Here is a 72,089-nt window from a genome sequence, read left to right on the forward strand (position 1 = left end):
CCTATTCCTCCACTTCGTTGGCATGTGTCACAACTCTTGGCGTGTTCGTGTGCATCTTTAAACAAAGACGGCCAATAAAAGCCCGCTTGGAGGACTTTAGTGGTTGTTCGCAAACCGCTATAGTGACCTCCATACGGAGAGTTATGACAATGCCAAAGGATGTCTTTTGACTCTTCAAGTGTCACACACCTTCTTAAAATACTGTCCACACCCACTTTGAACAAATACGGATCATCCCACACATAGTACTTTGCATCTGCTAAGAATTTCTTTCTTTGATTACTAGTGAGGTCTTCCGGTGTCAAACCGGTTGCCTTATAATTAGCAAAATCGGCAAACCAAGGCCTCACTTGAATCGCATAAAGCTTTTCGTCCGAAAATTCTTCTCTTAATTCTTCTTCTTTGTTTGTAATTTCCATATTAACCAAACGGGACAAATGATCCGCTAGCAAGTTTTCGGAACCTTTTTTATCCCGGATTTTCAAATCAAATTCTTTTAATAACAAAATCCAACGAATTAATCTTTGTTTGGAATCCGGCTTGGTTAGCAAATATTTGATTGCCGAATGGTCGGTGTAAACTACAACTTTGGACCCGATCAAATAAGCTCTAAACTTTTCCAATGCATACACTATAGCTAGTAACTCCTTTTCGGTTGTCGCATAATTGACTTGCGCCTCATTTAAAACTTTACTAGCATAGTGGATGGCATGAAAATTTTTAGCTCTCCTTTGACCCAAAACCGCACCAACCGCATAATCGCTTGCATCAACATAAGTTCAAAATCAAGTGTCCAATTTGGTGCAACGATTATGGGTGCGGTGACTAACTTTTCTTTCAACTCAAGGAATGCTTTTAGACATGACTCATCGAAAAGAAATTGCATACCTTTGTTGAGCAAATTACTCAAGGGCTTTGCTATCTTTGAGAAGTCCTTGATGAATCTTCGATAAAATCCGGCATGTCCAAGAAAGCTCCTTATTCCTTTGATGTTTGTTGGAGGTGGTAATTTTTCAATGACTTCCACCTTTGCTCTATCAACTTCTAGCCCTTCGGAAGAGATTTTGTGACCAAGAACAACACCTTCGGTGACCATAAGGTTGCATTTCTCCCAATTTAGCACCAAGTTTGTTTCCACGCATCTTCCCAAAACCACATCAAGATTTTTCAAGCACAAATCAAAGGACGACCCATAAACGGAGAAGTCATCCATAAACACCTCAATGCATTCTTTGATCAAATCCGAGAATATTGCTTGCATACACCGTTGAAATGTTGCTGGTGCATTACATAATCCAAAAGGCATTCTTCGGTAAGCAAAGATGCCAAAAAGGACATGTAAAATCCGTCTTCTCATGATCCGCTGGATTGGCCGAAATTTGGTTGTAACCCGAATAACCATCCAAGAAACAATAGAATTTTTTGCCGGCCAACCTTTCCAACATTTGGTCCACGAAAGGTAGCGGGAAGTGATCTTTCCTTGTAGCTTGATTTAGCCTCCTATAGTCAATACACATCCTCCACCCGGTTACCGTTCTAGTTGGAATCAACTCATTTTTATCATTTTTGATAACCGTCATACCACCTTTTTTTGGAACTACTTGCACCGGACTCATCCATTCACTATAGGAGATAGAATAAATCATTCCGGCCTCCAAAAGTTTGACAACTTCTTTTCTCACCACTTCTTTCATCGAGGGATTTAAGCGCCTTTGAGGTTGTGCAACGGGTTTGAAATTTTCTTCCATCATGATCTTATGCATACAATAGGCCGGACTAATACCCTTTAAATCGGATAATACCCACCCTATTGCACCTTCATTCTTTTTCAGCACTTGTATCAATTTATGCTCCTCTTTTGTGGACAAGGTATTGCTAATAATCACCGGTTTAGTACAATCATCACCAAGGAACACATACTTTAAGTGTGAAGGTAGCATTTTCAACTCTAGTTTTGGCTCTTCCACTTTCTTTTTCACATCCAAGTCTTCATTTGTCTCCTCATGATAAGCAATCTCTCCACAAGACTCTAATTCATGCAAAATCGCTTCAATCTCTTTTTCTTCATTTTCGGTTAACACATTGTACGCTCCGATAAGAGATCTCTCTAACGGATTAGAAACATGAGCTTGGTTTGCAACCTCCACTATTTCCTCCTCAGTGGCATCGATTCGGAAAGAATCATGCTTGTCATTAGGATGCTTCATGGCCTCAAAAAGATTGAAAGTTACCTCTTCATCTTGCGCTCTTACTTTCATGAGTCCATCATCAATGTCAATCATCATTCGGGCTGTTTTCATGAATGCTCTTCCAAGAATTAGAGGAACATCACGATCCTCATCCATGTCCACTATCACAAAATCTACCGGAAACAAGAATTTATCCCCCTTCACTAGCATATCTTGAGCAACTCCACATGGTGAAGTGGTAGACTTATCGGCTAGTTGTAAAGTCATCCTTGTAGATTTAATCTCAACATTCCCCAATCTTTTAATAATGGATAAGGGGATTAAATTGATGCTAGATCCCAAGTCGATCAAACCATTACCAATGTAAGTGCCTCCAACGGTTACCGGTAAAACAACTCGGCCCGGATCGGATTCCTTCCTTGGGAGAGTTTTTTGGATTATGGCGCTACAACGTGCATCAAGCAAGATTGTCTCGTCTTCCACATATCTCCTTTTCTTTGTGAGAATATCCTTCATGAACTTTGCATACCGTGGCATTTTCTCTAATGCATCAGCAAATGGAATATTTATTTGAAGTTGCTTGAATATGTCCATAAACTGTGCATAGTGTCTAGCATTATCCTTCTTTGATGGTGCGTGCGGATAGGGTAGATGTTGAGATGGAATGGCATTCACTCCTTTGTCTCCTTTTTTCTTCTTTCTTGGCTCTACTTCTTTCTCCTTTTCCATTTCACCCTTCTGTTCTGCTGACCCCTTCTGTTTCTGCTCTTTTCGCGGCGCGAAGGGTGATCACGGTGCGAACTGAACAGTTTTTGCCTCTTTCTCCTTTTCACACTCCATGTACTCATTTTCAGGTACAACATCCATATCATTCTCTACTATAATCTCCTCACTTTTTCCACTTGTCAACTCTTTACCGCTTCTAGTAACAATTGCTTTACAATGCTCCTTTGGATTGGTTTGAGTATTAGCGGAGAAGGAAGAGCCCGCGTGTTGTTCTGACAATTGCTTCGCAAGTTGGCCTACTTGATTCTCCAAATTCTTGATAGTTGCCTCATTACTCTTTTGGTTAGCCATGGAGGCTTGCATGAATTGTTGGAGAGTTTCTTCTAGCTTTGAATTTCCTCCTTGCGATTGTTGTCCTTGAGAATTTGGGTGTTGATAAGGACTTTGTTGCTGAAAATTTTGGTTGTTGAACCTTGATGGTTGATAACCTTGATTGTTCCTTTGATATGAGTTATTGTGGGGTGGAGGTTGCCTTTGATAGCCTTGATTTTGGTTGTTCACATAACTCACTTCTTCCAATGGAGGACAATAACCGGTTGGATGATCTCCTTGACATAGTTCACAACATGCTACTTGATGTCTAGCTTGAGATCCTTGAATTTCCTTCATTTGTTGTGGAAGTTTGGACATTTGTTGAGTGAGCAACTCCACTTGTTGAGAAAGTAGCTTGTTTTGGGCAAGAATATCATAATTGGTATTTAATTCAAGAACTCCCGGTTTCCTTTGTGAAGGACTACGGTCATGTTGACTTTGACGATCATTGAGTGCCATCCGGTCAGTAATGACTTTTGCCTCTTCCGCATTCTTTGACATAAGAGAGCCACCCGCGGTAGCATCCAAAAGTGTCTTGTGAGTTGATTGGAGCCCATTTAGAAAAATATGGATTTGAGTGAGTTCATCAAAACCATGGCCTTTGCATTTTCTCAACATTGACTTGAATCTTTCCCAAGCCTCATTTAGAGACTGGTTGCTTCCTTGAGTGAATACCGTAATAGCCATTTTGGCTTCCATGAATCGGGATTGAGGAAAATATCTTTCTAGAACCTTTTCTTCTAATAAATTCCAATCCGTCATCACTCTTGGTGCTTGATCAAGATACCACTCTTTTGCTTTCCCCACTAAGGAATGTGGGAACATTCTCTTGAATAATGCTTCTTCACCCGCTTCCTCTATTCTCGTAGAACCCGCAATCTCATAGAATTTGATGAGATGGGTATACGGATCTTCATGGTCCATTCTGGTGAATGGATTTGCATAAAGGAGTTGGAGGATTCCGGTCTTCATCTCCGTGTTCCTTCCACCGCGAGCAAATTGGGCATTCCGCCTTGGACTATTAGCGGATATTTCGGTAGGAGTTTCATCCGCCATGTTTTCTTGACAAGTTTCTACAACCACTTCTTCGATTTGAACAAGTGAAGAAGTAGATACTTCTTCTCTCCGGTTCCTCTCTTCGGCTAATTTCCTTCTTCGTGTTTTGCTATTGAGCTTTCGAAGTGTTCTTTCAATTTCGGGATCGAATTGAAATTGCTCCTTGGTAGCCTTTCCTCGCATGCACTAGAATCTACAAAACTAACAAACCAAGTGAAACACAAGAGTGATAGTAATAATAAAAAAACCTTATAACAATGAATTATTGCAATGCTTGTAATATCGAACACCAATCCCCGGCAACGACGCCAATTTGTTGAAAAGTATATTTCCGGCAAATATTTTAATATCGTATCCACAGAGATTGGTTGTTATTACCGACGTTCTATAATCCAAATTGTTATAAGTTTAAAATGTAACCAAGTTGTTTTGTTTGAATAGTTATCTTTTGAGTAAAATGACACTAAGACAATAAAATAGTTTTAATCGAATGTAAAAGGCTTGACAAGATTGGAGTTCACTATTCAAATTTCTTATGTTTCCTTAATGACAACTATATAGAATTAAAATTATTGATGATATTCAGGTATCCTCTCAATATCATTTATTTCTAAATGATATTGTGATAATCACTATATTAATGGTTAAATGATTTCTCTACCTAACTATCAATATAGCAATCTTTAATGTTTGATACAAAAGAAGAGTAGTGTATAAATCTATTTCTACAACTCATTCACTACTTGAAAGCATATTTTATGTCAAGACTTGAATAATCTTTCTCAACAACAACTCAAATCTAAATATTCAAAATAGGGCAAAAATATCATTCAATACATCAATAACCTTTTGTCATATACAAGAATCAAATGGAATACATAAACAAATAGGAATAGCTACTACCTCCAATCTTGACAAAATGGGGTTTAGCTCCTCATCATCATTTTGAAAAGCAAAATGCAATATCAAAGTAAGCTCTGTTTTTCTTCTACAATGTGTGAATCTTTTTTCCTTTTTTTCCATTCTGTTTTTTAAAGAGTTCATACTTTCCTTAAATGTTCATTTTCATCTAAAACTGAAAAGCACTCTAAAATTGATACAAAACTGTCACACTAAAGTTGGGTTGAAAACAGAACACTTGGCCCAAAAAAATGCTTGTTGTTTTCGCAAGGTTCGCGGCGCCATCCCTGGTCGCGGCGCGAACTGAAGCAATTTCAGCTTCTTTGCCTTGCAAGCTTCATTTAACATTTCTCCCAAGTGTTATTCTTCCAAATGCTTCCAAATTGCCATTGAAACTTCTTCCAAATTATGCTTATGCACTTCAATGCTCTCTTGTCCAAAAACTTTACAAAACTAATAAATATGTGAAATATCTACTCAAAACATAATCAATTAAACTTAATTGCATTTTTACTAAATTGTGAGGATAAAAGTGTGTAATTCAATAAGAATTTGGTAAAAGGGGCCAATAAAAATATATGAAAAGTAGTGCTAATTGGTCCCTAACAATTACTCAAGAGGTTTGAGCAAGTCAACCTCCAGCATATACCACGGAAAGAGAACCAGAGAGCAAACGATTTGGCGTAGGAGGCTTCAGGGTACAAAGCGTTGAAAGACCAGTACGAAGAAGAGGCCCAAGTAAGAGATAAGGTACGAGCGACATTGTTATCACCATCAGATCTGTCGATTATAAAGTTGGGAGCTGTAGATAAATATCATTTTGAAATTCTGACTGTCGACGACGAAGGAGGAAGTGATTGGCGTAAAACGCTAGTCGATTATTTACGTAACGCTATAGGGTCGACAGATCGAAAGGTAAAATATAGGGTCCTTAGCTACGTCTTGGTGAATGATGAACTATTCAAAAAGATAACTGAAGGAGTTTTACTAAAATGCCTAGGAGAAAGTGAGGCATATGTGGCTGTGTCTAGTGTACATAGTGGAGTGTGTGGGGCGCATCAAGCGGGACTGAAGATGAAATGGCTCTTAATACGCTCAGGAGTTTATTGGCCTTCAATGTTGAAAGATTGCATTGAATTTGCTAAAAGCTGTCAGGAATGCCAATTGCATAGGGGCATACAGCATGTGCCTGCAAGCGAGTTGCATACAATTGTGAAGCCCTGGCCTTTCCGAGGGTGGGCATTGGATGTTATCGGAGAAATAAAACCAGCTTCGTCGAAACAACAAAGGTACGTTTTGGTCGGTATCGACTATTTCACAAAATGGGTCGAAGCAATAGCATTGACAAATATAGACCAAGAGGCTGTGATAGACTTTGTCCAAAGTCATATCATCTGCAGATTTGGCATCCCAGAAATAATCACAACCGACCAGGGGTCAGTTTTTACTGGTCGAAAAGTGCAAGATTTTGCAAAAGAAATGGGAATCAAATTGCTGACTTCTACCCCCTATTACGCACAGGCAAATGGCCAAGTCGAAGCGGCCAATAAAGTGATCATTAGCCTAATAAAGAAACATATAGGAAAAAAGCTGAGAAATTGGCATAAGACGTTAGATCAAGCTTTGTGGGCATGTCGAACGTCGCCAAAAGAAGCAACTGGAACAACTCCATTTCGACTGGTATATGGGCACGATGCAGTGTTACCAGTAGAGATTCAGGTTCAGACAGTCAGAACTCAAAGGCAATATGAAATACCTTCTGAAGATTATTAGAGCATGATGACAGACGAACTGGTCGATTTAGATGAGGAGAGAATGTTAGCCTTGGATTCACTACAAAGGCAGAAAGAAAAAGTCGCCAGAGCCTACAATAAGAAGGTGGAAGGCAAAATGTTCGTTGTCGACGATTTAGTTTGGAGAGTGATCTTGCCTATGGATAGAAATGATAAAGTTTTGGGTAAATGGTCCCCAAATTGGGAAGGATTGTTTAAGGTTTTGCAGGTTTTCTCTAATAACGCCTACGGGTCGAAGAGTTGGCACCAGATAGGCGAATCTTGAGGGTAAATAGAAAATACTTGAAAAAGTATAGGCCTCTCCTTCAAGAGGTCAAGATTTTGACAGACTAAATGACTGTCGAATAAACTAGGTTGGAGAAAACTATGTTTGAAACCAGCTATAAAAGGCACAGAAAATAAATATACACAGTGCTGAAATAGAATGATGATATAAAAAATTGGCAAGAAAAGCCATTGTTCAAATATTACACAAAAAATAAAATTAGTTAAAGTTGGCCGAATTTGGATTGAAAGGATTGAAGCTCAAAGTTGTAATGGAGAGACGTAGGTTCCAAGGTGTCGGCCTGGACTTTAAGTTGGGCAAGCTTCTTTTCAACAGTGGAAAGTTCTTCAGCTACCGCCAAGGCATCACCGGTGGTCTGCTCCACAGTGGCTTGGGAAGGTTTTATAACCTGGTCGACAATACTCGACTCCTCCTCAGCAACTGACTCCAATTCAATGTCCAACACATCAATTTGACGCTGAAGTTCATCAATTTGCTGGCGTATCTCAGCAGCCCTTGTTTGTTTGGAGGCCAATTCTTTTTTCTTCTCCTTAATCATCCCCAGCAATTTGGTGACCTTTGTGTCGGTGTTCATCACCAACTCCCATTTCTCCTTCACAAAGGCCTTAGTAGATACAATCTGGCGTTCATTTTCCCTAATGCTGTCGAGATGGCGCAGCATGGGAACCAAAAGTTTTTCTAAAGCGGCTGTTGCACGCTTAGCATATTCTGAAAGCTGGAGATCTTTGAGTTGGGCAAGCACATGCAAGATCTCTGGGCCGACAGCAGGTTCATGCATAAGCACAAAAGGGAGGTCTGGATTCAAGGCGTGAAAACGAACCTTGTCCATTAAAGCCTTGGTTTTCGTCGCCTTAGAACCCATTTTTCCAGAATGGTGAAGCTTGTCAGAGTCAGAAGAAGCATCCCGCGATCTCACTAGGTTACGAAGCCTAGCAATTGCTTCTAGGGCAGAAGGCTTTATCGCTAGCCCCTGGGAAGATGAAGGAGAAGCAGATGACAGAGGAGTAGTTTGAGAAGGTTGGTTTTTGGTGGTGCCGACATCCACTGGTCCCCTTGAATCCTGCAAAGGCAAGGAAGCTGAAGAAAGACTAGATTCAGAACTAGTCGAACTGGAATCCGTGTGCGTTGCAGGACTAGTGACTGAATCAAAGTCACTATCACTGATCTGGATAGGGAAGCCAATAAACTCACCAACAGTGTCGACAAATTGTATTGGGTGAGTTGGAGAAGAAGCCAGCGACGAAGGAGTATAGTCGGCGACAGGGTGAGATGGCTCAACAGAAGCATCAGCCTGTTGTAAGGAAAAATATGTTTGTAAGAGAAGTCCAGTAATTCAAGGGAAAAGATAGTAAAACAAGTGATTACCTGTGTCGGTGCAGGGGAAACGACATCTGGATTTTCTTCCCCCAAGACAGCAGCAGCGGAGGTGCTGGTCGACTGCGAAGCCTCCACAATTGGATCAGGGGCTTTGTTAAGAATGGAAGTGTCAACCATAATAGTGTCGGCATCTAAAGCAGAAGCCTCTGGAGTGAGCACTTTATGGTGTCTCTTTTTCTTGGCTTCACCATTCATAGAGGGAGAATCGTGCTTCTTCCTTTTGTGGCCCTGATGGCCTTTGGATTTGTCGGAGTGCTGAGAAGATGGCTGGGTCGGCTGGGAAGTCGGTTGAAGACATGAAAAGAGGTTATAAATAGATATTCTAGTCATAAGATCAGACAAGTCGACAAGAAATACCTCAGATCATGTGGCAGAAGAGCGTTTATGTTTTTTGGATTTCTTGGAGTGAGAGGAGACAGTTGGGTCTGTCGAACGTGGTTGACCCTACACATAAGTAAGAAGTTAGACACCACGTAGTGTTTTCCTTAGAAAAATCACAAGGATGAGTGAGACTGCTTCATGTAGGTGCATACTGAAGAACTGGGTTTTTTCAAAACTTGAGCAATAGAGCGCTCATCATTATCAGAGGATTTCTCAGGAGCAGCCTGCAAGAGGGGAAATGACGGTTAAGAATAAAAACCGAGGCAAAAGAAAACAGCAATTCAGCCAGAGTCGAACCTGAGTCTCTTGTGTCGAAGGGGTGGGTTCATTGGCAGGAGTGTGATCCACAAGGTCTAGAGGGATCGCTGCAAAGAAACATAAAAAACACAAGTGAGCGGCGAAATCTAACTAAAAGGAGGTGTTAACTTTCCAGAGAAGTGTTACCAAGTTGTGTGGATTCGAACACATTGAGGATCAATATGAAGTGGCTCTGAGTAGTAGGGCAGATAATGCTTCGTCGGTACCACTCTGTCGGCCTTTTTCTTATAAGCATTTTGTACGTGTGAAACGGGACAATAAAACCACTCTGGAACCGAATTGCCAAAGGCCAAAGCCAATGGGCTAGATGGCAAAGGATGGAATTTGATGTTTCCAAAATGAAGGGCGTAAAGATACTTGCCTTTCGCGTAACCAGGGATTTTAAGTTTTGGGAGCCTGTCGGTTACCTTCTCCTTTAATTCGGACACGACCTCAAAGATGGTCCGACGAAGATTATCAGGTCGATACACAACTTGGAAATAGTTCTGAAAAGCGTGAATTTGTTTGGAATGGAGAGCCTTACACTTGGTCGATTTCGCCTGCAAATAAACAAAAGCCTGAGTTAGTTCAGATGATTTGGCCTCAGGAGCGCCAATGTAAACAGCAAGATACGACTGCCACCAATCATCAAACTCTTTGGTGCAGAAGAAGGCTGGTCGAAAGGGAGTGGAATGGAGCTTTGGTCGGTTTTCCTAGAGGGTCTCAAGATCTTCCTAGATCATACTCCAGGGTTGATCACAAAGGATATTTGTGAGTAAGTCAGGAGAATAATACAGGGACTTGGGAATAAATTGACAAAGGTCAAATTGTTTGGCTACCAAGTTAGATTGGTAAGCAACTAGGCCAGGGTTGCTACCGGAGGTTTCAACCGACAGGAATCGAGGGACCAGAAGACGTCTCCAGATGAGGAAGGTTTCATTTCTATGCTCATCTTCAGTCGGAGGAAAATCCCTGGTGAGCCATGCAGGACCTTCAGTTCGACGGCTGAAAGGGGCCATAGAGGGAAGAAAGTCGGCGCGGGTCAGCATGATGGTGAACAAGAGGCGGAATACCTTGATGTCAGGAAAAGTTTTGTCGATGGGCGTCAAAGGGATCAGTCGCTTCTAAATGAGGTGTCGTTGAGCCACAGTTGTAAGAGCCAAAAGGGTCCATGCACCAAAACATTTTTCTTCTTTGAATTCTCAGGGTCAAAGAGCTTAATTTGACAAACAACTTCAGACAGAGATTCATAAAGAGAGGCCAAAATTAATTGGCCTAGAGCGATGTTGCACTCTTGGTGCAGCTGGGTTGCTAGGAGAGCAAAATGTTTGGCTATCTGCATGGATCTTGAGCAGAAAATGAAGCGAGATAGCCATAGAGTCAGAAAAGCCACGTGTTCTTCAGTGGTCACAGGGCCTGAAGAGGTGGCATGATGATCGATAAAATTGTTGTAGGTTAACTTACGAGAGTCACCAACGTCAAACCGCAGAGGGATTGGTGCTACGGCTTCGTAGTCAACGACTTCGCCTGTCGGTTTCAAGCCAGTGATGGCAGCAACGTCCAAGAGTGTCTGCGTAATCATGCCACACTTGGTATGGAAAGAATTGGTCGAACTATCCCAAAATTGGAGGGCAGCTAGTAACATGCCACTGGATTAAGGAGGGCCACAACGGGCAATATGTAGAAGGGTGTAGATACCTGGCCTTTTCCAATGGTCGATTTTCTCTGTTTCTAATCGGTCCATCCAGGCGCAAAACTTAGGACAGTTCTTGGGAGGAGCAGTCCTAAAATTCCTGTCGACATAACGAAGGGAAAAAGCCTTTTGGGAAGAAACCAAAGGTTCAGAGAGATGACTGGTGGGGAAAAGGGAATCTGTTTTGGTTATCTCAGGGCGACGATTTTCTGGAAGAGGACCTAAAAACGCTAAAGGTTCATCAGCCAAGGAGAAAGGGATCAATACCTGAGAACGCTAGATTTTTGCCTTCTCTTCTGCGAATGGAGGTTCAGGAACGTACTCCTTACCATCAATGGTGAGAGGGTGTGTGAGCTTAGCAGCGGAGGGAAATGCTTTACTTTTACTTGAGCTAGCCATGGAAGAAGTTGAAGTTTTTTTGGAGAAGAAGGGTTGTTCTTTTTACTAAAACAAAGTGCAGGTGATTATCGTTTACAGAAGCAAAGGGCGGAAAAAGGAAAGAAGAAGAAGGAACAAGGGTTTTATAAGGGCTAAACCCTAGGAAAAGGAAGAGTGAACGTTTGATCTTCTGTTTCGACACGTATACACATGTTCCCACGTCTGCAGACACGTGGAGGAGAGAAGGCAGTTATGATGGTAAGCATGTTTTAGTCATAAAGACGTGAAGTGATGGAGACGTGATTTTGTGTGTCTCGAGGAAAAAAGGAAACGTTCGTCATGATTAGATGATGTCATCAGCATGGGGCAAACATGTGTCCCACTAAGTAGAAGTGGAAGCGGTAAGGAGCAAGTCGACATCTCAAAGATGCCATTATCTCACAAACGTCGACATTCGAAAATGGCATCTCTAGGGGCATTTTGTTACCACAAGAAATCTCTAAGGCATATTGAAGGCATAATTAATGAAAGGGTCTTATGAATTTAAGGTTCATACCCCATCAAGGTGTGGAGATGTGCCTGAGATAAGCAAGAGTTGAGAAAAACGTAAGTCATCAAGGGATGAAACCGACAGAAGAATCAGGTTTGGTCAAAAATCCATTTCGTCGGCTGAAACGAAGATTGGGACTTAAAGAATTTTGGGTTGTGCCAAACACATAGAAGACAGGGTCGCCTTAAATACTTGGGCGGGAGAAGTTTGAAATTGAAAATGACTAGCAGTTACAAGAAGAATAAAGTGCCAGAATATGGAGCAGTTTGCAAAACGTGTATAGAGCAGTTTGTAGATCGTGTGGCACAACGTATGCTATTTTTTAGGAATTTTTGGCCTGTAGTCAGTTTCTTTAGTTTAGTATAAATAGGATATCCCACGATGGGCTCGGGGTGTTCACCTTGTACTAAAAATCACTTGTAAAAAACTTCTCATTCCCAGCGTGAGGAAGCAAGAGTTTTTAAGGGTGCTATGTACGTGAATCACCACATTTATTTCAATGCAACTTCCTTACTCTTCAATTGTTCCCGTTCAACATTTTATTTTAATTTCATTTACTTTTGAGTTTTCACTTTACGTTGTCGTCTACGCTGTCGACACTGATTCTATTACGATAATAGAGTTCACCAAAAGCGTGTTCGTCGTGTACGTCTTTTGAATGCTATAGTGTTGTCGGTCACGAGTCACCCATAGGCTATAGCATCGTTTAAACCTTTCGTGTGGAAAAAACTTGCGCTTGTTCAATACTTTGTCAGGAGTCGTTCCTCACAAAGTTGTTATGTCGAATTGAATAAGCCTCACTTGTACTAGCACATGTCTTAGGATCAACTGGTCGATCCTGCAAGTAACCCTTAAGTTTTAAGCCCTAGGGAGGACCAGCGGTTGTTTACCAATTTCCACAGTAAACACCATGTCAGTCTTCTTTTTGAAGACCCACTTACATCTATAGGAGGTTCTACCAAGGCCCAAAGTCGGTTTGTGTACATGGAATCCATTTCAGATTTCATGGCTTCTAGCCACTTCTCAGACTCGGGACCAGTTATGGCCTCTTGGTAGGTCACAGGCTCATCTTAATCCATGAGTAATACATCACCTTGATCAGTTATGAGATATCCATATCTCTCGGGTAGGTGACGTATCCTGCTTGAGCTACGTTGGTCTTGTTCTACTTGAGTAGGTTGCTCTTGCACAACTACTTGTGTTTTCTGCTCTAATTCCTCCATAGTTGTATCAATGCTTTGTGATTCTTGAATTTCTTCAAGCTCAACTTTCCTCCCACTGATTCCTTTGGAAATAAAATCCTTTTCTAGGAAAACTCCAGTTCGAGTGACAAACACTTTGCCCTAAGAAGGATTGTACAAGTAATACCCTCTTGTTTCTTTAGGATACCCCACAAATAAGCATTTGTCATATTTGGGCTCAAGCTTAGTTGAAATTTGTCGTTTCACATAAACTTTGCAACCCCAAATCTTCATGTAAGACATATGTGGTTTCTTACCACTCCATATCTCATATGGTGTCTTCTCAACCTTTTTGGATGGAACACGGTTAAGTGTGTAAGCTGTTGTCAATAGTGCATGTCCTCAAAAGGAGTTTGGAAGATCGGCGTGACTCATCATGGATCAGACCATGTCTAACAGGGTTCGATTTCTTCTCTCAGATACACCATTCCATTGGGGTGTTCCAGGAGGAGTAAGTTAGGATAGGATCCCACACTCTTTCAGATGGTCATCAAACTCTAGGCTTAAATACTCACCACCTCGATCTAATCGAAGAGTTTTAATATTCTTACCTAGTTGATTTTGTACTTCATTCTTGAATTCCTTGAACTTTTCAAAGGACTCTGATTTGTGTTTCATTAAATACACATAACCGTATCTACTAAAATCATCAGTAAATGTGATGAAGTACTGAAAACCTCCTCTGGCTGGTATGTTCAGTGGTCCACATACATCAGTATGTATGAGGGCCAAAAGATCATTAGCTCTTTCACCTTTTCGTGTAAATGAAGACTTTGTCATCTTTCCAATTAAACAAGATTTACATGTCTCATATGATTCATAATCAAAAGAGCCCAAGAGTCCATCTTTATGGAGTTTGGAAATGCGTTTCTCATTTATGTGGCCTAATCGACAATGCCAAAGGTAAGTTGGATTTAACTCATTAGGTTTCATCCTTTTAGTATTAATGTTATAAATAGGCATTTCAAGATCAAGGACATATAGTCCATTGTTCATTTGTGCAGTAGCATAGAATATATCATTCAAATAAATTGAGCAACAATTGTTCTTTATTATAAATGAAAAACCAAACTTGTCCAAACAAGAAACAAAAATAATATTCCTGCTAATTACAAATACATAATAACAGTTCTCTAACTGAATTATTAAACCACTAGGTAAAGTCAATACATAAGTTCCTACGGCTAAAGCAGCAACCTTTGCTCCATTGCCAACTCGTAGGTCAACTTCACCTTTTGCCAAATCTCTACTCCTTTTTAGCCCCTGCACATTGGTACAAATGTGAGAACCGCATCCAGTATCTAATACCCATGATGCAGAAGTAGATAAATTAATTTAAATAACAAAAATACCTGAAGTTGAAGTCTCTACTCCATTCTTCTTATCTTCTAGGTACTTTGGGCAGTTTCTCTTCCAGTGTCCGATCTTACCGCAATGGAAGCAGGTGCCTTCCTTTACTATGCCTCCACTAGGCTTCAAAGCAGCAACAGTGGGTTTGGGTTTGACAACTTCCTTTCCTTTCCCTTTATCATCCTGCTTGGTGGGTCTTTCATTCTGTCTCTTTCCATTTTCCATCATCATAATGGACTTCCCTTTTGACTTCAGATTTTGCTCAGCAGTTCTTAACATGGCTAGCAGTTCAGGAAGAGATTTGTCCATATCATTCATATTGAAATTAAGGACAAATTGACTAAATCTATCTGGCAACGATTGCAAGATCAAATCAGTCGCAAGTTCCTTTCCGAGGGGAAAACCCAACCTCTCAAGGTTCTCCACATACCCAATCATCTTGAGCACATGGGGACCTACAGGGGCTTCCTTAGCACTTGCCCTAAAAAGGGGCTTTCTAAACTTTAAACCTTTCATGACTTGCTTGCTCTTGATAGAGTATCTTCAAGTGTTCGATCATATCAAACGCTGCCATGTTCTCATGTTGCTTTTACAACTCTGAGTTCATGGTAGCTAGCATGAGACAAGCAGTTTCATTGGCATCATCGACATGCTTCTTATAAGCATCTCTTTCTGCCTTAGGTGCAGAACTAGGAGGTTCCTCTTCAGGAACAGGTTTCTCCAAGACATACAACTTTCTATCATGTTTGAGGATAATCCTCAGATTTCGGTGCCAATCCAGAAAATTTGTCCCAGACAATTATTCCTTGTCAAGGATTGATCGTAAAATGTTGTTAGATGTGTTTGTTGTCATGGTAATCTATATGAAAATAATGAAAATATAAGTATCAATAACATATTTAATTAGGCCTTTAATTAAATATGCTCCCACTATTTTACTCAAAACAAATGACCCTCACCATTTGATTCGAAAAATCCCGTTGGAAGATTTTCTAGTGGGTCGAGATCCACATTTCACTTTGTTTTAAGTCCACGTAGGAGGATGACATAAAACTAGGTTATTTAGGTAGGAACTCCTTCCAATTGTATCTAATACAACTCTCGAATATTTTAGTTGGGTGAATAACCCCTTATTCCAATCCATCACATGGATCATTTCCAACTCTTGCTTCTAAACATATATAATCTTATTATAATTTGTTTAGTTAAGTTTGACCCATTGTTTTAGCAATTGGATATTACAATTATCCCATCGTACCTTACTAATATAGAACATGCACCTCGCGTAGGCGAAACCTACATTATCCGATACTAGTCTTTATGAGTGCTAAAACTTGGAAATCATAACCTTAATATTTAATTTGAGGGAATTTGCAATTATTCTGATCTCACCGGCTTATTTATCATATAAATCGTCTCTCACATGCATCAAAATACATTCACATGCATCAACATACATAATGAAACAGTTATAGCCCCTAGCGCAATTGTTCTCCCAAGCCAATGAGAGAACCTAAGCTAACCTAATAACGATCTAAGTTTCTCCAAGCAAGATCTTCAAGGTTGTCCTCCTTTGATATTGTATTCTTCTCTTTCTTCATAACATTACATTACATAAAAGAAACTCATTTTACATACGAGGGAGTGGGATGAGAAAAGAAATTACATTAAGAGATTAAAAGAGAGGCACGACACGCAGGTCGTATTTTAAAATCCCAAAACAAAATAAAGGAAAACTAATGCCATAACCGATCACCACAAGACAATAATAATAAACACATTATTATTACTAATTTAAATTCTGTTAATTAATTAAAACCAAATTAAATTTCAGCGACCGATCACACTACGCAGAGTTAGCCACGGGTTCGCTGTCCTGACTCAAATTTTTAATGAACATTTCATTTGAAATCGACGTCGTTTTTCGCATCAACACTTGATACTTTAAAGCACAACTCTTGTGCAGTCACAACCCTAATCACATAACTCTTTGACAGCACAACCCTTGTGCTGTCATTAACCCTAATGCACCAATTTCAGACCGTCAAACACACCTCGATTGTTAATTTAGTATGATTGATCAACACGTCATTGCTTCACCATACTAATGTCGGATCAAGAAGCAAATGACCATTGATCGCTCAAAGAAAAATAACCATTAAGTGTTTGAATGAACGAAACAGAAATAATATATCATATATACTGTATTTTTCATCAGGATTACTTATATCATATATATAACTTGATCGATCTCAATTGCGTAACCTATGGATGATCGATGTATCGCTGCTTCACCATACTAATGTCGGATTCCGAAGCATAGTCAACATCAATCATCAAAATTATGCACACATGATGCCAAATTTAATTACTCGTTTATTCTTTGATTCATTCTGTCTTTTAATCGTATTAATATAGAAAATAAACAGCTATCAGATGCATGGTTTCGTAAGTGGCTCTGATACCACTGAAGGAGAAGAGCGATCCAAAATGCAGTGGAATTTAAAAAATTTCTCCTTTAGTGATCCTTACGAATGGGCATGATCAGTGATAGAATCGTTACCTCTTGTGGCGATTGAAACCTTTGATGCAGATCTATGGAGCAATCACGAACGTTGAACGATGACAACGCCTCTACTCAGTCCACACGAATGGATTCCTTCAATCTCAGTGCTAGCTGCTACGAATGAAGGTTTTGAGTGTGTGAGAGAGAGAGAAACGAAATTACAACTGCACAAGTGCTTCTGCACAAGGGTTCTATTTATAAAACCACTTGTGTGGGCTGCAAGCTAAAAAGCCCACTTAAGTGTATGTGGCCCATATCTCATAATATGCCAAAATCACTTAAGCGCGTGGTACCTTACCATATTTTGTATTCTACTTAAGTACATTGTACCTTACGATGTTCTACAATTCACTTAAGTGCATCGTACCTTATGGTGTTCCTTAGTTACTCTATCTCTCATCAATCCGTCCTTTTGTGTGTGACCCTGTAGGTTTTCGCGGCATTGGCAATTATATTAAATCACATATTTAACATAATAAACAGTCAACGGTATCTAGCAACACATCACTACTATCCAAGACACGAAAATGTCATGTGATCTGACGAATCCTTTTGTGATAATACTTATGTGTACAATTATCCTTTTGCCCTTATGTCTATATTGAACACAAGGCATAGACCGTGTCATCCTTGTCCAGTTTAATATTGGGCCCATAGACATTTATCCTGTTATGCAGGATGGGAAAATTCCATCTAGGTCACTCATGTCCCTTAGCATGCTTCGTGGAGTACCCATCCACTGTCTTTATGGTCATCCAGTTACGGACAACGTTTGATCAACAATAAGGCATCTGACTCTAGATCTAGGGTCCATAGTGGTTTTAGGTTGAAGGGTGGTATACACCATTATCACCATGAGAATAACTTATGACACTTTGCATAATATTCTATATAGTATTCTCATAGCGGGTGAATCCAGTATAAATATTACTCTTATTATTCATACCTATGTTTAAGACTTGATAACTCCTTATCCATGATCCATGAGATGTGATCATCAGTCTATATGCATAATAGTCATGCTTCTAGGGCTTACACCAACATGTCATGCTTCTTAATTTGGTAATTTTTGAGTTTCATCATCTGATACTATTCCAGAATCAGAAGGTTATGAACAAGTTCAGAGGCCACAAAGAATCATAAACATTCCGAGAAAGTTTGTAGAGTTTGACATGCTGCAAGATACTGAAGTAAATTCTGAAGGGGAAGTTGTTCAGTGTGCCATGTTAGTAGACTCTGAACTCGTGAGTATGGAAGAAACTCTCAAGCAGAATATATGGATGAAGGCCATGAAAGAAGAACTTGATGCCATAGAGAGAAACAAGACTTGGAAGCTGACAGAACTTCCAAAGAACAAGAAAGCCATCAGCGTGAGATGGGTTTATAAGGTAAGCTAAAGCCAGATGGATCAATTGGCAAACACACAGCAAGGTTAGTTGTGAGAGGTTTTCTGCAGAAACCTGGGTTATATTACTTTGAAGTGTTTGTGCATGTATCAAGACATGAAACAATCAGACTGGTGATTGCGATATCTGCTAACAGGAATTGGCCTCTGATGCATTTAGACGTGAAATATGCATTTCTGAACGGTCCATTAGAAGAATAGGTTTATGTGTCACAACCTCCTGGATTTGAGAAAAAGAATCAGGAAGGAATGGTGTACAAATTACACAAAGCTTTATATGGACTGAAGCAAACCCATAGAGCTTGGAATCTAAAAATTGATACATCTTTCAAGAAGCTGAGATTTCATAAATATGGATGAAGTATGGTGTCTATGTTCAACATACTTATGAAGGCAATACGATTCTGGTATGTCTGTGTGTTGATGAAATATTGCTAACAAGAAGTTGTGAACATGAGAAAGTTAAGTTCAAGAAGGAGATGATGAATGAGTTTGAGATGACTGATCTAGGAAATATGGTTTATTTTCTAGGGATGGAGATTATGTACTTTGAGAAAGGCATAATTTTACATCAGTTGAAATATGAACTTGAGCTTCTAAAGAGATTTGAGCTGCTGAATTGTAAAGTTACTGTCACACCTGCTGATACAAATCAGAAATTGGATTCTGATTCTGATGGTGATGATGCAGATGCGACAACGTTCAAGCAGTTGGTAGGGTCTCTGATGTATTTGTGTAATACCAGACCTAATATTTGCTATGCAGTTGGAATAGTGAGTAGGTTTATGAGTAAACCAAAATGGTCTCATTACCAAGCTGCTGTCAGAATTCTAAGGTATATAAATGGAACTCTGAAGTATGGAGTTTTGTTCCCTTATGGTGTTGAAATTGGCTCAGAACTTCCGAGTTACTCAGATTCTGATTGGTGTAGAGACAGAGTTGATAGAAGAAGTACTTCTGGATACTTGTTTAAGTTTCTGTGAAGTACTATTTCTTGGTGTTCCAAGAAGCAACCAGTTATTTCTTTGTCAACCTGTGAAGCAGAATATTATAGGTGTTGTGACTGCATGTCAAGCTGTGTGGCTTCTGAATTTACTGCAGGATCTGAAGATCAAGGTAAACAAGCCTCTGAAGCTGATGATTGATAACAAGTCTGCAATCAATATTTCCAAGAACCCAGTGTTGCATGGGAGAAGCAAGCATATTGAGACTAAGTGTCACTTTCTGAGAAATCAGATTCAGAATGGAGCGCTAGAAGTTGTGCACTGCAACACCCAAAAGCAGCTGGCAGATATTCTGACGAAGACGATCAAGACTGATCAATTTCTTCGCTTGAGGGATGGAATTGGTGTTGTTAGTTTTGGTTAAGCTGAATATGAATTAAGGGACGGTGTTAGAATTAATTCATTTCAGACACTTGTTGACAAAGTTTGTTATAGGGTATTTTAGTATTTCTCCTAAAGTCCCACTTGTATTTAAGCAAGTGAGTGGTGTGAACAAACTGCACCTTTATTCCTTTTGAAGTGTGTGTGTGTATGCATTTTTCTGTGTAACCATTTTGAGTAGTGAAAGTTTATTATTATTCTTTCTTCTCTCTCTTGTTCGTTGTCCATCTTTATCACCTTGTGCACCAACAAAAAGAATGATGTGTAAGACTTGGGAGCGGCTACATATAAGTTAAGTTTAGGGTAAAATTTGATTAACAAGTGCATTTATAGTAAAATATAAAAATTTATCCCCTCTGTTATTAAATATAATCGAAGGAATAGATCATTAATTTAAAATTTTAAAATAAAAAGAAAGACATCATTTTGAAAGAAATTAAAATATAAACTGTTGATGATGGGATTCGAAGCATGTCCTGAAATATTTTTCAGCTCGATTTTATTTTGAAACCGAGGGAATATGTGGTATTTATTAAAACATAATATAAAATATGGCACGCCTTGACCTTTTACCTCGGTTTTTAGTAGGGTGAGGTGAAAGTTTTGTCATGAAATGTATTATTTGTAGTAGTGAAACTATGTGTAAAATAAATCTTTTAGAATAAATTTTTTTTAGACATGATTTATTCAAATTTGAGACAAACATTGGAATTTAAAATATTCTAGCCTATATTTCAGAGAATAAATTTTCAATCCAACAAACAAACGCGTCGTAAGACTCGATAGTATTCAAGTTTTGAGATTTTTTTTAAATTTTTTTTAGTGAGATTTAAAATTTAATTCATGTAAAAAAATAGCATATTTTATATGATGTTGAAACACTTATTAATTTTAGTGAAATTTGAATTTTGAAATACTTATTCAATTACTAAAAAATGTCACCTATGGGGAGGTTTATGATGTTGAATGCATATTTAAATAACATCCAAATCATCATTCATGAATTGGTGAAGATGCATCGTCATTTCCTTTAAGGGGTGTTGAGGAGAGTAGGAAAATCAATTGGGTTAGTTGGATGAGAGTTTGCAAGACAAAGAAGGAAGGAGGTTTAGGAGTCAAACATCGTGAAATCTTCAACCTTACCTTACTTAGCATGTGGTGTCGGAGAATCCTAAATAAAAATGAGGTTATTTGGTCTTTTTTTCTTCCATTTAGGTATAAAGATATTAAGGCTAGAAAAATGGATGTTGAAGTGCCTAGTAATGGTAGAAAAGATTATCTATGGTGTAAAGATGTAAGATCACTAGTAATGTCTATGGGGGATATCATAATTGGTTCTCTTAAGTATCAGTGTAAAACTTGGAAGTGGCAAAGATGTAGAGTTTTGAAAACACAATAGGTTAGTCCCCCATAACTTGTGTAACATGTTCCCAAATCTTTACTCTTGCACTGTCAGTTCTAAGTTCAAAGTGTTTGAGATTGGGGCTTGTAATGAATATAGTTAGGTGTAAAATGTTGGAATAGAAATTAGCAATTTGTTTAAATCTGAAGGGAATCAAATGAATGAGTTGTTGGATCTTGTGCAGGGTGTTCAGTCTATTATGGACAAGGAGGACAATTTTGTATGGTGGACAAATGAAAATGGGTTTTCTGTTAAGAACAACTACATAATATTGTCAAGTAATTGTGATATAGGTAACTTGTTGGAAGGCAAAACTCTAACAGAGTTTGACAAATTAGGAGTGCAAACGTTCCAGGTAAAGTTCAATTGTTTAGATAGAGAATGACCCTCAATAGGTTGTCTTCAAGATCAGAACTTGTAACAAGATGAATGCTTAGGGGGGGTCACAATGTGGTCTGTCCCATGTGTTTTGGTACAAAATAAACATTCAGTTATCTTTTTTTCTTTCTAGTGTTTGGTTGCTACAAAGGAGTGGAGGAAATCTTATGTATGGATTGGAATCCCTGAGTTGAACTTATCAGGTTTTATGGCAGATTGTATCAAGCAATTTTGAGCATTACTTAAAGGCTTGATTAACAAAAAGTTCCATGTATTATTTTGGCTAGATATTTCTTGAGCTTTGTGTCTCAGTAGGAGTGATATTTTGTTTAAGGGATGGGGGAGGGATGAGGGCTAAAAGTGTGGAGGATGTATTGGGTGTGGTTAAATTAGTGTCGTGGGATTGGTGTGTAGATAGACATAAAGGGCGTGTGGTGTTCAATTGGCAGATTGACTGTCTAATCCCATTTTATGTGTTGGTTAATTAGGTTTATGTACGAGTTTTACTTATATTAAGGGTTGAGAACCATGTACTCGCATGATACACATTCTTCTATTTGTTTATCAAAACAAACTTTATCTAAAAAGATTTTAAATAATTGATTTAATATGCATATATCAAAACATAATCATTTAATTTTTAAAATAATCTATATCACATCCAGAGACGGAGCTAGAAAATTTAAGATGTGGGAGCAATATATATTATATATTATTGAAAAAAACTCAAGTCTCACATAGGTTAAACATGGGTTAAAGATATAATTCACAAAGTCTTTATATAGAGTGACACTCTTCATAATGTAAAAATTAGTTGTATGGATGAATTAGGTCAAATTTTAATCCTATTATATATTTTTTCATAATGTAAAAATTAGTTGTACATGTATTAAATTATTTTTTATTATTATTATGTCACTTTCTTATATTACTTATAAAATATTTGGCCAAATATTCATATCTATGAGATAATTGAACATAAATGTGATTTTTTTATTAACAACAATATGCATACTAATTGAATTATATTTAAACATAATAATATATTAATTTTGTATGTAAAGTATATTTAACTTTAAAAAATAAATATTATTATTTTAAACAAAATGATAATAATTATTAAAATTACATAATTATGAGATTTTAGATTCAAATTCAAATCAAAGTTATAAATATTTATCATTTATTAATATAACAAAATTTTAGAGACAATACTGAATCTTGTTTATTGATAAATAAATATTACAATTTATAATATAGAAATTATGAATATATATATATATATATATATATATATATATATATATATATATAATATATATATATATATATATATATATATATATATATATATATATATATATATATATATATATATATATATATATATAGATATAGATATATATATATATATATATATATATATATATATATATATATATATATATATTAAATTATTGATATAATATAGTAATTTCAATTAAAATTTATAATTATCAATTGTCTTACCTTAAAAATATAATTAATTATATGTAATAGATATTAAAAATATACTAGCTGTTTTATATTAATAGGTATTGCATATAAAACACAGTTAACTATCTGATTGAATTTGAGTCTTGAAAAATTTATCATATAAAGCATATACAACATAACATTGTTTGTATATATTATTATTATTATTATTATTATTATTATTATTATTATTATTATTATTATTATTATTATTATATATTAGCATATGAGTAGAATATTAATTAAATATTAATTCATAGCTCCGTCTCTGATCACATCTAAAGAAAATTTTAAAATTAACAGTATATACAAAATCTAATTGAAACTAAGGATATAATTGAACTCATATCCTATGAATACGGTAAAAAAAAAAATACTCACAACTAATAGAATAAAAATGTACAAAATAGATATAAATATGAATACATAAAACTACTCACTATTAAATTATTACATATTATATATTTCAACAATAAAAAATTTGAAATCTTTTTTAATTTTGTTAAAAATTTAAAAATTATACAATATTTTATAATTAATTGATTTAATTTTACTAAAAATACAAAGAATGGGTACAAATATGTAAGTACTTAAACATCCATAGAATATGGGTATGATTAAAAAGAAGTATTTGAATGCATAAGCATCCATAGAATACGAGTACGATTAGAAACGTTGATGTACTTAAATACTGAATTTTTTTTAAACAACATATATGAGGATATTAATTTGTTTAAACTCTATCCATTGTCATCCATAATTGAAAATTTTCCTAAGCAAATTTAATTTTCTTTAGATTAATTTGAAATATATCTCTAATGAAAGTCTTCCTACTAAAATAAGGTAAATGTGTCAAATAAAAACTTTCTTCTCTAAACATGTGAGTGGAGATAAATCTCATAAATTGATACAAGAGAGTCAGTTTTTCTATCTATTACGGGTCTTCGGTAAAATGTCAATATTTTCGAAGGCCATAAAAACATTAATAGAATCACTTCAATTCATAAGTTACACCCACATCTCTCCTTAGCATGGATAGATAAGAATTCCCTTTAATTTAAAGAATTTCTTAATACATCCTATATATTATTTAAACACCACGTAAAAATACTTAAATACCCTCCGATTTTGGAGATTCATCTTCAGACGCACCTTGAAACGTTAAATGAACAGGAGATGCATTTCTGTAATAATTTAAAACATATACCATGCATTACACTCAGAAATCATTTTACAAGTTTATTGTACTGGAAATGCATCTCTCTAATATATCAGAATATAATAGCACATGTTATATTTTGTTTACGTGTATTCAGATGAATATTTAAACCATACAATCGATATGTAAAAAATGATGTATATAAATCCAGATGGTCCAAAAGTGTCATATATAAATAAAGTCGAAAATAACTATAAAGTAGCATGAGGTGAAAACAAAATACAATCCAAAATGAATCAAAAGTACAACTACTATATATTACTACACTACTGTGTATGTAGGACTACATGTCTTCTTCCTCCTCCGCCCCCTCTGACTCCTCGGCCATCAATCTCCCACCCCCCCCCCTCCCCGCCCTCTGCCGCTATCTCTGGTACATCAATGCCTCTTGTGCCTACGTCATGATGGCATCTAGGATCTGCCTCACTTCAGGCCCATCAGAGAAGATACATTTGTTAATGCCTGCCTGTGCAATCCCACTATGCGATGATATATAGGCAATACATCCTCAACATGATTTAATAGTGCATGTTCATCCTCTAGTATCTCCTGATGAGCTTATCTAGGTGGGTTTTTTGGAGGCTGCACCATATACAGATGTGACACTCGGAAGAACCACCTGATGTACCCATCGATGTAGCTCTAGATGCTCTCAGATATGGTACTCCATACCTCCCCCGATACCAGATGACTCTCATAATCATCAAACATGGCATCCATCTGTCTACGTGTCAAAGTAGAATGAGAAGAGATAACAAGGTGTCTATGAATGGTCTGAGTGTAGCCAAATTGTCGTATCACGCACTCAGGCATATGAGGAGCAGTGAGATGTGATTCGCAAGAAAACCATCTAGAGTATAACATTATCTATTCAAATGGTTGTGTCTCACGGTGATCGACATAGTTGTTGAAGTGCATGTCCTCGACAACCAAGCGGTCAAGATACACTCTAAACGGCTCTATCGCTTGGTTCCCTCTGAACGGGGAAAATGCTGTGGCACGTGGCATATCCTTAGTGTAAGTCGGTACACTCGCCCAACCAGAGATGCACGGAAAGTGCTGGAGGATCCAAGCTTGGAAAGTTTGGAACACACAAATCATCGGTAATGGCGTTGCAAAGATGAAATAAAAATGACACATAAACATTAAAATACCAATAAAAATTACCGTTGGTAGTGTGATGCTGCTTGTGATCTGCTTCGTCTTCCACCTACAGCCCTCTTATAACTTTGATTACAAGTGGACCAAACAAGTTCCCCCTAGTTGTACTCATGGATCTACTCGAAATCCTTGAAGTACCGTAGGTAGACGACATTTGTATAAGTGACACTCTTTTCCATAAAAATCACAGTGCCAGCCAAATATAGCAGGTATGCTCTCATAGCATACGCTCTATGGAGCCACACCTGCTCGTCATCTCCTCTAGCCTCATCATCTCTCTATAGCTCATATGTATTTACCTTTTTCAAGAATTCAAACCTAGCATGAGCTCTCTGGTTCTATCCATCTCCGCCATCGCATCCGCTAGGTCAACTCCCAAAATGTTTACCATCATATCGAGTGTTTCATCTTTGCTAATCCTTCCATGATCTAGAAGTCCCCCCTGATTGAAAGATGTATCAAACATGACACGTCGTCGAGTGTGATAGACATCTCACCCAACGGGAGAGGAAATGACGAGGTCTTAGAGTGCTATCTCTCGACGAATGCATTAATCATCATGTGGTTGACCATAATATAACGGGTCATGCACAAGTCTTTCATTCCAGATAAGGACAAATCTTCTCGAAACCACTCATCATTCGGTTGAGGTAAGCCAGTAATCTTCCGTCTGTGGTTAATAATCTTCAACAGATCATGGTCCTACAGAAAAATAAATCAAAGTTAGAAACTTGTCAATTAAAATACACGTAAATTAAAAGAATGAATCCAACTAATGCTATCTATTTATCCCATATATGTTTGGCAGTATGGTCTGGGCACAGAGGCAGTAGTGACAACTTTATAGGGCCTCCTCCAAATGCCTCTGGCTCAGCATCCTCAGCAGCCTCACCATCTGGAGGTGGCATTGGCTCAACACTATCAGCAGTATGAGGTGGCACTAGCTCAACAACGTCAACAGTATCAACAGTATGAGGTGTCATTAGCTCAACATCATCATGTGTAGAGGTGGCAGTGGTGCCTCCGGTACCACCGATAACTCGGGTACCTCTGGCGCCTGAATAGGTGAAACCTGGCGACTGCGAGAGGATAAAGGGATTGATGTGTCAGTAGGTGAAACTCGTCTCTTACGGGAAGAAGATGTATAAACTTAAGGACAGGCATGAACCCTAGAAATAGATGACTCTACATGGCCAGAGTGAACAAGAGCCTCTAAAACCTGAATCTTCTCTCGTCGCATTGATGCATGATGTGCAATCCTCATGTGCCTCTGCCTATTATGTCTATCAGCCATAATGCTTGTAAGTTAAAGTAAATCAGACAATTAGTGCAAGCAAGCAACACTACAAGCAAGTAAATTTTAAAAAAAAAACTAAGAAAATTTCGGAGATGCATCTCCGGTTACTGGGAAACTTAAATGTTGAAAAATTTCAGAGATGCATCTCCGGAAATTTCTGCAACACCTCAGGCACGTCAATGGCGGAAATGCAGACATGCAAACACAAAAAAGAATGGTTTGATCATCATTTTCAGCCAACAAATATATTTTACACTATGTCTAAACTATCATTTATGGAATTTTTACTCATTTCTTACCTTAATCATCAATTTTTACTCATTTACACAAAAACTCAAAAACTTTTCAAAACACCAAAAAACTTACAATTTTTCACTTTGTTTGGTTGTTTGATTTTGGACTTAGTGATGAAAAAAATTGAGAGAGTTTGAAGAGGTTTTGAGATTTTTCATAAATGAGGAAGGAGAATGGTTCTGATGCGATTTAAGTTCCAAAATATTTCGAAGATACATCTCCAAAATAAGTTTGAAGATGCATCTCCAATATATTTTAATATTAATCGAGAATTGAGTGCATTCGAAGATACATCTCTAGAATCTGAGAACATTTAAGTATTTTCACGTGGTGCCTAAGTAACATATATTAAAAAAATTCTTTAATTTATTATGCATGGATATTCATTTGATTTTTTAAAAATCTATATCATTTATATATACCATTATATAATAAGAATTTTAAAGTTAATTAAGATAATTACTAAATTTGGTTGGAACTTTTTCTAGGAGTCTTCGGTTCGAAGTAGATGGAGAGGATGAGAGAGGATATTTCTAATAAAATATATTTGCTTTTGTTATTTTTCTATATTGTTTCCGTCAACTATTATAATTATTTTTCATCTTCAATTTTGTATTTAATATAAATTATAATTACTACAACATTTTTTTTTCTTTTATAATTTTTTCTTTTTATGTTTATTTATCCTAGTTTTTTTTATCTAATTTTGTTATGTATTCTGTTATATTTTCTTTTATATAAAATTTTAAACCATTCATTTTTATTTATTTATTTATTATATTGTATTTAAAAATTATTATCAATTTATAGTTTAATGTGTCGAGGAGTTATAATACGAATCAAATGTACTCAATTTTTTTTAACGTTATGTGATAAGTAATGATTTTTTTAATCATTCAATATTACAAATTTTATCATCAAAAAAATATTTATGAATTTTTCACCTTTAAATATCATATAACTTATATATGATAATAAAGACAAAAATATAAATTATTAATAAAATCTCTCCCTACCTCTCATTTCTCCTCCCCTCCTCTCTTTTGAACCAAACATATATTTAATTTTAAAAAAATCTCTCCCTTCCCCTCCCCTCCCATTCCCTTCCCTTCCCTTCCCTCTTCTCCATTAAAATCACTTCCCTTCCCTTCATTTGAATCTGACCCTAAACAAATTTACTTTTCTTTTTTAGATAAACCAACCAATAGCCAAATTTACTTTTTAAAGATAAATCAGAAGCATGCAGAGACATATCTCTAATGAAAACCGTCCTAATAAAATCAAGTGAATGTGTCCACCAACATAAACATGAACATGACAAGAAAAGAAATCCACACAAAATATTCTTCTCTAAATATCTGAGTCTAGATAAATCTCAGAGATTGAGAAATTATGAGGCAATGTCAATATTTCCCAGGGACAATGTCGATATTTTCAAAGGTCATAATAACATTCATGAAGTCACTTTCAATCCACAATTTACACTATACTTGGCCCTTTCAATTGATATCGTTGCAGCACTAATTTCAGCCACCAGAGCACATTCTTGATCAATATTCGAAGCAAAAAACGAACAAAAGAGCTCTATGATCTCAAAAAATAGCACTAGTAGCAGCAATGGAAGGAAAACCTATTGCTGAGCCATCAGTATTGACTTTGACCCATCCAATAGCAGGTGGTTTCCACAACACTTCTAGTACTTCTTTCCTAGGTTTACCTGGAACATTAAACCTATGAAGAATTTGGAACTCATCAGTAGAGGAAGACATTCAACCCCTTGATATGTTACAATTATGTCTATCCTCAGTCATCACAGCGAGATCACAGTAACCATTATGACAAGCACAGGGAGCTTCATAACTTTGGTCTCACTCTTGATTATTATTTTGATCACTCAGCTGCAGCATGCAGGTTACATTCAAGAATCACATTTTCTCTTTGTCGTCTGTAAAGAGGAAAATAAAGCAAGGTTGTCGATCGAATGATCACAAAAAAGAGTAGTTTGTTCAAATTATGTTACGCAAAATTGCCACACTACCACTATAGACGCTATTTGACAACATTTTGTACCAAATAGCATATTGCAGAACAATGGGAATTGGTTCAAATTCCGCTACACTATAACACTGATATAGTGTTATACCTCTATTTAATAACACCAGATGCTACAAAGCATTTTTTTATAAAAACATATGTTGGAAAATATATTATTTCCGATTTTATTATTGTCTTTAATACTACCTTTATTTTTCTTTATTCTCAATTAAGGATAAAATAAATTGTAATTATTGTATCTTCACTATATAAATCAGCTAAGGCTGATGAATAAAAAATAACAGCTTTTACCAATTTTTTCTAATATGGTATCAAGAGCACTGGGTTAGGGGTTACCGTAAAAGCTTTCCTCAACCTATTTTTGTTGGGTTAGGGGTTACCATAAAATTTCCTTGTACGTATTTTTTGACCCAATTCACATACTCTATTAACCTCCTATGGCGAATGACAATAATATGTGGCCTCCCCTATCACAAGCCTACACTGGATCCAACCATGGCGACCAACCACAATCTGATTTGGGCGGTGGCCGTGGAAACGGCGGTGGACGCGGAAACGCTGTACATGAGGAACCGTCGGTGGTCATAAACAATAGTAGTAATGGCGACCAACGACAATCTGATTCAGGCTTCAGCCGTGGAAACGGCGGTGGCCGCGGAAACGGTGTACATGAGGAACCGTCGATGGTCATAAACAGTGGTTGTAATGACGGCAACAATGGAAACAGGAACAACATTGTTTTTGGTGACGGTTATTCCAACATAGGCGGTAATGATCGAGAGGGTTCCTCATACTCCCTCAAGGTCAATATCCCTAAAATGAATGGGAATAACTACAATGAATGGGCTCAAACCGTTCGATTGGTATTGGATAGCAAAGGAAAAATTGATTTCTTAACCGGAGCAGTAGCTGAACCGGCAACAGGAGACCCTCGTTACAAACAATGGAAGTCAGAAAACTCCTTGATTATTGCGTGGCTGGTAAGCTCTATGGAAACTGGAATAGGTAAGCCTTACATGTTTTTACCTTCTGCAAAGGATGTTTGGGAAGCTGTTAAGGAAACATACTCTGATATTCAAAACTCCTCTCAAATTTTTGGTTTAAAATCAAAGTTATGGCATGCGAAACAAGGTGACAGGAGTGTAACTGCTTATTACAATGAACTGTTAACACTGTGGCAAGAGTTAGATCTCTGTTATGATGACAAGTGGAGGTGTACAGAAGACAGTGTTTTGTTTCTCAAGAGGCAAGAAAATGGTCGTGTATTCATGTTTCTCGCTGGGCTCAATAAAGACCTTGATGAGGTAAGAGGTAGAGTTTTAGGAAAAGTACCATTGCCAACTCTTCGTGAAATTTTTGCAGAAATAAGAAGGGAAGATGCACGACAAGGAATTATGATGGGTAAGACACAACGAAATTCTGAATCTGAAGGCTCAGCTCTGGCTACTAGGAACCTTGACGAGGGAAGAAGGTCAGACAAAGTTCCTTGGTGTGATCACTGCAAGCGCGAATGGCATACACGTGAAACTTGTTGGAAGCTCAAAGGCAAACCTCCTAACTGGAAGAAGAAAAGTGGTCGTGCATTTCAGGCTAGTAATTCTGATCAAGGGCAGCAATCTCTTCCGTCTCAGTTCCCATTCACTACGGAGCAGCTAGACAGACTGTACAAACTCCTTGAGTCTCCAACCCCTTCTTGCTCTATAGCAACAAAAGGTAATTCTGCATTTCTTAGTGTCAGTCCCAGTCATACTTGGATAGTAGATTCAGGAGCCTCCAATCACATGACAGGTGAATCTACTTTGTTCTCTTCATATAGTCCATGTGCAGGTAATCAAAAAATAAAAATTGCAGATGGCTCTTTTTCAGCCATTGCAGGTAAAGGGTCAGTTGTGTTGTCTCAAATGTTAACACTTAAAAATGTCCTTCATGTTCCAAATTTATCTTGTAATTTAATATCCGTGAGTAAATTAGCCCAAGATATAAATTGTCAAACTAATTTTTTCCGATCTCACTGTGTCTTTCAGGATTTGAACTCGGGGAAGATGATTGGCAGTGCTAAGGAGAGTGGAGGACTCTACTACCTTGAAATTGGATCTGCATCACAACTACCTTCAAAAACAATAAGTTCCTGCTTTGAGTCTTTTTCCGTTTTGAATAATAAAGATGACAATATTATGGTATGGCATTTAAGATTAGGTCATCCTAGTTTTCGTTACTTAAAACACTTGTTTCCTAAGATATTTCACAATAAAAACTTTTCTTCGTTTAAATGTGAAGCATGTGAATTTGCAAAGCATCATCGTTCCCAGTTTTCAATACAACCTTATAAACCATCAAAGCCTTTTTCTATTATACACAGTGATATTTGGGGCCCTAACTGTACAAGTACACTCTCTCTCAAAAAATGGTTTATCACATTTATAGACGACCATACAAGAGTATGTTGGGTGTACTTGTTAAAGGGAAAATCAGATGTTTGTCAGGCTGTAAAGAATTTTGTTTTAATGGTGCAGAACCAATTTCAAACAAATATCCAAATCTTTAGAAGTGATAATGGCAAAGAATATTTTAACACTATCCTGGGTGATTTTTTTCTAAAAAATGGGATTGTTCATCAAATTTCATGTCCTAATACTCCTCAACAAAATGGAGTGGCCGAAAGGAAAAATAGACATTTACTAGAGGTTGCTAGAGCTCTACTTTTTTCAAATAAAGTACCAAATTATTTGTGGGGCGAAGCTGTTTTAACAGCTGCGTATTTAATTAACAGAATGCCCTCCAAAATTCTCAATTTTCAAACTCCTATTAACGTCTTTAAAGAATGTTTTCCTAGTACTCGTGTTTTAACTGATTTGACTTTAAAAATCTTTGGTTGCACAACCTTTGTTCATGAACATAAAAATGTTAGAAAACTTGAGCCACGTGCTATAAAATGTGTCTTTGTTGGATACTCCCCAACCCAAAAAGGATATAAATGTTTTGATCCAAAAAATAAGAAAATGTTTGTCACTATAGATGTTACATTCTTTGAAAATAAACCTTTTTTTGATGACACTCATCTTCAAGGGGGGGAGATAAACGAAGACTCGTTTCAAATTGAGGACATGAGGTTTTTAAATAACTTATCTTTACCAATATCACAAAATTCTAAGTTTTTTACACCTGCACCAACAGAAAATGGCCGCGATTCTTTATCTGATCCTACTCCTGTCATGAGTAAGGAACCTTGTGAATCCGAGCCTACATTTTCTCTTGTAGAAAATAATGAGAATCCTGAAAACGATGATAACGATGATCTAATTGAAATGCCACAAAATAATGAGTCACTTCAACAAAACAAATCTGAATTAGGAAACGGGACTTGGAAAGGAAAGGTTTTTGTGAAAAAGCACCATAAAGGAAAGGACAAGTCCACATCTCAACACTGCCAGGAATCTGAACCGGGGAATGATCAATTTCCTAACAAAAGAAAAGGTAAGTCTATCTCTGTTTCTGAGAGTCGTATTTTGTATCCTGATATAGATGATCCTGTTGCCATTAGAAAACCTGTCAGATCTTGCACTAAACATCCCATGTCCAATTTTATATCATATTCAAATTTGTCTTCATCTATGTATGCCTTCACTTCAAAATTGTCTAGTGTAGAAATTCCAAAAAGTGTACAGGTTGCTCTAGAAATTCCAAAGTGGAGGGAAGCTGTACTTGAGGAGATGAAAGCTCTAGAAAAGAACAAAACTTGGAGTGTTACGCCACTACCAGATGGCAAGAAGACAGTTGGATGCAAATGGGTATTTACTGTGAAGTATAATTCAGATGGGTCAATTGAAAGGTACAAGGCTCGCTTGGTGGCTAAAGGCTTTACTCAGACCTATGGTATAGATTACTCAGAGACATTTGCTCCTGTTGCAAAATTGAACACTGTCAGAATTCTTTTGTCTCTTGCTGCTAACCTGGATTGGCCTTTGTACCAGTTAGATGTTAAGAATGCCTTTCTTAATGGCGATCTAGAAGAAGAAATATATATGGACATTCCTCCTGGCTTTGAAAACAAATTTGGATCAAATGTGTGCAAACTAAATAAGTCTTTGTATGGATTAAAGTAGTCCCCTAGAGCTTGGTTTGAAAAATTCACTCAGTCCATGAAGAAACAAGGGTACATCCAAGGACAGGCTGACCACACCTTGTTCACAAAATTCTCCCACGATGGGAAAGTTGCTGTCCTAATTGTTTATGTTGATGATATTGTCCTTACTGGAGACAATACAGTGGAAATGGCAAGAGTAAAAGAGAAATTGGCAGTAGACTTTGAAATCAAGGATCTGGGATTCATGAGATATTTTCTAGGTATGGAGGTTGCTCGATCAAAAAATGGTATTGTGGTTTCACAACAGAAATACATTATAGACTTGTTGAAAGAAACAGGAATGAGTGGATGTCATCCTGCAGATACCCCTATGGATCCTAATGCTAAACTTTGGGGAGAAGGTAATGTTTCTGTTGATACTGGGAGATATCAGAGATTGGTTGGGAAATTGATTTATTTGTCACACACCCGACCTGATATTGCTTTCTCAGTTAGTGTAGTGAGTCAGTTTATGCATTCTCCTTTCGAGGAACATCTTGAGGCAATATATAGGATACTGAGATATTTGAAGGGAAATCCTGGAAAAGGATTATTTTTTAAAAAGACTAGTGAAAAAAATGTGTCTATCTTCACCGATGCCGATTGGGCAGGTTCAGTCACAGATAGAAGATCAACATCTGGATATTGTACCTATGTTTGGGGTAATCTTGTGACATGAAGGAGCAAGAAACAAGGAGTTGTAGCAAGGAGTAGTGCAGAGGCCGAGTTTAGAGCTATGTCTCAAGGTATTTGTGAAGGATTATGGATCCTTAGAGTCCTAGAAGAACTTAAGATGAAAATTGAGCTTCCATTGAAATTGTACTCTGACAGTAAAGCTGCTATTAGCATAGCTCATAATCCAGTTCAACATGACAGAACCAAGCATATCGAGATTGATCGACACTTCATAAATGAGAAGTTAGATGCGGGAATCATATGTCTACCCTTCGTGACTTCAAGTCAACAAACTGCGGATATCCTGACCAAAAGTTTGGCAAGGCCTACTTTTGAGTATTTGATAGACAAGTTGGGCATGATAGATATCTATGCACCAACTTGAGGGGGGTGTTGGAAAATATATTATTTCCGATTTTATTATTGTCTTTAATACTACCTTTATTTTTCTTTATTCTCAATTAAGGATAAAATAAATTGTAATTATTGTATCTTCACTATATAAACCAGCTAAGGCTGATGAATAAAAAATAACAGCTTTTACCAATTTTTTTTGTAATATCATACATAAGAAAGGAGTAAGGTAATGAATTACCTGAGATGTTGTGGTCCCACCCTGTGAAAAATTTATTATTCAAGCTTCTTTAAGAAAATAAAAATATATACAATATGCATCTACTTTTAATTTTACCAATAATCTTTACAAGAGCATACACCATCTTTAAATCTGTGAAATCGTGCTCGATCCCTTACAATAATCTCCCTATTAAAAATATTTGATATAATTTTTATGAAAGCATGACAATCCACACATATTCTAAGGTTCTTTATAACCTGAACTGGTGTTCCATCAACTGTACTAATTAAACCATAAGCAACAGCCAACTTTTCACTATGATAATTTAATGCATTCTCCTTGTCCTCGTCGCCTATATCATGCAACACAAGGTTAGTTTCAGCTATATATCCATAGCCTTTGATCCTAAACTTGATCTCATCCAGCTTTGCATATATCTCTTTGGAACTCGGGTGACTCTGATCACAATTTATAAACTTGTGTATCCTACCATCTATTTCTGTGTAACTAAATCCCGGTACCTTCCTAACGTCATTACTTATCATAGCCTCCCTTACCCTCCCTACATCCTTCCACCTATGTTGTGCTGCATAAATATTCGACAGCAAGACAAAATCTCCACAACTGTTAGATCCCATCTCCACCAGCTTCTTAGATGCCATCTCTGCCATTTCCACATTCCCGTAAGTCTTGCTAGCCCCAAGCAAACTCTGCCAAAGAACCACATCAGGCAACACAGGCATGGAATTTATAATATCATATGCTTCTTTGAGCCTTCCCGCTCGACCCAACAAATCAACCACGCTCCCATAATGCTTAACATTAAGTTTCACCCCAGACACCTTCATCAAATCAAACAGTCTAACCCCTTCATCCACCAATCCGGCATGGTTGCATGCACACAATGCAGCAAGATACGAGACTGCATCCGGACATGTTCCATCTGAAGTCATTCGATCCAAAAGATCAAGTGCCTTGTATCCATCTCCATTCATTGCAAAAGCCATGATCATTGTATTCCAAGTGATAAGACTTTTCCTACAACTCATACTATTGAAGACCAAAAAAGCTTTATCAACAAACCCACATTTAGCATACATATCAATAACAGCATTACAAACAATCACATTATTGTCTAGCTTCTCATCCACAACATACCCATGAACAATCTCCCCCTGTTTCAAAGCACCCAACTGAGAACAAGCCGAGAGTGCACCGAGAACAGTCACATCATTAGGCTTCCACCCCTCCTCCTTCATCCTGTTAAACAAGGCTATAGCTTCATTGGGTCGACTCCCTTGAGCCAACCCAGAAATCATTGCATTCCAAGAAGCAATATCTCGTTTCAGCATTCCATCAAACACCTTCTGTGCAGCATCAAGAAAACCAGTTTTCGCATACACATCTAACAAAGTAGTGAGTAATAATACATCAGCATCAAACCCAAAACGCAGAAGCTGAGAATGCAACTGGGTTGCTTCAGAGAAAGCTAAAGCACGCGCGCATCCCTTGAGAGCGAAGGAACATGTCAAAGCATCGATCTTTTGAAGGCAGCGTAACATGTTGCGATACCATGAAATGGACTGAGTTGGCTCGGAGCTTTGAGCGAGGCCTCGAAGAATGGCGTTGTAGTCGTTTGTGGAGGGGTTTTGGATTTGCCGGAAAATTGTAGCGGCGTAAGAGAGGCTGCCGGCAGGAGAGATGGCGAAGAGCTCAATGAGCTTGGTGCGGGAAGGGTGGAATTGGAATTTGCCGGTGGTTATGAGATAGGCTTGAAGCTGCTTCATGTGAATGAGAGCGTTGCATTTCTGCAACAATGAATACATGTTAATATGAGTGGCCATTCTATGATATGAGTGGAAAGAACATCGTCCTTTTCCGTGAAAACATAGAATAGAGAAGGAGAAGAATAAAGTGTGACAATAAAAATGGTGGCAAAGGTTCAAACTATTTAGATTAATTTTTGGCTTTTTCTTATTTTATTTTAATCTTAATATCCAACTTCCTACCCACTAATTCAAGACAACCAACTTCATCGTCAACTAGATGAGATTCTGTTCAAAGTTAGAGTAAAATTATGTATGAACTAACTCAACAGAAAGATTATTAACATCTAATAGAATTTGAATCTGAGATTTTAAAAAGAATTAATTTTTTACTTAAGGCATCTTTTTAATCTTTTGACTTAATTTAAAGTTTTATTTTACTCCCTTATTTAATAAAAATAATTTCAAATCCCTTAAATCTCTTTCCGTTAACCAATTTAATTGTTAAATTTTGTAAAAAAATCGTTAAATTATATATATATATATATATATATATATATATATATATATATATATATATATATATATATATATATATATATATATATATATATATATATAAGGGGCACTTATTATTTAGTTGACATAACATAGAATATTTTTTATTAACAAATTATTAAGTATTAATTTATAACTAAAAAATAAGAGAAGATGAAACATTAAACTGGTTCATTTCACGTTTCTTTCCCCAACATAAGAAAAGACAAATTGCGTTGGAAGGGAAGACAGGTTGCGTTGGAAGGAAAGACAAAACCCCAAAAAACGAAGCCCTTGAGAGATAAAAATAGCATTCGGAGTGAAGACTTTCATTATTCATCTACATCGTATTTAAAGACGAAACCATATTATCATTTCTTCAAAAGGTACAAATATTCACCTCTAACTTATTAAAAATGTAAACTTTTTTTTATCCATCTTCCTCACTACTTCTTCCATCTTGTTTAGCTTGAATAGGCGATGGATAGTAGGTTTGAGTGTATTGCATCATGAGGGTGAGTTTTATGAGTTTATGAAACTAGGTTACAAATGGTTAGAGGAGGTTTGGAAAGTTGATCATAATTCCTAGAATTATTTTGAAGTGTTGATTGGTTTAGAAGATTTAGGATACTCAATTGTGGGGAGTCTGTGGTATTACGATGAAATGGACTTTTATAAGATTGTTCTGTTGAAAGATGATTTGAGAACTATGAGGATGAAAACTATTTCAGTGTTGACTGAGACTGTCTATTTATATGTTATCCATCCACTATCACACCCTGACATTATTGAGGAGCCAATATTTTCTTTATAATATAATGTTGTAGGATCCAATGATAAATTTGGAGATGTTAATTGTGTAGAAGAGTCAAATGTCGCAGTCAATTGCGTGGAAGAGACAAATATGGATGTCAATTGTGTAGATGTGTCAAATGTGGATGTCAACACTGAGTTAGGAAAGAATAATGTAGAAAAAGAGGATTTAGTTTAAGGGACCACTATGTTGAAAATGTTGTGGATGAAGAAAGGAACTTGGATGAGGGGGCCATTGTTTTGGAAGATGATGAGGCTAAAGAAGACAATTTGGATGAGGGGACCACTATGTTGGAATATGTTATGCCTGAAAAAAACAATTTGGATGTGGGAGAAGTTGCATGTCTTTGATACATTGAGGGGGAGAATCTTATGTGGTTTTGTTGCTTGTCTTTCAAGCTTTACTTTGCATTTAGTTTATACTTGAGTCTCCTCTTCACATGCATATCTTTTAGGATTGAGTTTTGAATCTGTATTTTAGCATGCATAATTCAAAGTGTTTTTGTTTGAGTTTGAACATTATGTTTTAAGTTAATTTGTCGAGTTTTGTTGAACAATAACCATATTGAGATTGATTAAAGTCATGTCAAAGGTAGAATCTCAAAACATAGTTGAAAACATGGATTTTTTAGATTTTGGATGTGTGATTCGAATCACACACATCCCTGAGTCAAATCAAACAAGGCATAGGTGAACTAGATTTTGGTTGAAGCTTGTGAGTCAAATCACAAGTAACTTTTGATTTGAATCAACTGTGAGTCAAATCATAGTTTGTACATAAGTCGAATCACATATCATTTTCTAGCCACAATCCAGTTTTGAGTTGAATCTTGACCAAGCTCTAACTCGAATCATGACCCCTGTGAGTCGAATCATGCCTTAGTCTTGAGTTGAATCACAAAAAAATGGGTCTCTATTTAAGTATTGATCTTGTTCCACATCACTTTTCTAACATGACTCAAATCACCAAATGCTCTTGACTCGAATCAAACATGAATTTTTCACTTCTTTTTGTGCTTCATCTTCAGCACTTATAAATAATTTTTCATCTTTCAACCTTTCATAATGTTAGAAAACACATTCTTTCATTAATGATTTGAAAACTCACAAACCACTTGTTCTTACATTTTTAAAAGGATTTTGAATTTTTCTTGAACACTTGCAAACGATTTATGTCATCTTCCACCTCATTCTTTTTTCATTGTTGCATGGATCGGAATCTTATCTTTATATATTCGTGATTGATTGAGGATATTAGTTTTTGGATTTAATGTTTCTTTGAAGATTTGTTTAGGATTTAAGAGGTTTGCAAGATTATATGGTGTTGTGACTGGTTGTGACAGTTCCAGTGAAAAAGAAGAAGGTTATTCTCTCCAGTTTGATCTTGGTAATTTTGTGTGGAAGCCTATAAACAAGGTATGAGTTGTTTTGATCTTAGGACAGGAAAACACTCAAGATACCAACACAGTTGTGTGGAAATTGCCACAGACGAAGACTTAGGAGTAGGTTGTTGGGGATGGAAGATTCAAGAAGCGGTCTCGAGTAAATATTTTGCATAAAGTTCAGTTCGTGGAGTTATGTACAAGTCAAGATCAAGAATAAAGGAATTTTTGTTTTCAACATTTTATTTGTGGACTAGTGATTGTACAAACTCTTGTAATATTGTTTCAAATCATAGTGGAAGACCAACAAATTTTCAATAGTTAACCATTGGATATTAGATTAAGCACAAAGCGAGTATGAACGTGCCATACCAGTATAAATCTCAGTGTACACTTTCTCTCCCTCTCTCTCTCTCTCATTTTATTTAGTAGTTCATTGCATGATTAGGTTGTTGTTATTGCATTCTAGAATTGCATGTTGATAGATTTATCTGTTAGTAGTGATTTGTTGTATAATATATAGGTTTTGTTAGTTTTGGAAACTCAGCCTTGTCTGGTTTTGGGTTAAGTCTGAAACATTGATAGTGAAACCTTACTTGTATTGAAAGTTATTCAATATCACATCTTGTGAAATTGAGTGATTGTATAATACAATTAGTTTCTAATTTTTTGTGCAATCAATTGTTCAATTTGATTATTGTGAACAATTTAAGGATACCCGCATAACCTCCAATCGATAAGCATAATCTCCTTTACGCAAACTTTGCTTCCTCCATGCAAAACATATTGTTTTTGAAACTCTAGTTAAAACCTTTTTCAAACAATTTTTTTATTTTGGAAGGTCTATTCAACCCCCTTTAGACCATTATTTGTCCATATTCTCACCCAACAGAGGGGATAACTGTGTTGGATGAGGGGACCACTATTTGGGAAGATTTTGTTGATGTAGAAAAAGAGAATTTAGATGGAGGGACTAGAGTGTAACCATGTATAAAATGAGGGACTGAACTATAACAATGAGGAAGATGAAGGAATATATTGTGGTAGTTAAGACAATGCTTTGGATGTTAATTTTGAAGATTATGAGGATGATGTGGGTATTATTGAAGGAATACCAATTGTTGAAGAGGAGGTTCCTAAAGAGGATATTGATGAAAATAAAGGGAAGGGAAAAGAGAAAGGAAAAGGTAAAGGGAAGGGCAAAGGTAAAGGTAAGGGGAAAAGTAAAGGTAATAAAAAAGGGAAAGGAAAAAGTAAAAGGAAGAGCAAGGTTGGGAGACCAACAAAATAATCACAGAAGGTGAAGGAAGTATTTTGCATGATGGTGTGAATGAAGAGGATGCTATATATGTAAACCTGAAAGGATTGCATGATATTCAAGAGTATAACAATGATGGCTTACTTGAAGAATATTACAGTGAAGATGAACTTAGTGCTAAGGCATATTTTTAAACATTTAAGATTTTTAAAAGAATGGAGGATTACAAGTGGTAAGTGGGGACATACTTTTCTACAAAATAGGATTTTAAAGATGGTATGAGAACATATATTATACATTCTATTAGGAATTTGAAATCCAAGAAAAATGCCAGCAAGAGGATGGGAATGATTTGCAACCAAGGTGCTCCATGAGTGGCTTATTGTGCAAAAATACCACAAGAAGAGACTTGGCAGATCAGAAAAAATATTGATAACTGTAATACCCCGTATTTTCTTAAATACTCAAATTCCTATTATTTGAGATCAACTGAGTTCCTATGTGCTCTAAAAGTTATCAGTTGGGATAAATATAGTGAATAATGAATTTAGATTGACTTAACTAATATTATTTGGGATTGACCTTTTATTAATTAAAACATTTTGGTAACACTAATAATGGGTCAATTGCTCTAGTAGAGTAATTATCTAAGTGTGGTATCACTCAAGATATTTTTCTACTACTCCTACCCATTTTCTATCCACGCAAATATTTCAACTCTTGTTGTCCACATGTTCTCACCTAGTGGCCTCTTACCAACCACATGTAGTAATACATGTTCTATATCTCATTTTCACATATCAGTAGAAGCACTTGCAGAGGAAATGGGAAAGTTAGAGAGTGAAGGAAGATAAGCTTGAGAATATTAAGAGCAAGAAGGACTTGGAAGAACAAGATCATCATCTTCATTTCATCACCTCATCCTCAGCAACTTCTCTTCTTTCATACCTAAGGTGGGTTCTAGGTAAAACTTTAGATTTAGAAGTTAGGGTTTGATGAACCATGGAATTGATAACAAGATAGATGATATTATGATGAGTTTATCCATGAATCATGTGAACCTCCATTGGTGATGCTTCTATATGTGTTCTTGTATTTGTTGAATTCTTATGATATAATGATATGGTTGTTGCTTGATTGTGTTTATGATTGTTGGGGGAAAATAAGAATATACATGTGGTAAGGAGTTTTTGATGTGTTTTCATGGTTATGTTAAGAGATTTACTAGGATTGGAACAAATATTATGCAGGTTGAAAACATAGTTATTGCAGAAGAAAATTTAGGATTTGTGCAGGGACCAATCGACTGGTCCTTAGTAACAATCGATTGTATTATCTTTCTATTTTGAAGAAAATAAATTTTTTACAGGACCAATCGATTGACAGTGGACTCCAATCGATTGCACAAACTTACTGACTTTGAAAGTTGGAAATTATTCAGCTGTCAATCGATTGACACTCAGGATCAATCGATTGATCCTCTACATTCTTTGAAAAATAGAAATATGAGATAAACCAATCGATTGGGCTTCCCCAACCAATCGATTGGCTCATGCCTAAAACTTCAAATTTCATTTCTTAAATGTTTCTAAATGCATTTCATCAACTATTAATCACTTGGTATGTTATACTTGTATTGAATCAATGTTGAATGTGAGAATTGCATGTTGAATCTAGTGAGTTAACCTAGTGATCATTTTTAGGCCATAAGTTAGACTTATAACTTAGATAACATTAGAAAGCGACATTTATTCATACGATGCTTATGTAAAATTCGTAAATGAATGGTTGCTATAGTTGAGAGTGAGACACTTTGTGTGGAACATGCATTGTTATTGCTTGTATATTGGTGAATGAAGTCACCAGTGATTGATGAATCTAGTTATGTTTTATGGAACTGATCACGTATTCAGAATGTTTTACCCATGATGGTGTACATCCCTATTTGAGATGCTTAGATGAGTAAGCAGTGAGATGTGACTCCAACGATTCGTGCCTCAATTGGGTTTGAGCCCCAACCATGGAGGACATGGGGATAGATGGACACTAAAATGGGTTAGAGGCCCATACGGTGAAAGATACCCAAAGTGGGTTAGAGTCCCATACGGGTGACGGTCGCTTGGATTGAGTTTGGAACTCATAGAGGACCCGATATCCACCGCGAAAGTCGAATTATACGTGCATGCATGAACTGAGCTTGCCCTAGACGTAGGTCCGCTGAGGGATTGATGTTTCATGAATCTAAATAGTGACTTATTTTGAGTTGTGAGAACTCAGGAGCATGTTGCCATACATTGCGAGACTTTTCCCCATAACTTAAGTCTTCTTTCCCTTGTTGACTTAAGTTGGATATTGATTAGAAAATATTGTAGAGCCGAGTGGACCCATAAGATAAGGAACCCACTAGGATTATTATCTCACCCCATGTTGTTGATTATTTTTCAGGTAATTTCGATCAGTCGAAGGGTAAGGACAAGATAGAGTGATGTCTTGCTTACCTGTTATTTTAGATGGCTTCTCCGTTGTGTAGATATTTTTGAGATCATTCTACAATGATCTAGTTCCTAGTTTTATTTTAGGCACCTTTGTGTATATTTTGTGCCATGTTGCATTTCTTTTGGGCATGTAATATGTACACTGTTATCGCTAGGCGCTTATGTATTTCAGTACCAGTATTACACTATGTATAATATGTATTCTAGACATATATTATATGTGGGTGTTACAATTGGTATCAGAGCCTGGTCATGTCCTCGACCTAGCCATGAGATATTATAAGTATTCCTTTCTGCCTCATATGTGGGTTGTCATCATTGTCCTTGATGTTATATTCATAGTATTGAGCCTGATCAACTTAATTTTAATTGTATGACATTAAGGATAATGGATGACAGACGCAGAGGTCATGGTAGACCCAGAACTCATAATTCAGATTCAGAACCGCCAAGTTGTAGTGAAGGTTTTCAATGGCCTCAGTTTGTGCAACATATGCAGCAGCAACAGAACCAATTCATACATCAGATGATGCAACAGTTGAATGGTGGTCTTCATCCTCAAGGGGTTCCACAAGAAGCTGCAGGTGGTAGTTTCCGAGATTTCTTTCGCATGAATCCTCCTGAGTTCCTTGGTGGATTAAATCCTGTGAAGGCTCATGAGTGGGTGACCGACATGGAGAGGATTTTTCAGATAATGCATTGTAGTGAAGAGAATAAACTTGTGTTTGCTTCTCACATGATGAGGGGTCCTGCTGTGAGGTGGTGGGAAAGTGCTTCGACTCTTATGACCAATCAAGGAGTACCTAGGGTTAAAGATATAATCAGGACTTTGAGCTCCCTTTTTTATTTTCACCTCAGTTATGATCTGAGACTCATTCATGTGCAACATTTATTCATGATTAACACTTGCTAACAAGCCTCGTGGATTTAGTCTAAGGCATGCTTACATCCCATTATATGTTGTCATTTCATCCATTGACTATCTCGGTCATCATCTGGTCTAGGTTTCATCAATTTGGTCCCTTTGTGTGTCAAGGTTCATTTAAAATCAATTGGTCCAAGGATTCATTGTTTGTCCGGTCCAATCATTTCATAATCATTCATAGTACGTGTTTTCAATTGGAAAATGTCATGTGAATTCACATTTTTGCATTGTTTCATTTGAACATTCGACTATTGACTTTTTGGTCAACCAGTGGGTCAAAGTCAACTACATTCCATAAGTCACTTTCAAACCCTAACCCATGTCCATTTCCATTTGCAATACATAATTCATTTGTATCCAAAATCCATAAGCCACTACACTACATGTTCACTTTAAGATTTTTGTTCATTCAAACCAGAATCACATTTTAAGTCTTTTTTTTACCATTCAACCTCCATTTTCAAATCAAAACGTAAAACATTCTACTTCCAAATATTCTAACTCCCCATATAAAACCATTCAAAACAATTTCATTTTTTTAACACAATTCCATATACTTTCCATTCGAGGACCAAATTAAACCAACATTCTCATTCTCCAAATTAATTCCATTTTCAAAACATAATCACATTCATTTTTGTGTCATTCCTTAAACCATCACAATACATTAATCATTTATATCTTTCTTTGATGGCTTAAACAAACCCATACAACTCAAGTTCAAAACTTACCATATCGTCCTAATCTAATTACAAACTCAATTCCACCTGCATCTACGCCAAACCATTACATCAACATAACATGAACAACTAAGCGTAGCATTCCATATGGCCATGGACAATTTCTTTGTATAACATGATGAGTCGGCTAATAATCCCATCCAATCTCCTTTCATCATATATACATAATTCCTGCAGATGATAACACACACATGTCATGGTCAAAATATCACTACATAACATAGTTAACTTCATAACATCCATATCATACCATACATTTACGCATTAACCTTCAAATCATGAGAACCATACATATACACACTGTCGCATCGCGCGAAAAACCGGCGGGAAAAGAAAGAACAACAGAGCCGCCACCGTGCGTTATTTATCCCAAAAGAGGGAAAGGAAACGCTCAGAGTAAACCTAGAAAAGAACATGGTCTCGCGACCAAAGAGAATGGGTTCGGGAGTCGGTTATGCGAAGGGAAGGTATTAGCACCCCTACGCATCCGTAGTACTCTACGGGATCCACGCACAAAAGGAAGGAAATTGGTTGCTAAACACTGCTCAAATATTCACACACACTGGCTGAAAGAAACGCAAGAGACTGACTGAAACTGACTCGGCAGGATATCGTATCCTGGGCCTACTTAGTCTATCAGGCATAGACATCAGAGTCGAAGTAGTTCGGACTGGGGAGACGACACATGCTCGCTAGGATATCGCATCCTATGCATACGTATCTTCTCGGACGAGAGAAGAATCAGAGCATTCGTAGCTCGGCTGACACGCACACAAACAAAAGCAGGCAAAGGCGGAGCCCGACTGCCAATCACTGGACTTACATCGGCATCCGAACCAAAACGCACTCAAGAGGGCAAACATGGAGCCTGAATGCCAATTGATGGACTTACATCAGCATCCGAACCAAACACACGCACACTGGAACCCGAATGCCACTCGATGGACTTACATCAGCTTCCACGCACACAACCACACAACAAGTTAATAGGGAGTCGGGGACTCGAGCCTATAACTGTCAAGCACACACTCAAACAGACAGACAACAAATTGCTAAGGAGTCAGGCACTCGAGCCTAGCAACTGTCAGACAACACACACAAAAAGAAAAAGGGCGCCCGGAGAGATCAGCTCAATCTCCTGCCTACATACTTCATCTGGTATGAAGATCAGGGCAATGTAGTTCCCCTACGCAGGGACAAGGATCTAGCCTAACCAGATAACAGAGGGAGACACAACTAGGGAGACTACGACTCGAGCCTAGATGTTATCATGCAAATCAACCCTAAGTTATGGTTTCTAGCTAAATGGCACAAGGGCCGACCTATCCTAAGTATGGCTCACACAGGAAGCAAGCCACACACACTTAACTTGCACAGGAAGCAAGCCAAGCAAAACCTAACTTGCACAGGAAGCAAGTCTAAACTAATCCTAACTTGCACAGGAAGCAAGTCAAACAATCCTATCTTGCACAGGAAGCAAGTCAAACAAACCTATCTTGCACAGGAAGCAAGTCAAACAATCCTACAAGCACAGATAGCACACGCTATACACAAACAAGTGGCTCAAACAAGGGTTAGGTTTTAGTCAAGGGGTCATATCAACCTCGACAAACAAACCTCTGGAACTGGGTGAATGTGCTCTTAACCTTGCCATTGAGGGGCTAAGGTGAAGCAGATGAAAGGATGAAGTGAGGATGAGACCTCACAGCTCTTATCCCTGGCCTGGGAGAGCTCAAGACAAGAATGTGTGGGTTCAGAAAGTGGGAACCCTTCTACACATTTAGAACTGACTCAACTGTACAGTTGTACAAGATCTTGGGTTTGTATCTGCAATGCATCAACACAGTGGTGTAAGCAAAGCAGATGACACACTGAATAGTGGGGGATAGATGGCATATCCCTACCTTCCACCAATTGCCTCTTCACTTAGGAGGTCTTTGACTCTATGCAAGGACAAGAGTAAACAGTCACAAACATTGCCTCTTAAGGAGGACTTCAGACAGTTGCCTGGCCAAGTAACAGGCCAGGTCTTCCAGACTACATGAAGTAAAAGAGACATACCTCAATGCAAATTGCTTATACAAGCAAAGCAAAGCAAAAAGTTCACAAGGAACTAAGCAACTAAAGCACCTGAAACAGTCAAGCAGATGTTAGTATGCAACTTCAAACAAAACAAACAGAAACAGACAACAACAGTCCATTAGAGGCACATGGATGTGCAAGGCACAAGGCTTAGGGCATGTGAGCCAAGCCACCTACAAAACAAAGAGGTTAGACAATGATATTTAATCAAGCTCAGTCAAAAGAATTGGTCTTAATGGCCATTTGATGGTCAACCTGAAATCACAAACTCAAAGGCGAGTAACAGGACCACTAGGGCTAGCCTAGGGTCAAAAGTGAATGAGAAAGTCCAAACAGCAAGGGGTAAGTATCCAAAATCATGTTCAAACAAATAGGAAACAAAACCAATTGGGTTCACATTCACATCAATCATCATCATCATTTCATGAACCATTTAGGTCAAAACATGGCAAACAGAAGCTCATAGAAGTCAACAGCAAGACTTGCATCAAAAGCAATCTAAACATTTTCCAAAAATCATCAAATAAATCATGGTCAAACCTAACACATAGCATGGTAAGCATGTCAAATTTCATCCCATTTGGACAAGTGGAAGGCAGTCAATGAAAATCAGAAAGTCAAAACAATTTTGAACATGCTCAAAGAAGTCAACCAAACATGCATCAACTTAGAAAAATCATAAGTCAAGAATGGTGTATGATAAATGAATGGGACTAAAGCCATGGAAAAGATGAGGATGTCTAGTTATCTCATGCAAAATTTCATGTCCATCCAATAAAGTATGAGAATTTCACAAATGAAATGGGAACATGTGTCACACAAAGTCAACATTTGACTAGGCAGGGAAGAAAAATCTCAAACAAATAGAAAATAGTTCAATTAAATCCAGGAAAATTCACATGTAAACTAGACATTCAAGAGTAGGCTCATGCAAAATTTCAATCCATTTAGAGGTCAAGAAGCATAGCAATGAAAATCATGAAGTTGGTCATCAATGGTGTGACACAAATTGTCACACCCTAATTCAAAAAATCATATCTCACAAACCACAAATGATAAATTCACAAACTTTATACCAAAATCACCATGAGTGTGTCTAGTTTAAGCACAAAAATTTTGGGAACCATTGGATACATTCTCATCATTTCACAATTGATTTGGCAAAGTGTACAAAATTTGGTCACATGTCACACATCCTAGCAACATTTAAAAACCATTCATCCAAAAATTCTGGAAAAATAATGATAAAAAATTAGAGATCATGATGAACACAACACAAAAAATCCCATTGATTTTGGATCAAGATTGAACAAGTTATGATTTTTACAAGATGGGCATCAAAAATGAAATAATTATTGAAATTAACATTGAAAGAGTGGCATTTTGGTAATATTTTGATTCACTTATCTAAACACTGCCGTTTTGGCCCTGAAAATAAAATGTTTTCATTGGCCAGTGGGGAATGGCACAGTACACGTGAGGAAAGAAGAAAAACTGGAAAATGGCTTTGGGGTTTACTGTAGCAGCATCATCTTCTCAAATTCGACCCAACCAATTTTTCTCCAAAAAAAGCAATTGCATATACCAACATGATCAGCAAACAACAAGCAATATGAATCCAATCATGGTTTTTATTAAATCGAGCTAGGCAATAAGAAACAAGCAAAACAAGTTTGAATCATCAATATTCATTTCGACATTACTCAACCATTATTCAACCATTTTTAAAAACACAAAGTGCAGTGTGATCAGGGTGAAAAGACCTATGAGATGTGCATCATAGTTTTTGAAAAGGTTGAGGTCGAAAACTCACCTATTTTTGAAGCAGACAGAGGAACAGTGTGGTTTTGATCCTCTTAGCCTGAAACTGATGCTTTAGAACCTTCCCAATGATGAATGATGAAGGTTGTCTTGGCTTGTGTAGATTGAAATGAGCTCACACTTGGATTGCCATGGAGGATGCAGGGTTGAAGACAGTGGTGGAAAGGTGCTTATAAGTGGGAAAATGTGATTCCAAAGAGTCCACAAAGATGCTTGTGTGATGAGAAGACAAAGGCCAGGCAAAGTTGGCTTTGAGTGTTTTGGACTGGTTTTTGTAAAAATGCAAAGGATGAGATTTTGGAGAATGAGTGCCAAGGCCTTGTTGCTGTGTGATGGCTGCAAAATTTGGTAATGATGATAAGTTGATGAATCAAAGCTGCTATCAGAAGTTGTTTTTGGTTTTGAGTCTTGACAGCAAATTTGAAAATGCAAGAAGGTGAGATTTTTTTGAGAGTGAATGAAGCAAGGTTTTTCTGTTGTGTTGTTGGTTGCAATTTTGGTTTGATGAATGGATGGTCAAAGCAATGCAAGGCTAGGTTTAGTTGGGAGTTTTTTCATGGCAGGGTTTTGAGATGCAAAACAAGGTTGAGGTTGAAAACTGAGTGAAGGTGTTTGTGGTGTACTGCTGCTTGTTGGTTCAAAATGCTGAGTGGAATGTGCAAGGCAAGGCAGGTTAGATCATGTTGCTTAGTTTGTTGTGTTTTTGACAGAACAATGGCCAAGTGAGCAAGGGCTTTGGTTGGAAAAATAAGTGAAGGTTTGTTTGTGGCATGCTACTTGTGGCAGGGTTTTTTGGTTATTTTGAAGCTATGTGTTTGGACAGCAAATGACCTTGGCCAACAAGTGAAGTGTGTGTAAATGTGAAGTTGGTTGTGATTGGATGCTTGCAGGTTTTTTTCATGACAGGGGTGTGGTACTTTTCTTGCTGGTTTGGAGATTGGCCAGTGGTAATGTCAAGCCTTGTTACTTAGCAGTAGGCAGTTCATCATATGAGTTGTGTGCAGTTTTAGAAGCTGCCCCTAATGCCATACCAGAAAAGTGAGGAAGATATGGTGTTAGTTGTGTTCATGATGACAGAAAAATCATGATGCATGAGGTCTGCTGTGTCATATGGTACAAGTAGGGTATGGAGATATGGTTGTCCTTTTTGAAATGCAAGGCAAGTGAGCTTTTAGAATAAGAATGCATAGTAAATTTGCCTTGGCCAAAACGTTTCCTTTTTTGTGATGCTGCTATCCTGCTACTGTCCTGGTACTGTCCTGGTGGTTTAATGACAGAAAAAAAAAATGGAAGGTATGGTATTGTTCTCTTGTGTTTTTTTTTTGACAGCCAAAATCCAATGCCCATAGCAGGATCCTTTGCTTCTTGAGTTTGGACAGAAAATTTTTTGAGATGCAGGCAGCAAGGTGAGGGCAAGGTGAGGGCAAGGTGAATGAGAGATTGGTTGGTTTGCTCCTTGCTTCACAATGGTCAATATGGATGTGTTATCAAAAATGCCATGCTTTTTCTGCTGCAGTACATTGCTACTGTCCTCCAAAGGACAGAAAATACATCCTAAAACCTGCTGTGGAGTGCTGCTTCTTCAGCAAGGCAATGTCTTTCTACATGACAGAAAAATGGCTTGTATTCTGCTGCATTAAATATGGCATGGTATGGTTTCAATTAATTGCACAGCAGGGTGAGGTTTTTTAGAGAGTGAGTGGTATGCAATTGGTTATGTGGTTGTGTTATGTGTGTGTCCAAAACAGAAAATGATGGCCAAAAATTCTGCTATGTGAGAGTGGTACAAGGCAAGGTTGCAAGAGGTATGGTTCATGAATTTTGTTATGAACATGTCCTTTTTTCCAATATTCAAGTAAGCTAGTAAGGCCATATGTACTTGTTGGTTATTTGGCTGCATAATGAGGTCTCAACATGACAGAAAAATGTTGCACAATGCTGCTGGTACAAGGCATGGAAGTATGGACAAGTATGGTGCATTTGTACCTTTCTTATAATTCAAGCAACCAAGTATAGATTCACATGTGCTGCATAATTTGACTTTGCAAACACATCCTAAATGACATTCCTGAGCTTTCCCAATTGGCCAAATGTTGAAAAAATGCTTATATCAAAAAGTCAACTCTTGGTCAAACTTGCATTTAAATGAGAAATGTCAAAATATGCCATTTTGATTGGTGAAGTTTTGGCTCGTGAAATTTATATTTTTGGAAAGAGGGGATCAAATGTGACTTGTAGGAAAAAACCCCACCAAAATTGGCCAAACGGTTTGAGAGATATGGCCCTTTGAAGTTCAAGATTTTCTGAAATCGATTCGATCATAACTTGCCAACCACACATGGGAATTGAGAGTTCTAGGACTTTTTGGAAATGGGAGAACAAGATCTTCAACTTTCATGTTGGGCAAAAATTCATTTGAGGCTTGTATCATGATGTAAGTTTGAGGATCAAAACTTTCCATTTATGGCAAGTTTCAGTTACAGGCCCAGTTTCCATTTTGGGAAACTTATGATCTGGCTTCAAATTCTTCCATGATGGTGTTTGGAATGATGTATGATGACTATTTGGACATGAATGAACTCTCACAAACCAATTCCAATCATCCAATCACTGATTAAACAGACAGTTGACCAACAGTTGACTTTTAGGGTTTCTGACCGATTGTGCATTGACTGATGACTTCCAAACCCTAATTCCTTGAGGACTTGACTTCAAATGATGTCTCAAGTTGTATGGACTCTTGATTATTGACCACGGTGCCCAAATTCCACAAGAATGACCACCATCCACTGCTTTGACTGACAGTTGACTTTTTTAGGGTTTTTGACTGTCTGGGCATGAACTGCTGACCTCTGAGCCCTCAATCCTTGACCAAAATACTTCAAATAGACCTCCAAGCCATGTGAACTTGTTGGACAAACCCCAAGGCCTCGATTCAATGAGAAATTCCTTTGCTTGTTTGGTTGACTGATCAGGAGATTAGTTTGACCTAATTCTTGATTGCTTGCTCTTGAGGCAACTGAGGGACAATGCAAATGCTATGCAATGGATCATGACATGCTATGACCTAATATGAAAATGTATGTATAATGATAGGTGCAAATTTGAGGTGCTACAGCTGCCCCTATTCAATCAGCTGGGAACCCGAACGGATGATAGCAACGGCTGTCAGACTTTCAGGGTAAACAGGGATTGAATACCAAAGAACCGTAGAATTTGCACAGTACTGGATATGATACAAGAAGAACCACGTCATTTACCGATGACGCCTGCAATCGACAGCTTCAGAAAAGCAAAACCATTTACCGATGGTTAGAAACTAGAATCTTGATATTTACCGATATCAACCGGCACGACCATTTACCGATGGCGGCTGGGGAAAACAAACTTCTGAAAAGCAAAACCATTTACCGATGGTTAAAACTGGGCCTTTGATATTTACCGATATCAACTTCAGCACGACCATTTACCGATGGCTGCTGGGAAACAGATTTTGATGTAGAAAGGAAGCAAGACCATTTACCGATGGTGGCTTCAAAGAAACTTGACATTTACCGATGTCAACTTAGCAAAACCATTTACCGATGGCTGCTGTTACTGGGAGCTCGATATTTACCGATATCGAAGAAAACGGGGCCATTTACCGATGGCGTCTCCACTTGGGGAGAAACAAACTCTTTGTGATGATACCAGACAAGACGTTTACCGACGACTTCTGGGGATTTTGATTTTATTAACAATAAAACAAAGAATGACCAGACATTTACCGATGACTGGGATGAGACACGATGTTTACCGACATCGAAAGATGATGTTTACCGACATCAAAAAGAATGACCAGACATTTACCGATGACTGGGATGAGAAACGATGTTTACCGACATCGAAAGATGATGTTTACCGACATCAAAAAGAATGACCAGACATTTACCGATGACCGGGAATGAGAAATAAATATTTGCAACTGGAAACCAGATAGGACATTTACAGATGACTCTACTGGGGATTTCTAGCTGGGGATTATCAGACCTTTACCGATGACTGCAGAAAAGACTCGATGTTTACCGACATCGAAAGATGATGTTTACCGACATCAAAAAATGACCAGACATTTACCGATGACTGGGGTGAAAACCCGATGTTTACAGACACCGAAACAATGGCGTTTACGGACACCAACAACAATGACCAGACATTTACTGATGACTGGGGAGAATACCCGATGTTTACAGACACCGAAACAATGGTGTTTACCGACACCAAAAATGATGACCAGACATTTACTGATGACTGGAGAGAAAACCCGATGTTTACAGACACCGAAGCAATGGTGTTTACAGACACCAACAACAATGACCAGACATTTACTGATGACTGGGGAGAATACCCGATGTTTACAGACACCGAAGCAATGGTGTTTACAGACACCAAACAAAGGAACACACGCGGGTGCTGGCATGACACTTACCGGTATCACAAGAACGACATCTTAGATATGTCAAGGCAAGGTTGACCACTTGCTGGGGGGTCTCACTGGGGAGAAACAGACTTTCTGTCACCAACGGGTGAGGAGATAAACCTCTGTGGGGATAATCAATTCTGAATGCTGTCGAAGCAACTGTAGCAGACTTGCTGTGCTGATGTTGAATGAAATGATCCGCCTCTGCCGGGGATACGGTCTGGTGAAGTTAACACATGAATGCATATGTTTGAATTTTTCTATGGCGTAATGCTCCATATTGAATGGGAATGCTACGCAATTTTTGAGGATGCAATGATTACTACATGCAAAATGCAAATGAACCCTGGCTAGGGAGCCGAAATGATCAGATACTCTGACTCTGTGGGGAGACTCCTCTTGGGGAACTACTCTGCGGGGAACTCTGCTTGAGGAATGGTAAAGTGACTTCACACTCATGTTTGAAGAACAGTACTGCTGCTGGGGATTGGTAAACTCCGCTGGGGATATCCTTCAGCCCACAGATAGAATAAATGTTGGAGATAAAATTCAATGAAGCTGCCTCACTCGGGGAGGAAATCGGCAAATACAGGCCTACTGGGGATAGGCAATCCTTAGATCTGTTGGGGAATAGAAGGCACTATCCACAGACGTCTTCGCGGGGGAACATAGCTCTGATGGCTTCCAAACTTGTTCGGGGAAAAAATCTGTTGAGGAAACGTCCTCACAGATGCCAACCTGAAAAAACAGCACCACAAAATGCCCCCCAGGGGGTGTATGGACAAGATACGCTCAAGTGTCCGCAACATTCAAAATGATTTTCAAATGTTTTATCATTCTGCACATTGTTGTGTAGCCTTCATGTTTTTTATATATGCAATGCTTATCAAAAATTCGGACATTTTGCAAACAAAACAGTAAAAATAAAAATAAAAACAAGAGAGATATTTATCTGAATAACGACTTTTATTGATTGAAAATGTGCCTGAAGAGGCAAATACATTGGGAAGCAATTCCTAGAAAGAGGTAACTGCGCACAAAAGGAAAAAATCTATCCTAATGGCAACGTGAACATGGCGTTCACTATTTCCCAATTCTGTTATAACTCACAGATCATCAGTTTTCCTCCCAACTCCTTGCTTTCTGAGAAGAATGACTGGACGGATCACATCTTTCGAGATGGCGGATGACAAAGCTTGATGAAGTACAGACAACTCAGACTGTAGTCTTCGCTTTAATCCCTAACTTTTGCCTGGATCGCCCTTTCGGGTTTTCAATCCACCGGGATACCCATTTTTGCCTAAGCCGCCCTTGCGGGTTTTCGACTTACCGGGTGTACGAATTTTTCATTTTTATCCCTAATTTTTGCCCGAACCTTTTTTTTTCTGTTTTTTTTTTTTTTTTTTTTTTTTTTGGTTCGACGGGATGCCCTTTTTTTGCCTGGACTCTTTTTTTCTTTTTGTCCAGCGGGTCAATTTATGCGAAGTATTTTTTGACTACATCTGAGTTGACAGGGGACGGAAAATCTTCACCATCCATAGTTGTAAGCATCAAAGCTCCACCGGAGAAGACCTTCTTCACAACATACGGACCTTCGTAATTAGGAGTCCACTTGCCCCTGTTATCTGTACCGGGAGGGAGGATCCTCTTCAAAACTAAATCACCGACCTGATAGCTTCGAGGACGCACTTTCTGATCAAAGGCTCGCTTCATCCTTCTCTGATACAACTGTCCATGGCATACAGCTGCTAGCCGTCTCTCCTCGATAAGGCTCAACTCGTTAAACCTTGTTTGAATCCACTCGGCTTCGTCTAACTTGACATCCAATAAAACTCTCAGAGAAGGAATCTCCACTTCAACAGGTAGAACAGCTTCCATACCATACACAAGGGAGAAAGGGGTTGCCCCGGTCGACGTACGTACTGAGGTACGGTACCCATGCAAAGCGAAAGGCAGCATCTCATGCCAATCCTTGTACGTAACGACCATCTTCTGTACAATCTTCTTGATATTCTTGTTTGCCGCTTCTACAGCACCATTCATCTTCGGTCTGTAAGGAGAAGAATTGTGATGTTCAATCTTGAAATCTTTGCAAAGCTCTTTCATCATCTTGTTATTGAGATTCGAACCATTGTCAGTGATGATTCTCTCAGGAACTCCATAACGACATATGATTTCTTTCTTGATGAACCGGGTAACCACTTGTTTGGTAACGTTGGCATAAGAAGCTGCTTCTACCCATTTGGTGAAGTAGTCGATCGCAACCAAGATGAAGCGATGTCCATTAGAAGCAGTAGGCTCGATCTTCCCAATCATATCAATGCCCCACATGGCAAACGGCCAAGGTGAATTCATGATATTCAGAGGGCTTGGTGGTACATGCACTTTATCAGCATAGATTTGACACTTATGGCACTTCCGAGCATACTTGAAACAATCGGATTCCATAGTCATCCAGTAATAACCCGCTCTCAACAATTTCTTAGCCATTGCATGTCCGCCGGCATGAGTACCGAAGGAACCTTCATGAACTTCTTGCATTAACATGTCTGCCTCGGGTCTGTCCACGCATCTGAGCAAGACCATGTCAAAGTTTCTCTTATACAACACATCATCCTGATTCAAATAGAAGCTTCCAGCTAGCCTCCTCAGGGTTTTCTTGTCATTCTTAGACGCACCTTCAGGATACTCCTGAGTCTTGAGGAAATTCTTGATGTCATAATACCACGGCTTCTCATCAATCACAACAGACTCGGCTGCAAACACATACGCAGGCCTCTCGAGTCGATTCACCGCAACATGTGGCACATGATTCCACCAATGAACTTTGATCATAGACGACAAAGTAGCCAAGGCATCAGCCATTTGATTCTCATCCCGGGGGACATGATACAACTTTACTTTCTTGAAGAACGTCAGTATTCTTCTGGTGTAATCTCTATACGGAATCAAATGCGACTGGTTCGTATTCCAATCTCCGTTGACTTGATTGACCACTAGAGCGGAATCTCCAAATATATCAAGAGTTTTGATCCTCAGATCAATGGCTTCTTCTATCCCCATGATACAAGCCTCATACTCAGCTTCGTTGTTGGTGACGTCAAACGTCAATCTGGCAGAAAAAGGTATATGAGCACCTTTAGGATTGATCATCACTGCCCCAACACCGTTACCATTCATATTCACAGCCCCATCAAACATCAGCGTCCATTTGTCATCCGGGTCCGGTCCTTCCTCGACAAGAGGCTCTTCACAATCTTTCATCTTAAGATACATGATATCTTCATCAGGGAATTCAAACATCATAGGCTGATAGTCATCAATCGGTTGTTCGGCGAGGTAGTCTGACAGAATACTACCTTTGATGGCCTTCTGTGACGTGTACTGAATGTCATACTCTGTTAGAATCATCTGCCAACGGGCAACACGTCCGGTGAGAGCTGGTTTCTCAAAGATGTACTTCACTGGATCCATCTTAGAAATCAATAAGGTAGTATGGTTCAGCATATACTGTCTTAGTCGGCGAGCAGCCCAGGCCAAAGCACAGCAAGTTTTCTCGAGCAGTGAATATCTTGTTTCACAGTCGGTAAACTTTTTGCTAAGGTAGTATATGGCATGCTCTTTTCGACCAGACTCGTCATGCTGTCCCAATACACACCCCATCGAGTTCTCAGTCACTGACAGGTACATTATCAGAGGTCTCCCTGGAACTGGAGGTATAAGGATTGGAGGTTTCTGTAAATACTCCTTTATCTTGTCAAAAGCTTTCTGACAATCATCATTCCACTTGATCGCCTGATTCTTTCTGAGCAGTTTGAAAATTGGTTCACATGTGGCAGTTAGGTGAGATATGAACCTTGCAATGTAGTTCAACCTCCCTAAAAACCCACGGACTTGCTTCTCCGTTTTCGGTTCAGGCATCTCTTGAATAGCTTTGACTTTAGCTGGATCAACCTCAATCCCTTTCTCACTGACAATGAAGCCTAAGAGCTTCCCGGATCTCACCCCAAACGTACACTTGTTCGGATTCAACCTCAGCTTGAACTTTCTCAACCGATCAAACAGCTTCTGCAAATTAACCAGGTGCTCCTCTTCTGTCTGCGACTTTGCAATCATATCGTCTACGTACACTTCAATCTCTTTGTGCATCATGTCATGAAAGAGAGTCGTCATTGCCCTCTGATAGGTAGCACCCGCATTCTTTAGCCCAAATGGCATCACCTTATAGCAGAACGTGCCCCAAGGTGTAATGAATGTCGTCTTTTCCATGTCCTCTGGCGCCATCTTGATCTGATTATATCCGGAGAAACCATCCATGAAAGAGAATACCGAAGATTGAGCCGTATTATCAACCAATACGTTAATGTGAGGTAATGGGAAATCATCTTTCGGACTCGCTCTATTCAAATCCCGGTAATCGACACACATTCTGACTTTACCATCCTTCTTCGGCACAGGAACGATGTTGGCCACCCACGGCGGATAACTTGTAACAGCCAGAAAACCTGCATCCCACTGCTTCTGAACCTCTTCCTTGATCTTAGTTGCCATGTCAGGACTCGTTCTACGAAGCTTCTGCTTAACCGAAGGACATCCTTCCCTAAGAGGTAATCGGTGCATCACAATGTCTGTATCTAAACCAGGCATATCTTGATATGACCAGGCGAACACCTCCACATATTCTCTCAGCATCTCAATCAGCCTCCTCTTGACAGAGTCCTCTAAAGCAGCCCCAATCTTGATTTCTCTTTTGTCGTCCTCAGTACCCAGATTAACAGTTTCCAACTCCTCCTGATGAGGTTGGATGACCCTTTCCTCCTGCTTCAGTAATCTGGCCAATTCTGCAGGGAGTTCACAGTCTTCCTCACTCTCCTCTTCAGCTTGGTAAATGGGATTATCGAAATCATACTGAGCCATAACAGAACTGTTCATAGTGAATGCCATAAGATCGCTTCTGCATGTTTAATGCTTTGTTTTTAGAAAAAGAGTTCAAAAAGGTCGCAAAAAATAAAAACATTGCCATTTTTATTGTTTTTTTGGAAAAGAAAATGAAAACAAAAAATAGAAAGACAGGGATCACAAAGTTTGTTCAAAAAATGTCCTTCATTAATGATAATCATTAAAACATGATGAGGCCCTACAAAAATGAATCACTACGCCTTGGGCAGAACGTAGGATTTTCATGCAAAATGACAACAACAGAAAATTACTCTGTCAGAAGAGTAACTTGAACCACTTCTTCAGCCGTCCAATTGTTGATAGACCCCCCTGGTGCACACGGGCGAACCCAGTTGTCCAAATCACAATCGCTGTCACAGTCTTCACTACCGGTTGCAGAGACGTCGCCATGATTCATCAGCCCAGCGCTGGTAAAGGTACTCGGACCCGCTTGACCATTCTGCTCTGCTCGGAGAGGCTCATAACCAACACCAAATTTGTCTTCTTTAACCGGCAAATCCACCATCTTTCCCCAGCCTTCAGTTTTGCCAGAATCAACAACCTCCTTAGCCTGCTTGTAAGAAGTGATTGAGACACCCGGCTTTCTCTGCTCAGCGTACGCCACTTTCTCAAGAGCCACAGTCTCAAACGCCTGGCATAAAGTTTCGTGGATCTCGCCATCCACCTCAACATATTTGAACGAGGATAGATGACTCACCAGAATCTCTTCTTCACCGCACACAGTCACAATCTGACCGTTCCAGACATACTTGAGCTTTTGATGGAGAGTCGACGATACTGCCCCTGCTGCATGAATCCATGGACGCCCCAACAAACAACTATAGGCGGGCTGGATGTCCATAACATAGAAGATGATATCGAATACCTCAGGACCTATCTTCACAGGCAAGGTAACTTCCCCACACACAGAACGTTTGGAGCCGTCGAAAGCACGAACGATCAGGTCACTAGGATTAAGCACAAACCCTTCCGCATCAATCTTCCTCAGAATCTGCTTAGGCAACACATTCAGCGACGACCCGGTGTCTACCAATACGTGAGACAACACTGCCCCCTTGCACTCCATGGTGATGTGCAAGGCTTTGTTATGGTTCCGCCCCTCAGGCGGTAAGTCCAGGTTGGTGAAACCTACACCATGCCTGGTGCTCACATTGGCCATCACACCCTCCAGTTGATTGACAGAAATCTCCTGAGGCACGTAAGCCAGATTCAACATCTTCAGCAAGGCATTACGGTGTGCCTCAGAGCACATCAATAGTGAAAGTATAGAAATCTTGGACGGAGTCTGATTCAACTGATCCACAATCTTGTAGTCACTCTTCTTGATTATCTTCATGAACTCCTCCACGTCTTTCTCAAATGACCCCTCAGGCGCTTCCTTCTGGACAGGTTCTTCCTCAACCACAGCTTGTTTACCCTTTGCTTTGGCGAGAGCTTCAGCATTATTGTCCCTCAAAGGCTGCGGTGCGAACAGACGACCGCTTCTGGTAAAACCTCCTGGACCCCCTACATTATCCACAGCCGGACCAACACTTGCAGGAACTCTATTCGGTACACCAATTGTCACTGGAGTTTGATTCACTGGTCTTGTCTGGCTTTCAGCCCTTCTGTAATTGCGGTGAGCATTATCATACTTCCACGGCACGGCTTTACTATTCTCAACAGTCCTTCTTTCAGACGCCACGATAGTAGTCGGAACACTGATGGTTACAGGCACGGGAATGGTAACTGGGGTACCATTTGCTGCAGGTGCACTGACAATCCTTTGTCCACGTTCTTCAGATGGTTTAAAGTAAATGGTGATAGTTGACGCTGTTCCGCGATCTTTTACAGCCCTACTGAATTGCAAACAACCTTCATCCATCATACCCTGGATACCGGTCCTCAACTGGTCGCAACCATTCTCAGATTCTGAACAGCCCAAACAATTCTCATCACAGCCCGGGTAGACACCCCCATTCAGCAGACGACCCTTCACGACTAGCAGAGAGGTCTGAACGTCATCAACATTAACAACCAGATCTTCAGCTTCTTTCCCTTCAATGTTGTTCACTCTATGCCCGCTATGCTGAGGCATAGGGTTGTTCACGACGTTAGGCACCGGAGCGAAGTTGATTGCCTTGGCATCGATTAAATCTTGAACCTTGTGCTGGAGAGCTCGACACTTCTCAGTATGGTGGCCTGGTGCCCCAGAATGAAAGTCACATCTAACATTAGCATCATAGCCGGGAGGCAGCACTGTAGGCGGAGCCATTGTACGCAACTCAATCATCCCCAACTTGAGTAGTTCGGGTAATAACTCTGTGTAAGACATGGGCAGAGGATCAAATCTTCTATCAGCCTGTAACTTCTGCCTAGGCTGGAAAGGGCGCTGCTGTTGTTGTTGTTGTTGCGGTTGTTGAACTCTTTGTTGTTGTTGCTGACGAGGTTGAGGTGTCGGAATGGTCACTGCAGCAGCTTGACGATATTCAATTCTGTTCTGATCTCTGCGGTGTTGAACAACATTAGTTTCACCCTCTCTTCGACGAGGTGCCCCAACAAACGGCTTCCTAGAAGAAGAGGAACCAGCATCTTGAATCTTCCCAGTTTTAATCAAACTCTCAGTTCTTTCTCCACAAATGACGACATCAGAAAAACTACCGAATGGGCAGCTTCCCATCCGGTCCATAAACACACCTTGAAGAGTACCGATAAACATATCTGTCAACTCCCTCTCCAGCATAGGGGGTTGAACTCTAGCAGCCAGTTCACGCCACCTCTGGGCATACTCCTTGAAGCTCTCTCCAGATTTTTGACAAAGACTCTGCAGCTGAGTCCGGCTCGGCGCCATGTCCATGTTGTGTTTGTACTGCCTCAAGAAGGCCTCACCCAGATCCCTCCAACAGCGGACAGAATCTCTCTTCAATTCCATGTACCAGTCCAAAGAAGCCCCAGATAGACTATCTTGGAAAAAATACATCCACATCTTTTCATCATCGGTATACGCAGAGATCTTTCGATAATAAGCCTGCACATGGGTGCGAGGGCAAGAAGTACCGTTGTATTTGTCGAAGGACGGTGCTTTGAACTTGTGAGGAATTCTCAAACCTTCAACCAATCCCATATTAGTAACATCAAAACCGAGAGAATTTTGACTTTCCATAGCACGGATTTTTTCAGCAAGAGCCTCAACTTTGCGGTCTCTCTCATTAACCCTTCCCAGAACGTCTTCGTCTTCACTGAGCAGAGAGAACATATCCTCTTGTCTGTCAACAATCGGAACAGGATTACGGGCCGGAGCACGGACTACTCTGGCATTAGCGGCATCTGGAACAATAGGTTGACCGTTGATTCGAATACCCCCCAACTCATCACCTACAGCATAGTTGTGGGCGGGTACAGCAGCAGCAACATTGTTATCATTGACTGGGCCTCCCTCTGGCGGAGCATGGTTGATCGGTGGATTTGCAGCCTCTTGTCTCTGAACCATAGCTCGAAGTTCTTCTTGACCTTGCGCAACCCCTTGCATCATATTCATAAACTGGGCCATGCTTGCCTTCATCTCAGCCAACTCAGCTTGAAATTGATCCATACTTCTCTGTTGATTCAGTCTTGTTGAGTAGCGGTGCGGACGTTGATCAGCTATCCTGCCTGAACAGGAACCAAGAGTGAGAAGTCACGACCAAGAACACCTGTTATGCAAAAATGATATGAGTATGATGCAAATGATGCGTATGATGCACATGATATGCTCATTTCTCAGGCATTCAAAGAGCCTGACCCATCCTGAAAAGATGGCAACCTGCAGCAACAAGAGAACAAACAGATACAAGGAAATGCTGACATCCTTATATATACATAAGGGTAAAAAGGCATACAACCAATGTCAACAGAATATCTGAATAAACAACGCACAAAGAAAAAGAATCCCATCCAACAAGCCTGGAGGTGATTCTCAACAAAAGATCCAAGAGATGGCTTACACGCAAATGAATCCCATCCAACAAGCCTGGAGGTGATTCTCAACAAAATACAAACAGAGATACAAACTAAGACAGACGGTCTTCCGGAATGAGGGTCTTCAGGTAATGGCACTGGTCGATCAACAGTGAGCATTCTGAACAATCTGGTAGAGGGGTGATCTTCTCCTTCAACTGTCTTCTGAGCTCCAAGACTTCTCCTCCAAGGTGGTCCTCTGATTTCTGTCTCAACTCCATCTCCTTCTTCAACTGAGCGTCTTTGTCTCTGAGTTGCTTCTCCAAGTCTCTGATCTCCTTCTGATGACTGGCCTCAACCCTCTGCAGCCTCAAGCGCTCCCGGTGTTCTGCGTCTAACATACTCTCCATCTCCTCGTATGATCTCTTCTTGCTCCTTGCTCTGCTAGCATCTTCTCCTTGCACTTCCCTGAGTTGATGGGCCATGTGCAACCTATCAGCTTTAGCTTTGTACAACTCCATCTGGGTATCTTGCTCCTTCTCCCTCAACCGACGACTCTCCATCAGAGCTTGCTTATAGTGCTCAGCAGGCACACTATCAGCAAGAATCAAGGGTGGTTGCTCTTGCAACGGTTCCATCCTATCGTAGGGTAATAACAAAATTTCTACTCTCTTCTTGACCCAATCAGTGTAATCGGGCATAGCAATGGCAAACTTCTTCCCCAAGACGGATCCATCTCTGACGCCAATGGACTTCCAAGCTCTCCCAATCTGCTCCAACCTAACAGGGTCATCCTTCTTCTCGAAACAAAAACTCTCAGCTATCTCTGCTTCGAGCGGTCTTTCACTCATAACAAACCCTAGCTGGCGAAGAGAAAGAACTGGGTTGTAATTGATGCAACCTTTGGTCCCTATGAGTGGCACGCCCCGGAATTCACCACAACTTATGATGACATCCTTCACATCCATCCGGTACGACTGCCACCTAATGTCGTAGGAAGTAAGCGACATGACCCTCTGAGTCCACTTAAGAGTGCTCTGGGTATCCACAAATGGTCCACTGGCTGGCAGAAGAGACATGAACCATTTGAACAGAAGAGGTAGGCAACACCTGATGGCTCCTCCCTTACCATGCCTGCTGTGAATGGCATAGTAAGTATCTGCTAGAAGAGTAGGGATTGGATTCCCTCTGATGAAAATGCTGATAGCAGTGAAGTCAATAAAGTTTGGCATACTGGGAAATAGGATGATACCATAGATCATGGCAGCTAGCTGTGCGTGAAAAACTTCCCAATTCCCCTTTTCTGCTTCAACTCTGGCTACTCTCAACAGGAACTTCAATGGTAGACCTACAACCTCCCCACAGGGTTTCCAATTCTTACCGACCTCCTCAACACTCAACCGGAGAGCTCTGGCAATTAATCTGAAGTCGACCTCCTTTGGAACGTCCAAGAAGGGAGTCTGATGCTGAATAGGGATACTCAATAGGATAGAATACTCTTCGAGAGTGGGTGCAAGCTGATAATCCTGGAAAGTGAAGCATCTGAGCTCTGGGTCATAAAACTGAAGTAGTGTCTGCAGAGGCACTGGATCCACTACTGTCTTCAATACTGTCAAGATATCTCCGTACCGCCCAACAAAACTCTTCAGTCGATCGTCTGTCACGAGGCTACCCAACTCAACTAACGGAGTCAACGGCTCACGGTGGAAACTGTAGGAACAGGTCTTCCGCTTTGGCTCTGAGACTGTTGCCATCTCTATCAGTGAACAAGCTCTGGAATGTACCTGAGAAATGATATGCATGCAGAGATTAGTTTTTTTTTCTTCTTTTTTTTCTTTTTTTTTTGATTGATTTTTTTTTATATACATTTTTTCAATGCGTTTCTTTTGAAAAATAAATATGCTATGATGCACATGATGCAGACTGGACTGGCTGGTTGTGCAGACTCTGATACTAGGTCGAAGCTTCAGTCAAAATCAGAACATAAATCCCACTTAAGGTCAACCGAAAACTGTTGTCTGAACTAGAGTCACCAACAGAACCAAGTCACCAACAGAACCGAGTCACCAACGGTACCTGTAATAATGATCATTCCCTTCCCACTCACGGGTGTAGTCTAGGCCAGGGTAAGGTCGAGAGAAACGCAGCATAAATAACCTTTCGCAGAATACTGTCATATACACACCCGAAGTATGTAACGACAGCATCCCACCAGGGTCTGAACTGCTCGTGATATCAATGTTCCGCTAAGTGGCGCCATACCACCCGCTTCCCATGAATCACTCTATTCCTAGGTTTCCTAGATTTCACTCATAGCCTGGGTATTGGGCCTTTTACCTCAACTGACTCCCCCCCACACAGAGAGAAACAAACAACCAGCCAGGTGAACAGATGAATAAATGCAAACATTAATGCAAACATAAATGCAAACAATAGACAATGAATGCAAACAGTAAATAATGAATGCAATAAATAAACACAGCACAAAGCAACCAAACCCTAACCTAGAGAGCGCTAGGAGAGACTCGCTCAGGGAAGATGGACCAGCACAGGTCAACTTCTCGGATATCCCCAGCAGAGTCGCCAGCTGTCGCATCGCGCGAAAAACCGGCGGGAAAAGAAAGAACAACAGAGCCGCCACCGTGCGTTATTTATCCCAAAAGAGGGAAAGGAAACGCTCAGAGTAAACCTAGAAAAGAACATGGTCTCGCGACCAAAGAGAATGGGTTCGGGAGTCGGTTATGCGAAGGGAAGGTATTAGCACCCCTACGCATCCGTAGTACTCTACGGGATCCACGCACAAAAGGAAGGAAATTGGTTGCTAAACACTGCTCAAATATTCACACACACTGGCTGAAAGAAACGCAAGAGACTGACTGAAACTGACTCGGCAGGATATCGTATCCTGGGCCTACTTAGTCTATCAGGCATAGACATCAGAGTCGAAGTAGTTCGGACTGGGGAGACGACACATGCTCGCTAGGATATCGCATCCTATGCATACGTATCTTCTCGGACGAGAGAAGAATCAGAGCATTCGTAGCTCGGCTGACACGCACACAAACAAAAGCAGGCAAAGGCGGAGCCCGACTGCCAATCACTGGACTTACATCGGCATCCGAACCAAAACGCACTCAAGAGGGCAAACATGGAGCCTGAATGCCAATTGATGGACTTACATCAGCATCCGAACCAAACACACGCACACTGGAACCCGAATGCCACTCGATGGACTTACATCAGCTTCCACGCACACAACCACACAACAAGTTAATAGGGAGTCGGGGACTCGAGCCTATAACTGTCAAGCACACACTCAAACAGACAGACAACAAATTGCTAAGGAGTCAGGCACTCGAGCCTAGCAACTGTCAGACAACACACACAAAAAGAAAAAGGGCGCCCGGAGAGATCAGCTCAATCTCCTGCCTACATACTTCATCTGGTATGAAGATCAGGGCAATGTAGTTCCCCTACGCAGGGACAAGGATCTAGCCTAACCAGATAACAGAGGGAGACACAACTAGGGAGACTACGACTCGAGCCTAGATGTTATCATGCAAATCAACCCTAAGTTATGGTTTCTAGCTAAATGGCACAAGGGCCGACCTATCCTAAGTATGGCTCACACAGGAAGCAAGCCACACACACTTAACTTGCACAGGAAGCAAGCCAAGCAAAACCTAACTTGCACAGGAAGCAAGTCTAAACTAATCCTAACTTGCACAGGAAGCAAGTCAAACAATCCTATCTTGCACAGGAAGCAAGTCAAACAAACCTATCTTGCACAGGAAGCAAGTCAAACAATCCTACAAGCACAGATAGCACACGCTATACACAAACAAGTGGCTCAAACAAGGGTTAGGTTTTAGTCAAGGGGTCATATCAACCTCGACAAACAAACCTCTGGAACTGGGTGAATGTGCTCTTAACCTTGCCATTGAGGGGCTAAGGTGAAGCAGATGAAAGGATGAAGTGAGGATGAGACCTCACAGCTCTTATCCCTGGCCTGGGAGAGCTCAAGACAAGAATGTGTGGGTTCAGAAAGTGGGAACCCTTCTACACATTTAGAACTGACTCAACTGTACAGTTGTACAAGATCTTGGGTTTGTATCTGCAATGCATCAACACAGTGGTGTAAGCAAAGCAGATGACACACTGAATAGTGGGGGATAGATGGCATATCCCTACCTTCCACCAATTGCCTCTTCACTTAGGAGGTCTTTGACTCTATGCAAGGACAAGAGTAAACAGTCACAAACATTGCCTCTTAAGGAGGACTTCAGACAGTTGCCTGGCCAAGTAACAGGCCAGGTCTTCCAGACTACATGAAGTAAAAGAGACATACCTCAATGCAAATTGCTTATACAAGCAAAGCAAAGCAAAAAGTTCACAAGGAACTAAGCAACTAAAGCACCTGAAACAGTCAAGCAGATGTTAGTATGCAACTTCAAACAAAACAAACAGAAACAGACAACAACAGTCCATTAGAGGCACATGGATGTGCAAGGCACAAGGCTTAGGGCATGTGAGCCAAGCCACCTACAAAACAAAGAGGTTAGACAATGATATTTAATCAAGCTCAGTCAAAAGAATTGGTCTTAATGGCCATTTGATGGTCAACCTGAAATCACAAACTCAAAGGCGAGTAACAGGACCACTAGGGCTAGCCTAGGGTCAAAAGTGAATGAGAAAGTCCAAACAGCAAGGGGTAAGTATCCAAAATCATGTTCAAACAAATAGGAAACAAAACCAATTGGGTTCACATTCACATCAATCATCATCATCATTTCATGAACCATTTAGGTCAAAACATGGCAAACAGAAGCTCATAGAAGTCAACAGCAAGACTTGCATCAAAAGCAATCTAAACATTTTCCAAAAATCATCAAATAAATCATGGTCAAACCTAACACATAGCATGGTAAGCATGTCAAATTTCATCCCATTTGGACAAGTGGAAGGCAGTCAATGAAAATCAGAAAGTCAAAACAATTTTGAACATGCTCAAAGAAGTCAACCAAACATGCATCAACTTAGAAAAATCATAAGTCAAGAATGGTGTATGATAAATGAATGGGACTAAAGCCATGGCAAAGATGAGGATGTCTAGTTATCTCATGCAAAATTTCATGTCCATCCAATAAAGTATGAGAATTTCACAAATGAAATGGGAACATGTGTCACACAAAGTCAACATTTGACTAGGCAGGGATGAAAAATCTCAAACAAATAGAAAATAGTTCAATTAAATCCAGGAAAATTCACATGTAAACTAGACATTCAAGAGTAGGCTCATGCAAAATTTCAATCCATTTAGAGGTCAAGAAGCATAGCAATGAAAATCATGAAGTTGGTCATCAATGGTGTGACACAAATTGTCACACCCTAATTCAAAAAATCATATCTCACAAACCACAAATGATAAATTCACAAACTTTATACCAAAATCACCATGAGTGTGTCTAGTTTAAGCACAAAAATTTTGGGAACCATTGGATACATTCTCATCATTTCACAATTGATTTGGCAAAGTGTACAAAATTTGGTCACATGTCACACATCCTAGCAACATTTAAAAACCATTCATCCAAAAATTCTGGAAAAATAATGATAAAAAAGTAGAGATCATGATGAACACAACACAAAAAATCCCATTGATTTTGGATCAAGATTGAACAAGTTATGATTTTTACAAGATGGGCATCAAAAATGAAATAATTATTGAAATTAACATTGAAAGAGTGGCATTTTGGTAATATTTTGATTCACTTATCTAAACACTGCCGTTTTGGCCCTGAAAATAAAATGTTTTCATTGGCCAGTGGGGAATGGCACAGTACACGTGAGGAAAGAAGAAAAACTGGAAAATGGCTTTGGGGTTTACTGTAGCAGCATCATCTTCTCAAATTCGACCCAACCAATTTTTCTCCAAAAAAAGCAATTGCATATACCAACATGATCAGCAAACAACAAGCAATATGAATCCAATCATGGTTTTTATTAAATCGAGCTAGGCAATAAGAAACAAGCAAAACAAGTTTGAATCATCAATATTCATTTCGACATTACTCAACCATTATTCAACCATTTTTAAAAACACAAAGTGCAGTGTGATCAGGGTGAAAAGACCTATGAGATGTGCATCATAGTTTTTGAAAAGGTTGAGGTCGAAAACTCACCTATTTTTGAAGCAGACAGAGGAACAGTGTGGTTTTGATCCTCTTAGCCTGAAACTGATGCTTTAGAACCTTCCCAATGATGAATGATGAAGGTTGTCTTGGCTTGTGTAGATTGAAATGAGCTCACACTTGGATTGCCATGGAGGATGCAGGGTTGAAGACAGTGGTGGAAAGGTGCTTATAAGTGGGAAAATGTGATTCCAAAGAGTCCACAAAGATGCTTGTGTGATGAGAAGACAAAGGCCAGGCAAAGTTGGCTTTGAGTGTTTTGGACTGGTTTTTGTAAAAATGCAAAGGATGAGATTTTGGAGAATGAGTGCCAAGGCCTTGTTGCTGTGTGATGGCTGCAAAATTTGGTAATGATGATAAGTTGATGAATCAAAGCTGCTATCAGAAGTTGTTTTTGGTTTTGAGTCTTGACAGCAAATTTGAAAATGCAAGAAGGTGAGATTTTTTTGAGAGTGAATGAAGCAAGGTTTTTCTGTTGTGTTGTTGGTTGCAATTTTGGTTTGATGAATGGATGGTCAAAGCAATGCAAGGCTAGGTTTAGTTGGGAGTTTTTTCATGGCAGGGTTTTGAGATGCAAAACAAGGTTGAGGTTGAAAACTGAGTGAAGGTGTTTGTGGTGTACTGCTGCTTGTTGGTTCAAAATGCTGAGTGGAATGTGCAAGGCAAGGCAGGTTAGATCATGCTGCTTAGTTTGTTGTGTTTTTGACAGAACAATGGCCAAGTGAGCAAGGGCTTTGGTTGGAAAAATAAGTGAAGGTTTGTTTGTGGCATGCTACTTGTGGCAGGGTTTTTTGGTTATTTTGAAGCTATGTGTTTGGACAGCAAATGACCTTGGCCAACAAGTGAAGTGTGTGTAAATGTGAAGTTGGTTGTGATTGGATGCTTGCAGGTTTTTTTCATGACAGGGGTGTGGTACTTTTCTTGCTGGTTTGGAGATTGGCCAGTGGTAATGTCAAGCCTTGTTACTTAGCAGTAGGCAGTTCATCATATGAGTTGTGTGCAGTTTTAGAAGCTGCCCCTAATGCCATACCAGAAAAGTGAGGAAGATATGGTGTTAGTTGTGTTCATGATGACAGAAAAATCATGATGCATGAGGTCTGCTGTGTCATATGGTACAAGTAGGGTATGGAGATATGGTTGTCCTTTTTGAAATGCAAGGCAAGTGAGCTTTTAGAATAAGAATGCATAGTAAATTTGCCTTGGCCAAAACGTTTCCTTTTTTGTGATGCTGCTATCCTGCTACTGTCCTGGTACTGTCCTGGTGGTTTAATGACAGAAAAAAAAATGGAAGGTATGGTATTGTTCTCTTGTGTTTTTTTTTTTTGACAGCCAAAATCCAATGCCCATAGCAGGATCCTTTGCTTCTTGAGTTTGGACAGAAATTTTTTTGAGATGCAGGCAGCAAGGTGAGGGCAAGGTGAATGAGAGATTGGTTGGTTTGCTCCTTGCTTCACAATGGTCAATATGGATGTGTTATCAAAAATGCCATGCTTTTTCTGCTGCAGTACATTGCTACTGTCCTCCAAAGGACAGAAAATACATCCTAAAACCTGCTGTGGAGTGCTGCTTCTTCAGCAAGGCAATGTCTTTCTACATGACAGAAAAATGGCTTGTATTCTGCTGCATTAAATATGGCATGGTATGGTTTCAATTAATTGCACAGCAGGGTGAGGTTTTTTAGAGAGTGAGTGGTATGCAATTGGTTATGTGGCTGTGTTATGTGTGTGTCCAAAACAGAAAATGATGGCCAAAAATTCTGCTATGTGAGAGTGGTACAAGGCAAGGTTGCAAGAGGTATGGTTCATGAATTTTGTTATGAACATGTCCTTTTTTCCAATATTCAAGTAAGCTAGTAAGGCCATATGTACTTGTTGGTTATTTGGCTGCATAATGAGGTCTCAACATGACAGAAAAATGTTGCACAATGCTGCTGGTACAAGGCATGGAAGTATGGACAAGTATGGTGCATTTGTACCTTTCTTATAATTCAAGCAACCAAGTATAGATTCACATGTGCTGCATAATTTGACTTTGCAAACACATCCTAAATGACATTCCTGAGCTTTCCCAATTGGCCAAATGTTGAAAAAATGCTTATATCAAAAAGTCAACTCTTGGTCAAACTTGCATTTAAATGAGAAATGTCAAAATATGCCATTTTGATTGGTGAAGTTTTGGCTCGTGAAATTTATATTTTTGGAAAGAGGGGATCAAATGTGACTTGTAGGAAAAAACCCCACCAAAATTGGCCAAACGGTTTGAGAGATATGGCCCTTTGAAGTTCAAGATTTTCTGAAATCGATTCGATCATAACTTGCCAACCACACATGGGAATTGAGAGTTCTAGGACTTTTTGGAAATGGGAGAACAAGATCTTCAACTTTCATGTTGGGCAAAAATTCATTTGAGGCTTGTATCATGATGTAAGTTTGAGGATCAAAACTTTCCATTTATGGCAAGTTTCAGTTACAGGCCCAGTTTCCATTTTGGGAAACTTATGATCTGGCTTCAAATTCTTCCATGATGGTGTTTGGCATGATGTATGATGACTATTTGGACATGAATGAACTCTCACAAACCAATTCCAATCATCCAATCACTGATTAAACAGACAGTTGACCAACAGTTGACTTTTAGGGTTTCTGACCGATTGTGCATTGACTGATGACTTCCAAACCCTAATTCCTTGAGGACTTGACTTCAAATGATGTCTCAAGTTGTATGGACTCTTGATTATTGACCACGGTGCCCAAATTCCACAAGAATGACCACCATCCACTGCTTTGACTGACAGTTGACTTTTTTAGGGTTTTTGACTGTCTGGGCATGAACTGCTGACCTCTGAGCCCTCAATCCTTGACCAAAATACTTCAAATAGACCTCCAAGCCATGTGAACTTGTTGGACAAACCCCAAGGCCTCGATTCAATGAGAAATTCCTTTGCTTGTTTGGTTGACTGATCAGGAGATTAGTTTGACCTAATTCTTGATTGCTTGCTCTTGAGGCAACTGAGGGACAATGCAAATGCTATGCAATGGATCATGACATGCTATGACCTAATATGAAAATGTATGTATAATGATAGGTGCAAATTTGAGGTGCTACACACACATAAACGGATCATGATAAAAGACCATCATCTTTGTTTCTGCGATTGCAATTTATCCACTTCGCCATTGTCTAGTGTGTTCTATATTTATTCTTACATTCCTCTGTTTCAGTTCAATCACTTCTTCTCTTCACGGCTTCAACCAAAGGTCCCCGAATTTCACCTACTGCTGCAAAAGGGACTATTGTCGATGTCGATGGGGATTATGCTGATCAACAACCTGACCTATCATACACCAGTTATTTTCAACAACCAGGCCTTCATAAATCAGAAGACATGCCTTATCGTTCTTCGGTATCACTTTCTGTTGGCATGCAATATAAACCTGTCAGTGGTTCTGTATTTGCAAAAAATTATCTGAAATCTTCTACTTTAGAGGATCAAAACAGCTCACAGTATGCACATAGTGAAGGAGAACGACGATCCAAAACGCAACGGAAATTAAAATTTTCTCCTTTAGTGATCCTTACGAATGGGCATGATCAGTGATAGAAAGGTTATCTCTTGTGATGATTGAAACCTTTGATGCGAATCTACGGAGTGATCACGAACATTGAACGATGACAACACCTCTACTCAGTCCACACGAACGGATTCCTTCAATCTCAGTGCTAGCTGCTATGAATGAAGGCTTTGAGAGAGAGAGAGAGAGAGAGAGAGAGAGAGAGAGAGAGAGAGAGAAAGAGAAAACGAAAATGCAACCGCAATGAATGCTTCTACACAAGGGTTCTATTTACAGAACCACTTGTGTGGGCTTCAAGCTAAAAAGCCCACTTAAGTGTAAGTGACCCATGTTTTATAATATGTCAAAATCACTTAAGCGTGTGGTACCTTACCATATTTCGTATTCTACTTAAGTACATCATACCTTACGATGTTCTACAATTCACTTAAGTACACCGTACCTTACGGTGTTCCTTAGTTACTATATCTCTCATCAATCCGTCCTTTGTGTGTGACCCTGTAGGTTTTCGCGGCATTGACAATTATATTAAA

At 39.0% G+C, this 72,089-nt stretch overlaps 2 protein-coding genes across 2 annotated transcripts; one reads left to right on the forward strand and one right to left on the reverse strand.

Moving 5' to 3' along the window:
* Nucleotides 1–33,405: 33,405 nt before the first annotated feature.
* LOC127103872 (uncharacterized mitochondrial protein AtMg00810-like) lies at nt 33,406–34,068 on the forward strand. Its single transcript, XM_051041112.1, has one exon. It carries the CDS (start codon nt 33,406–33,408, stop codon nt 34,066–34,068), a length of 663 nt encoding a protein of 220 aa, XP_050897069.1.
* Nucleotides 34,069–34,667: 599 nt separating this feature from the next.
* LOC127106760 (pentatricopeptide repeat-containing protein At1g34160) lies at nt 34,668–36,722 on the reverse strand. The gene has a single exon (XM_051044065.1). The coding sequence runs from the start codon at nt 36,483–36,485 to the stop codon at nt 34,752–34,754; it is 1,734 nt and encodes a 577-aa protein (XP_050900022.1). The 5' UTR covers nt 36,486–36,722; the 3' UTR covers nt 34,668–34,751.
* Between the last annotated feature and the right edge of the window lie 35,367 nt (nt 36,723–72,089).

This window comes from Lathyrus oleraceus, chromosome 7 (assembly GCF_024323335.1).
Source record: "Lathyrus oleraceus cultivar Zhongwan6 chromosome 7, CAAS_Psat_ZW6_1.0, whole genome shotgun sequence".
Lineage (NCBI taxonomy): Eukaryota > Viridiplantae > Streptophyta > Magnoliopsida > Fabales > Fabaceae > Lathyrus > Lathyrus oleraceus.

Excerpts from the sequence above, each read along its gene's own strand:
- LOC127103872 (XM_051041112.1), top strand. The coding sequence starts at position 33,406 with ATGAAGAAACAAGGGTACATCCAAGGACAGGCTGACCACACCTTGTTC.
- LOC127106760 (XM_051044065.1), bottom strand. The coding sequence starts at position 36,485 with ATGGCCACTCATATTAACATGTATTCATTGTTGCAGAAATGCAACGCT.